This window comes from Heterodontus francisci, chromosome 33, assembly GCF_036365525.1.
Source record: "Heterodontus francisci isolate sHetFra1 chromosome 33, sHetFra1.hap1, whole genome shotgun sequence".
Lineage (NCBI taxonomy): Eukaryota > Metazoa > Chordata > Chondrichthyes > Heterodontiformes > Heterodontidae > Heterodontus > Heterodontus francisci.
The window spans coordinates 30497143-30569231 of record NC_090403.1 but is presented as its reverse complement, the minus strand read 5'-3'; the positions used below and the strand labels follow the sequence as shown (position 1 = coordinate 30569231).

Sequence of the window (72089 nt, the reverse complement as noted above, 5' to 3'; positions counted from 1 at the left end):
TACTACAGCTGGAATGTTGTCAGGGCCCATAGTCTTTGCAGTATCCTTCAGCCATTTCTTGATATCAAGTGGAGTGAATCAAATTGACTGAAGACTGGCATATATGATGGTGGGAACCTCAGGAGGAGGCTGAGATGGATCATCCACTCGGCACTTCTGGCAGAAGATGGTTGCAAATGCGTCAGACTTGTCTTTTGCACTCGTGCTGGGCTCCCCCAGCATTGAGGGTGCAGATGTTTTTGGAGCTTCCTCTGGTTAGTTATTTAATTGTCCACCACCATTCATAACTGGATGTGGCAGGACTGCAGAACTTTGATCTGATCCTTTGGTTGTGGGTCCAGCACATGCTGCTTCCGCTGTCTAGTATGCAAGTAGTCCTTCATTGTAGCTTCACCAGGTTGGCACCTCATTTTTAGTTATGCCTGGTGCTGTTTCTGGCATGCTGTCCTACACTCTTCATTGAACCAGGGTTGGTCTCCTGGCTGGATGGTAATGGTAGAGTGAGGGATATGCTGAGCCATAAAGTTACAGATTGTGGTTGAATACAATTCTGCTTCTGCTGATGGCCCACTGCACCTCATGAATGCCCAGTTTTGAGTTGCTAGTTCTGTTCTTGGTGTCCCATTTAGAATGGTGGTAGTGCCACACAATACGTGGATGTGTCCTCAGTATGAGGACAGGACTTTGTCTTCACAATGACTGTGCAATGGTCACTCATATTAATACTGTCATGGACTGATCCATCTGCGATAGGTAGATTTGTGAGGATGAGGTCAAGGAGGTTTTTCCCTCGTGTTGGTTTTCTCACTATCTGGCGCAGGCCTAATCTGTCAGATATGTCCATCAGAACTCGGCCAGCTCAGTCAGTAGTGGTGCTACTGAGCCACTCTTGGAGATGGATATTGAAGACCCCCACCCAGAGTACATTCTGTGCTTTTGCTACCCTCAGTGCTTCTTCCAAGTGGTGTTCAACATGGAGGAACACTGATTCATCAGCTGAGGGAGGGCAGTAGGTGATAATCAGGAGGACGTTTCCTTGCCCATGTTTGATCTCATGCCATGAGACTGCATGGGGTCCGGAGTCAATGTTGAGGACTCCTAGGGCCACTCCCTCCTAACCGAAATGATTGGAAATGCCTCTCTGGGATTTCAAGGCACACTCCATGGAATTGTTGCTTCCAAGTCAAAAAGCAGCAAAGTCTTCTTTGCCAAATTCAGTATCAGTAAATTTGCATCTGATCTACATGTTTCCCACACATGTCTTTGTTCCCTTTTCAGTATCAGACTTTTCACAAGCCAATGACACCCTGTCAATGTCTCCTCATTGTGGTAAAAAATTGCTCTTCAGAACTTCAATTATGAGATCACATCTTCATCCTGTTGCCACCACCACCCACCCCACACCCGACCACCACTGTCTACCTCACGTACTGGGTAAAATATAATGTAGCCCATTGTTGTGATGGCCTTGAAAACACTTTTAATCAGATATTCAATTCAGCAACAAATCTTTTAATGATCTGTGTACAATTCCAACAAATCGCGTACAAAGAGCTAGTTCTTCAGCAATTCTAAGGTTGGGTTTTGTCCACCCAACCCCCATGTCCTATAATTTATTCTTGAAATAAACCAAAAGTTTGATTGAAACATTAGGATACTGAGGTTATTTATAGAAAAGTAGGTCTTTGCAAGATAGGGCTAATTGGCCATTATCTGGAGGTCTGTTATGTGCTAATGAAGTAAGCATGAGTCTGACATGAAACTGAAACATGGTGCAATGTTTTTCTGGTACTTGGGGATCAATTTCAATGCTTTAAGTTCAAAAATAGGGCAGGTTGAGAAAGCGATTAAAATGACATATGGGATTCTGGGCTTTATAAATAGAGGCATAGAGAACAAAAGTAAGGAGGTTATGATGAATCTTCATAAAACACTGGTTCAGCTCAACTGGACTGTTGTGTCCAATTCTGGGCACTGCACTTTAGGAAGGCTGTGAAGGCTTTAGAGGGGGTGCAGAAAAGATATATGAGAATGGTTCCAGGGATGAGGTACTTCAGTTACACGGATAGACTGGAGAAACTGGGGTTGCTCTTCTTAGAGAAGAGAAGGGCAAGAGGAGATTTGATAGAAGTGTTCAAAATCATGAGAGGTCTAGATGGAGCAGATAGAAACTGCCCCTTTTGGTGGAAGGGTCGAGAACCAGAGCCAACAGCAATATGAGGAAAAACGTTTTTACACAGCAAGTGATTAGGATCTGGAATGCACTGCCTGAGAGTGTGGTGGAGGCAGATTCAGTCATGGTTTTCAAAAGTGAATTGGATAAGCACCTGAGGAGAAAAGATTTGCAGGGCTACAAGGAAAGGACAGGAGAGCGGAATTTGTTGACCTTCTCTTGCAGAGAGCTGGCATGATGCAATGGGTTGAATGGCCTCCTTCAGTGCTGTAACCATTCCATGATTTTATGAAATAATTACATGTTCAGTTTGCATTAAATGACCTCAAAATTGAATTATACATTAAATGAATGATTTAAAGACATAATTTTATTGTGCACCGCTTCCCCCATGATTTCTTTTCTAAATGAATGTCCTACAAATGCTTCTGAATTAATCTTTCTAATAAAAGAATTATTTCACCTTGTAATAAATGTTTCAACACAGAAATTGAAAATGGAAACATGAAACTGATTCTGGACCAGACATTTTCCGGTAAAGGTTGAGTATTTACCCAGAGTAAGGATGAATCACTGGCACACATTCATGTCCTGCCAATGTGAAGCACAGTACGTTGCACTATTTCACAAGGCAAGGTAATTAAACAACTATTTTTGAGGTATTTTCTACCCTTCCCCTTTCCTAAGCCTGGATGTCACACATCATCCCTGGCCAAGGAGGTGGTCATTACTCATAAGTTCCTCCATGTGTTGACAATCAGAACCAAACTGCTGTGCATACGCTGTTCCAGTCACAGCTAATAGGAACATAGGAAATGTGAGACAAATTGAGACCAAGGTCTGTCTAGTTCGCCTTCTACCATCCTGGTAGTCACATGATACAATGATAGGAGAGTTGACTAATCATAGCTATCAATTAGAAAGAAAGAACTTGCATCTGTATAGTCCCTACATGACATCAGGACTTCCCAAAGCACTGAAAGCTAATGAAATATCTTTGAAGTGTAGTTATTGTTGTAATGCAGGAAACACGGCAGCCAATTTGTGTTCATCAAGCTCCCACAAACAGCAATGTGATAATGACCAAATAATCGGTTTAGTGATGTTAGTTGAGGGATAAATATTGGCCAGGAACCAGAGAGAACTTCCCTGCTCTTCTTCAAAATAGTGCCATGGGATCTTCTACCTCCACCTGAGAGGGCAGATGGAGCCTCGGTTGAGCATCTCATCCAAAAGACAACTCATCTGACAGTGCAACATTCCATCACTACCGCATTGGGACTGTCAGCCTAGATTCTGTGCTCAAGTGTCTGGAATGGGGCTTCAATGCACAACCTTCTGACTCAGAGACGGGTGCTACCCACTGAGCCATTGCTGGCACAATTGGCCCAGACCTGAGGCAATGGAAACCTCCAATGGAGGAGAGCTTTTGGGGCCATAGGTTCAAAGTCATCTTGCTATACTAATAGACTAACTTCAACCTAACATCACTTAGTTGGGTAGGAAAATAGTACAAACTCGTCAATTGAGATGAATGAGTCAAAAAAAGAAATAACACAGGGCGGCACAGTGGCGTATTGGTTAGCACCACAGCCTCACAGCTCCAGAGATCTGAGTTCAATTCTGGGTATTGCCTGTGCGGAGTTTGCAAGTTCTCCCTGTGACCGCATGGGTTTTCACTGGGTGCTCTGGTTTCCTGTGACTTGCAGGTTGATAGGTAAATTGGCCATTATAAATTGCCCCTAGTATAGGTAGGTGGTAGGGGAATTGAGGGAAGGTGGGGATGTGAGAGGGTAATGGGATTAATGTAGGATTAGTATAAATGGGTGGTTGATGGTCGGCACAGACTCGGTGAGCCGAAGGGTCTGTTTCAGTGCTGTATCTCTAAATAAATAAACAACAAATAACAGAAAGAGAAAAACTCAGGACAAGGAAACACAATACTGCCAACTTAATTTATCAGCCTGCTTATTCACAATTCTGCAAAAGGCTGTACCCTGTGATGTATCCTTGTGACACGGTTGGAAGTAATCTTACACAGCACAGAGTGATTTGACAAATCGACCAGTTCAAATGATTCAAGTTAGTTTTATTTTCAAGCTTCACTGCAGCGATTGGACAAAGAACAGCTACAACTCCAGATTCTTTAGGAAATACAATGCATCTTCTCCTGTTATCTCCAGCAAGGTGCAAAAGAAGCTTTGTACTTTCATATGTGAAATAGCAGGATATTGGTATTATTAACATGAAGTCAAACTGGGCAGTTTGATCTGATTGGCATACCCCATGCTTCTGTCTGGATTTTAAAAATTTCACACTGAGTACTGTGCACACCCCTGTGTTTCTGTGGCTGCTTGTTTCGATGTAGAATCCTAAACATCTGGGCCATGAATATCCATTTCCCACCCCAACTCCCACCACCCTATGCCAGATTATTCAACATAATTTGAGTAGAAAGGACAGGAAATGGGTTGTAGTTGCACACCACAAATTTCTGCCTATTTTTATGTCTTTCTAAATTGCCACCAGGCCAGTTAAGCAACAGGTAATGTACCCACCCACTGATTTATGGGCAGTATATGAAAATAACAGAACTATGTCATTCAATATATTTTCCATCATTTGCAATATAACAATACCAGCTACCAGGAACACCTGCTGTTTCCTGTCGTCTAGTGTTGCTATGGCAGAAGAGAGTGGTTTTGAATTGTAGAACTCACTTGCAGAGCTATTGTCAAGTTGTCCCCTGCAGCCTCCTGCAAAAAAACTCCACTCCCACAGTGGGAGGACGACCCACTAAAAGGTGAAGAGCTTATCAAAAATTTGGAAAATTAGCAGAAATGAGGAATGTTTCTTTGTGGCAAGCAGAAGTCCTGCCACTGCAGAAACAGGGATGTAATCCAGTTTTTACAGAAGCGGAAAACCTAGGTTTAATATGATAAAAGGCCCCTTGGAGACAGGAGTGGAGGCAAGGGGGCCAACTTAAGGGCCTCTTCCCACCTCCACTCCAACTTTGTGGAGGATGGAGGGGCCCGCCTCTGCATGGAGACGCCTCCAGGTGAGATGTGGCAGCCTCCTAGAGGGGTCGGGGGGTCCCTCCTTTGGAAGCAATCCATGGCCCCTGGAGCGGCCCCCAGTGGTGATGGCAGCCCCCCCCCCACCCCCCCAGGAGGACCACCCCACTGTCTCTGACACGCCCCCCCAACCTTGTCGTCTGCACCTGCCTGACTGGCCCTGGCAACCCCAACCCCACTCACCTGTCCTGGGGTCTGACGTCATCAGTACTGCAGGTCTCCAGCAGTATCGTCAGTGGCCCTCCAATTGGCCAGCAGCTCTGGAAGTGGGAGCCGGTCCCTTAAAGGATGGCGACCAGATGGTGGGCAATTAATTGGCTGCCTGCTGTTAAATTGCATTGGCGGTCCAACAAAGGGCTAAGGTGGTTCTCCCCCCGCCTTCCGGCCCACCACCAGGACCCCCGTCACCAGAATAAAATCCAGCCCAAAGTATTTTGACCATGTTTATAAATGGACATATTCCAATGCTAAGCCTAGTTTTCTCAGATTGTGCTGTGATAGAGTTGAGAGATGCTGACGCCATGAAAACTGGTGCTGCTGGGCCATAACATTAAGCAGAGAATTTGGTCAAGATCAGTCCCAACTGATCACCGCCGATAAGTCATTTCTGCTCAGGGTTCAGGCTAGGCATGGGAGATCCTGTCTGAAACAGGTAGAAGCTTCATTAATAAAGGCAAAGGGGAGGTGGGATCATTCTGTGTACATTATTTTAGTTAGTGGGCATGTGGAACATCAAGGAAACTAGGTGTGCAGAGTTACTAGGGATTGAGGTAATGGCACCAATTCATTGAAAGGGCACAGTGATGCACAGGTATGAGGTTGTTAATCCACTTTTGTCATATTTTCTGTTTGTCCCTGTCGACACTTACACCTTGAAATTTGGGCGTGAAGGGGACACAGGGTACAATAGGGGTACAGCAAGGGCCTAAGTATTTTAATTGCCGAGTCAGGAAGAGCAGGAGAGCTCCACATTCAGGTAAATAAATTTCAAAAACTTACCTTCTCGGTTGTGACTTAACAGGCTGTCCCAAGGCTTGGATTTCCTGAGTGCTTCCAGTGCTAGTTGCCTCAGGACAAACCAATCTTGCAGTGGAGAATCAAACATGGATTAGACCCCTTATTTTTGTATGCAAAGGGCCTAACCCCTGTTCCAGGTATGGGCACTGCACAATGATTTTTTTATCCTTTTCCAATATGTGGACTTCTGGACAAGAATTTGAATGCATTTCCTGCCCGACATATTGGGGACTGAGTAGACCCGTTAGCGCCCAAAAAATAGTCGCTATGCAGCTGACTTTTCAGACTTTAGGGTTTTAAAAGCATTTGTATCAGTTTTTCTAATTTGTTTATTTACTCCAGCACCATACAGACAGCAATGGGTTTCCCAATGAGATTCCCAACATCTGAATTATGTGGAAGAAAAGCAGGACATATAGAGGGATCTCAGGTGGGTCAGCTGGCATTGAATGGTCTCTGTACCCACCTTCCATACCTACACACCCATGTCTACAGACAGAGGCAAGTAACACTGGTAGAAGTTCCTCTCCCTGAAGGAAGCTACGATGGCCAACCCCATGATAGCATCAATAAAACATGTGAATGCTTGAATAACTGTTACATTGAATAGTTTTTCAAACACACCTCGATCACAGCATATCATGCTTTATATGGTACTGCATGAAAGAAGGCACAGCAAGTGATTCAAGAACCAGCATTCGTTGATTGACTGCACTCGGCAAGATGCCCCAATCCTTTCTACAGAGACTGGCATATCTACCTGGAAATCTTATAACTTCTCAGTGGCTGGGTCAGCAGAGAGGCCACTGCAGGTGAAGTGAGCAGCATAATATTTACAATTTACATTTTAAATTCTCAATTATACTCTCTGTTTACAAGACTAGGAGGGTTCAGACACATTAGAGCCAGTGCCCAGCTCAAGGAAATAGAAGGCGACCTCATTCCCATAGCATCCAGCCATCTCACATATTCCTGCTTTAGGTGAAAGGAGGACACCCACTACGCCCTCTGTGCTTCATTCTCTCCTCAAGCTGCACAACGTAATAACCAGCAATAGCTGTTGTGATATTTTATAGGGTTGAAAAAGAGAAACCATTTCCTCTGGTGGAGGAATCCAGAACAAGGGCGCTTGGCTATCAAATCCTTTAATCATGTTAAACAATTTAAATAGATCACCCTTAATTTTCTACAATTAAGGGGGTACAAAACTAGTCTATGCAATCTGTCCTCTTAATTTAACCCTTTTATGCCCAGTATCACTCTGGATTTTTTTTATCTCAGCGTGTGTAATTCAGTTTGACTGGTCTTTAATAAGGCATTAACTGTCCTTAACAAGCAATTTCTTTGGTGCAGAGGCTATTTTTCAAAATTACTAAGACTCAGAGTAATGGTGAATAAAAGACAAAAAAATCCATTCCCTGTTTTCTAACAGTTTTGTTTACGTTTACTCGCATCTGAAAATTGGTCATAAAAATTAGTCTGCATAGAAAATTATGGCCCTATAATGCAAAACCATAGGTATAATGGGGTCAGTTCACAAAAAGAGATGCATTTATTGAGGAGACCCTACACACTTTTAAGAAATTAGAACATGTTTTGTAACCAAGCTTTTGGTCAACCTTCCTAATCTCTCCTCTATGGCTCGCAACCCTTGTCCTTTATCATGTTTCTATTTATATTTTTCCTTGTCTATAGTAAGTCTTTAACCATCATTAACAAGCTTTTTTTTTGGTGGGGCCTTCTGTAAATAATGCTGATTCTTTCACAACTGCAAAAGATCCCTAAGACAAAACCTCCACGCACATATTCTAAAAATTAAAAGCACAATATAAAACTAGCTGATGGTATTGCTGTTAATTTTTTTAAATTGAATTCAGATTTGACAAATCAGCATAAAATGGCAATGTGCATCATGAAAATGTGTTGCAATGTCCAGCCTGCTTTGTCACCAAAGGTCAGGTTCCGATGAAGGGTCACTGACCCGAAACGTTGACTCTGCTTCTCTTTCCGCAGATGCTGCCAGACCTGCTGAGTGGTTCCAGCATTTCTTGTTTTTATTTCAGGATTACTTGCCATGGCTGCAATTAATAGAGTACAATGCAGCCCCAGTACAGCAAAACCATTATGGGAATGCAAACCTACACAAAGGACCTTTTTTAAAATCTATTTCCAAATTCTATCATGTGGATCCTAGCAACACAATGAAAAGTGAAATATGTGGCAAGGTCTGCAAAAGTGGTTCCTGGTAATAACTTTATTATAGAACTCTACAGCACATCAATGTGTGGGATACATCAGATTGACAACAGTCTATTTCAGGCGCTTTATTAAGCATCTATGGTCTTGCATCAATCAAAAATTCTGATGCTTCAATACAACACTGATCTGATTATTCCTACGAGGGAGAAAAATTTCTTAGTTTATACTAAGGATTTGCTATATACTATATTTGGGATTCAGTGTGGGTCATATTACAAGAGGTCAGAGTGAAGGTCTTTCTTGAATAGGGTTTTAATGCATTGAAAAGGTATGTACAGTTACCTACAGCTGGGATGAATAGCTATAACTTGGTAACATTCCGTGAATTTACTGAATACACTGATTCTTTCACAACTGCAAAAGATTCATAAGTCACAACCTCTATGGGCATAAGGCAGCTTATAACAACAACTTGTATTTATTTACGCCTTTAATGTAGTAACACATCCCAAGGTGCTTCATAGGAGCATTATCAAACAAAGTTTGACACCCAGCCATATAAGAGATATTAGGATAGGTGATCAACAGCTTAATCAAAGAGGTAGACTTTAAGAAGTGTTTTAAATGAGGAGAGAGAGGTAGAGAGGTGGAGAGGTTTAGGGAGGGAATTCCTGCTGGCGGGGGCCTTTGTGCCTGCTCATTTCAGTGTGAGGCTCATTAAAAATTTTGCAGTAGGCTCCTGGTGATATTTTTGTCTGTTGTTGGGTTACCAGCCTTGGAGAGGGGGAGATGGAAACCCCAGTGTCAGCTGCAACGACATAATATGGCCTACAACACTTGGGTCAGGAAGTCATTTTTTAATATATCATTATAACAAGCATCTTGCAGAGTGCGGTTTATCACTACGCAACCAATAGCCCTTGGCATGGGGCGCCTTTAATATTTAAAGCCTGCCTCTGCTGCTTTAGCAACACTAGGAACCAGGAATACAACAATGTTCCTGACACCCAGAGTTGCTAAGGCATTAATGACAGGAAATACTTTGAATTGTGTTATCCTATTCTTTGTTTTTGCTCGTCCAAAAAATTAAAATTGCAATTAGAATTGGAATTCTCAATCGGAGAATCGGGTAGGGAAGTCAATAACTGGAAAATTAGGAGCACCATTGATTAGTTGCACTAACCTTCACCCCGCCAATTCTTTGATCTATGTTCTGTCAAGTGAGAATCCACGTCAGGAGAGGAGCCTTATGAAATTTAGCCTATACTGCCTTTTTTCAGCTGTTACCTTTATTGTTTCTGTTAATTAAATTATTTGGAATGGAGGGGTGGGGAAGATTTATTGGAACATTTGAGCCACTTGTAGGCAAATTACGCAGAATCTGGGTACTTGCAAGGTGGAAAGACATCTCAATTTTGTCCCATTCTTTGCTGAACCATTCAAGTCAGAAAAGAGCCAAAGAATCAGTGACTATCATTTGGCTCAGGTTCATTGATCTGCAAGTTAAGAGGATACAATTACACTGTGAAACTCTGAATGATGGCTGACAGTGAGCTACTTATGAATTTACTGAATGTCACTTGACACTATAGTGCTGCTGGAGCATGTTGATGAATCCTGTGCTCAAGTATTAGGTCTGAAAACCTTCTGTCTATATTCTTAATAACACTCCAGTGAGCCATCCACTTCTGAATTGACATTTCTTGTTACAAAACCTTGATTTTTTTTTAAATTACAAAAACTAATTATGCCAGCTGCTGTTTTATTGTGCAATTTTCAATTAGAAGAATTTTAAGTCCAAATAATGTTATTTAAAGGAATAAAAGGGTACAAATTCATCTTGGGTCATGGCGCAAAATAGTCGATATTGGATCAGCTATCTGTTATATTCAGTGCCTAATATTTAGTTCCATTACAGTCAATTCAGATGAATTTCTCCCCAAAACCTTATCAACTACAGAATTGTGTTTTTCCTTTAGATCCTTTCAGTGAATTAAAATATACCCAGTATATTGATAGTTACCCAAGAGACTGATTTCGTATTTCTCATTTACATCTCTGCTTATCGTAAAGTACAGGAAATCACTTAAAATCCCATTTATGCACTGTAGCAAAGCACATTCATTTTCCTACAATACTGGTGGGGCATCATTATTCTATACAGTGATGTAGCACTGGCAGACTCAAGCGATACTGCCAGCCAGTTCCTGAATCACCTTTAAATTTTAACATGAAATGTGAGCCAGTGGGAACCATCAGCTCTCTGCTGACAATAAGAGACATTAAGGACAAAGTTTTTAAAAATGTCAGATGTTCTCTTACTTCACTATTGGGCTATACTGGAGCTGGTATCAAGCAAAACTGGTCTAAGGTTACCTCCTGAAAGTGACGAAAGGGACTCTGTGCATAAGTGGCTTAATTCCCAAATTATACCATACAGTTTGTGCCAAATATGCGTATTGAACAACTTTGTATTTGTTGACAAACAGTGTAGTGCAAGTGTCCTATTAAATCAATAAAGGAGTATTAATGTTCGCTTGAAAATTTGACACAGACCCTATTTTATCATTTCTGTCATCAATGTCATGAGAGATCATTAGTTAAAGGTAAAGTTGGCCACCGAAAGTTTGCATATGGATAACATAATAATACCATAGATAACTGAGTAAACAAAGTGGACGACCTATCATCCATGATTTTATCTATTTTAAGTTGTCCTCTGTGGCTCAGTGGTAGCACTCTTCCCTCCTAATCATAAGTTTATGTGTTCCACTCCAGTGGCTTGCGCACAAAACCTAGGCGAACACTTCAGTACAGTAATGAGGGAGTGCTGCACTGTTGGATGAGACATTAAATGAAGCTCCATTTGCACTCTCAGGTTGATATAAAAGAACCCATGGCACTATTAAACGAACAGGGGAGTTCTCCCCAGTGTCCTGTTAAAAAAAATCTTAAATATGATGTTGTATTTAGCCTACAGTGGAAATATACTAGAAAAGGTCATGAGTTGTTTCTTAACATCAGGGGCTATGTGAATATAAAGAAACGTTCAGAAATCCAAAGTGTGTTGGCCTCTGCAGTATGTGCTGAGTAGAAAAGATGTTTCCATTTCAGAGGGAGACTAAAACTAGGAGCCAGAAATATAAGATTGTCATAAATAAATCCAACAATGAGTTCAGCAGAAACGTCTTTACCCAGAGAGTGCTTAGAATGTGGAACTTACAACCACAACGAGTAGATAAGGTGAATAACATAGATACATTTAAGTAGAAGATAGATAAATAGATAAGGGATAAAGGAAAAGAAGGCAGTTCTGATAGGGTTAGATCATACAATCACACAATCATAGAATGGTTACAGCACAGAGGAGGCTATTTGGCCCATCATGTTCATGCGGATTTTCTGCAAGAGAAACTCAGCTAGTCCAACTTCCCCACCCTCCCCGCAGCCCCCAACATTTTCCCCGTAGTCCTGCACATTTTTTCCCTTCAGGTAACTATCAAATTCCCTTTTGAAAGCCAAGATTGAATCTGCACCACCACACTCTCAGGCAGTACATTCTAGATGCTAACCACTTGCTGCGTAAAATGCAGGTGAAGACAAGTAGAAGGAGGCTCATGTGGAGAATAAACACTCCATGGATCAGTTGGGTTGAATGGCCTGTTTCTGTGAGGTCAATTTTGTCAAAAGCTCCAAGTTGGATTTGGACCTTGGTTGACTACTTGTGCACAGTACGACAAATTCCAATTCATTGCTAACTAATAAGCTATTTGCTAAATAGATTAAAATAGTATGAAAACACGGGCAGATGAGTTGAAAGGGCAAGAACATTTGCATGCCAATGATTAACTCCCCAGCCCAAAGCAATCTGACTATTCTGTGAGTCAATAAGTGGGCCGAAATTTAATTCAGCTCTATATTGCAGAATAGTAATCATGTTCTTGGATCTCACTGTCACTCTATTAACAGTCTGCCAATGACTTTTTTTATGGCTATTACTGTGCTTAATGCCATCCATATGATGACCAGTTACTGGATTGATTCAAAAAAGGGCATAAGCAAGAACTGCTTGAGAAGATTGACTTATGTCAGGATCCAGCAGACAATACAATGACACTCATTGAATGCCATCAGGGATTTTAGTGAAGGAGTTCCAAAGCTCCGCAAGGATCGATGATGATGGAGAAACTATTAGAATTCTAATTGTTGTGGGGATGTGCCTATAAGCCATTAAGAGAAAGGACAATGACGATAATGGGGACAATGTATGCAAAGACACATCCAGAAATGGTAAGCTGTGACATTTAATGAGTAGAGTGAGTCAGTGCTTACACGCTCAGGAAGAGGAAGGAGTGTCCTACACAACAAATAAATAACTCAACAAATGTGGCACCTTGAAGTTTTCCAAAAATGGAGACTTTTTAGAAAAGGAATAATTACAATGGTTGTACAGTGCCTTAACATGATCAATAATGAGACTACTAATACATATCCTGATTGTATTTATTATCTATGGAAAGATAAAGGTATCATCTTATGAGTGTTGTTCTTGTTGTACACAGGATCTTATATAATACAGTGTCACTGCAACAGCAGCTGGCTGGCAAGGGAGCATTATGTTACTCATTTAGCATTTGTATTCAACAAAACCTTTGTCCTAGTAGAGGGTAAGATGTAGACATAAGTACCATGTAGATCATTTTCTCCTAACACGATACAAGCCACATATTTGGCGGCATTTTCAAGACTTAGTCTATGCCAAAACAGAAGAAGATCCAGCCAGTCCATCTTTCCCTTGAAAAACAAATCCTGTGTCAAGTGTGTTTTCTGTTGCCTCCTGAAGAAATCCTGCATGTTTGCAGAAACCTTGCATCTTTGAAGGAACTTTACATCGAATGTGTGAGAATTGAAACCTTTGTTGCTACACACCCGATGTAAGAGCTATGTGAAATCTTCTGTAGCTGCATCTTTTTGAAAGCCTACCCAAACTGATCTTCAACATTGCCTGGAAGGAGCTGTTCCAGGAAGATCCTAGTGACAGCCATCTGTTCACCTTTGGGACACCTCACAAAAATAAAGGACATCTTCCATACCTATTTTTCAGTCTAAGTGTTTTTTTTTTTCATTCCTTCTATTTTTTTGTAACAGCTGCAAACAATAATACCTTTTATTTTTTTCCTGGTTAACCAGTTGTGTATGTATGTGTGTGCGTGAGGGCTAGGATAAATAAGGGACTTCAATATTTCAATTTTTATGTATATTTTAATTCATTATTGGTTAAAACTTGGTTTATAATAAATGGATAATTTTGTTGTTTATGAAAGAAACCTGGTTGGTGTGCTTTATTCTGTGGAAAAGTAGAGTATATGATTGATTGTTTTAGTAAGTGGGAAAATTTAAATATATGTTGTGACCTGTGGAGAAATGGGACTGAATTAACAGTGCACTCCTCCAGCTTTGTTTGTAACACTATCCTCTCTCAGGGTGCCTTTCAGAAGGCAAAAACCTATGAAGACTTTGAGAATCAAGTATAACTGAAGCAAGTCTACCAATTTTACCCTAGCTAGGAACAAAATTTTCCTCTTTCGCCCTGTATGAGGGAGGGGTTAACAGGCCCTAAAGACTGAATGGTTCCCCAAACCCTTGTTTGTGTGGTATTTGGATTACCTACCTTCCTTTCATTGTTTCAATATTGTTTCTCTAAAACAGTGCAATTCATCCCACACTGGCTCAGTGGTAGTCTCTGAGTCAGAAGGCTGTGGGTCCAAGCCTCAACGCAGGACTTGAGTTCATAACTTAGGGACTTCAGACCAATACTGAGGGAATGCTGCATTATTTGATCAGAAGGACGGAAAAGATCTCATGACACTATTCAAAGAAATGGAGCTGTCCTAGTGCACTGACCACCATTTATGCCCCAAACAAACCACAAAAACAGTTTATCTCATTGCAGTGTGTGGGGCCTTGCTGAGGTCAAATTGGTTACTGTATTTACCTACATTATTCAGTGGCTATACTTCAAATACTAATTTATTGTGGCCGTGAAGCACTTTGGGATGTCCGAAGGATGTGAAAGGCTCTATATAAAAGGCAAGACAAAGCAAATTACTGCAGATGCTGGAAATATGGAGGAAAGCCTATAGATCATCCATTTCCACCACCTCCAGCACAATGCCACTACTGAACACATCTTCCCTTACCCTCCCCTTTCAGCATTCCCTCTGCAGCACCCTGGCCCACTCTTCCTTCACCCCCAATGCCCCCTCCCCTTCCCACAGCACCTTCCAGTGCAAGTGCAGCAGATGCATCATCTGCCATTTCACTTCCTTTCTTCTCGCTATCCAGGGCCCCAAACACTCCTTCTTTCAGTTTAGTATACAGTATTCGCTGCTCACGATATAGTCTGTTCTACAACGGGGAGATTAAATGCAGATCGGGTAATCACTTTGCTGAACATTCCGTTCAGTCCGCAGGTGTGACCCTGCGCTTCCAGCCGCTGGCCTTTTTAATTCTCCGTCCCACTCCCGTTCTGACCTTTCTGTCCTTGGCCTCCGATGTTCCAATCAAGGTCAACAGAAGCTCAAGGAACAACATCTCATCTTTCGATTAGGTACTTCACAACATTCTGGACTCAGGATTATGTCCAACTATTTCAGATCATAACTACTGCTCACATTTTTCTGGACTGCAGGTGCTGGTAATAGTTCTGCTGTTGTAATTTACATCTCCTCCAGACCCAGCGGGTGTTTCTTTACTTGAATATTTCCAACATTTTCTGTCTATGTATGAAGTGAATTTTTGTCAATATTTGTTACAGAGGGGGTGGATTGATACTACCTGCTAGAAATGATTGAAATTGTTTCACATCGGTTGTGACAGAAGTAACAATGTGGCTTCAATATGTAACTATTACCTGAAACTGGGAAATCTTGAAATCATGATGTACAATGTTGGAAACAACCATGTTAATAGGTGTACATGAAATTTCTTTGTCCACTCTTTTAAGAAAGGAGTTAATCTGTTTAATTGATGGATATCAATGCACTTTGTATCTGTAAGAAAACAAGAAGTAGCTTCCCAAACATACATTTGAGCACGGTGTCCCTTTAAAGATGGCAGCCATAAAGGATCTGTACTACAGTATGTGGCACACTTTGACAACCTCATAATCATTATAATTATTTTTCTAGCTTCAGACTGTTTAAACTACAATTACGAGAATAATACGGAATTTAGTGAGTCATATCCAGATGACTATCACAGCAATTATTGTTTAGGCTTTGATCAGGAGAAAAACATGTTGCAAATGAGTGGGTGCGGATACAAAAGTGGCAGTGTTGGGATTCATGAGAAGTGGACCAAGTAGACGTGAATAGGCAGTGAGAGGTCATTACATTGCCTTTCTCTGAGCTACAATGATGATTCAAACTATACTTAAATAGTCATTGAGCCCAGTCACTCCATGTTATGATTCAAACTTTCTCCCAACATCTTTGTCAATTTCTCATACCAACTCAGGGGGTTTCAATAATCCAAACAAATCTCCTATAAACCACCATGTACACCATGAATGGGATAGTGATCCGTGAAAGTTACTCTAACTACAGTATATTATACCAGAGGCCATGTGCAATGCCCATTAGATTCTCCTATTTACTCTAACAAAAGGGATATACTAAACTGTTAGACCATTTTGTTTAGGCTAAAACTAATGGAATAATTCACAAGCATGATAATACACAGAAGCAGTAAGGTACAGCAAGTTACTGATAGTACAAATACTTGAAAGTAACAAAGATGGAATAAATTCACAGGGGGCTAAAACACCCTTTCTAGAGCATATTTCTTGCAGTTTGTTGTGTATTTTTTGTCTGTTAGTAAAACATCCCAAGGCACTTCACATGTGCACAATGTTAAAAGTGCTATAAAAATGCAAGTTGTTGTTGTAATAAGGGTTTTAGATGAAACGGTCTTTTGTAGAACTGTCAACAACTCAATACAGTATGAGTGACTTGAGTCTTAAGTCAATTTACAAATGTTTATTCCAGAAATTAAAACCTCGATTTTAGCCCAGTCTGCCCAGCCAGGGAGTTAAAATGGTCCAGGTCACAGACAGAGGAGTCAGTGGCAGAAACCCCCAACCCACACCCTAAATGCACAAACCAGGCTAAAATCAGGAATTAAAGGTTAGCACTATACATTTTAAACCAAAAGGGGCAGGCGGGGTTAAAAGGGTGGCCAGACCGAAGTTCCCATCCACCGCTATTTTAACTGCTGGGATTCTGGCAGCTGGAAGGCCTGAGTAAAATGTGAAATTTATGCCCTGATGACATCATCCACACTGCAACACAATTTTAACGTAAAATCACAGGAGGCCCACACAGCATCAAACCTGCCAGCGAAACTCAGCTGAAGGCTGCAGAGTGGCCAGAAGAGGACAAGGCAATATATATATTTAACATTTTTATGAGGGTTCTTTGTTGGCCAGGAGGAGGAGCCCCAGCCATTCCCTCGCCCTCACAGCACCAACAATTCTTAGAGACTCCCTCCTCTCCCTACCTTAACCTTGTATCAGCGCTCATTCTCCTTGGTCCCTGGCCATTTTGGCCTCCTGCCCCATTTCCCACTCCTGTCCACCAGCTGTGATGTTATTCCTTTTTCATGTTTGTTCTTTGGGCCAGGGCTGTTCATTTTTCTGTCAATTAACACTCTTTCTGCACTAACGCTTTGTCTTTCAGCATACCATTTAACATACCATTTGCCTTTGCTCCATGACCTTCTGGTCAGTTATTCTCTGTGACCTTGTCCTATCAACACCTTCTCTTTTGTTATCTCTTGCCCAACCCCTGCTTTACTTGCTTAATACCTATTACATTTCTAATATTTGCCAGATCTGATGAAGGGTCACTGACCTGAAACATTAACTCTGCTTCTTTCTCCACAGATGCTGCCAGACCGGCTGAGTATTTCCAGCATTTCTTGTTTTTACTTCAGATTTCCAGCATCAGCAGTATTTTGCTTTTATATTATTGTGATGTTATTCCTGTCGGTTTTGGGTGGAAAACAGCAGAGACACATTTAAATAAGGCCAAGGAGTTAAAATGGCCCAGGTCTCACTCAGAGGAGTCTGTGGGGGACTCCCGCCTGACCTACACCCCAAAAAACCAAACCAGGTTAAAATCGAGGATTAAATATTAGCACTTATACATTCCAAACCAAATGCTTCTAAATAAATAGTTGAAATCAATCAGGTTCAAAAACATAACATAACATCCTGTGCATATGATCAGTTGACAAGCTTCTAGCATTAGCAACTATGTAAATGTCCCATCTTATCCAATGCTCACATATGTCTACTAACATTTTTACCCAATATAATTTGATTAACACATCGGACAAAGCTTCTACATCTGGGATAATCTTCAGATTAAAGAAGATGTCTTTGTCTTGCAACTAGCTGAAATCCAGATTCCAGTCTCCACTTCGAGTTTGATGTGAGAGGCACTTCCATCATAACTTCAACTATTTCTAAAGCATATTTACCCTGTACATCTACTGCCATATAAAAAAACTCACATCAAAATTTCTAAAACTCCTGCACTCTACCTCTAAGAAAGGTAATTATTATTTCCTATGTTACCTTTAATGTAACGATCTCGGTCAAAATCAAAGAAGTTACAAAGTACTAAAAAAGTTGAGTTCGGGTTGAGATTGACCTGCAGAAGAGGGCTTCAGAGGATGAGCCAATCAATATTGTTCTCCCACAGCTACTGAATAAACACTAACCGAATAAACTGGCAAAGAGACCTCATTAGAACTTACTTCTGATAAATTGAATTTTTTTTCTTTTGTGCTTAAAAAATCCAATAATTAATTAAGCAAAGTAAAAACACAGTAAAGTGCAAATTTCTCCGTCCATGTCTCCACTTTAAAGACAACTGCAAACGCGACATGAAATCCTGTGACATTGATCACAAGTCGTGGGAGTCAGTTGCCAGCGTTCGCCAGAGCTGGCGGGCAGCCATAAAGACAGGGCTAAAATGTGGTGAGTCAAAGGGACTTAGTAGATGGCAGGAAAAAAGACAGAGGCGCAAGGGGAGAGCCAACTGTGCAACAGCCCCGACAAACAAATTTCTCTGCAGCACCTGTGGAAGAGCCTGTCACTCTAGAATTGGCCTTTATAGCCACTCCAGGCGCTGCTTCACAAACCACTGACCACCTCCAGGCACGTATCCATTGTCTCTCGAGATAAGGAGGCCCAAAAGAAGAAGAAAGAAGTGGAAAAAAACTGGAATGGCCAGATAATTTGGATTAAGGCACTTTGAGTTAAAAAGAGCAGCAGTGCAAAATTCTGGGATTTCTGCTTCGCCACCAGAACAGCTGTGGGGAGGGACTCCCAGTTACCTGCAATCATGGAGGGTGACCCTGTTCCAAATTCCAGGAGTGTTATCCCAGAAAGTATGGATAATGGGCAGGTACTCTAAATAGAAGATGTGACTAGTGGTGTCCCACAAGGATCCGTGTTGGAGCCTCAACTATTCACCATTTTTTATTAACTACTTAGATGATGGGATAAAAGCCACCTATCCAAATTTGCAATGACACAAAGATAGGCACAAAGATTGTAAGCAGTGTGGATGGAAATATAAAATTACAAAGAGATATTGATAGATTAAGTGAATGGGCAAAACTATGGTAAATGGATTTCCATGTAAGCAAATGTGAGGTCATCCACTTTGGACCAAAGGATAGAACAGAGTACTTTCTAAATGGTGAAAAGCTAGAAACAGTGGAGGTCCAAAGAGGCTTGTGGGCCCAGGTGCACAGATCTTTAACATTCATGAACATGTGCAGAAAATGTTCAAAGAGGCTAATGGAATGCTGCCCTTTATATCTCGAGGGACTAGAATACAAGGGGGCAAAATGTCATGCTTCAGCGATACATAGGTACCCAGGTCCTGCCTAATGCAATTTCAGGTGGGCCAATAAATGGGCCAGTAGCACGCCTGCCTGTTACAGGCAGGACGCTGCTTACATATGACCCTGTTTGCAATTTTCAGGTACAAATGGGTGGAGTGTATGCTGTCTATGCCCCACCCATTTGCACCAGGTATTGAGTGGCCTAAGCAGCTAGAAACGGCCCCAAAAAATGTTGGAGAGAATTTTTGTGGTGCCCAGAGCGGCAGGAGTATTAGACCGTGCTCAACTCCCTTCCGATGGAGCCTTCCGCAAGGCCTGACCTGCCATCCGGCTCAGCATGGGAGCTGTCTGATTTCCCGCCCACCCACAACCAGCGAGCTGCAAATAGAACTTGGCATCTGGAACTTGTCGGCTATATTAAAATAAAGCCCAAACCTGAAAATAATTTAGGTTTCCCAACACCTCATTTGGCTGAGCGGCACAGTCACCTCACTGACCTTGCGCCCATTTGCGGTGGAAGTCAAAAAATCCTCCCCAACATATTTGCACAGTCAGTTAAGCTACAATGAAAGGAAAACAACTGAAGAAAAAAGGCAATGACTGTTGACAATGACTCGCCCAAACATCCCCACAGCAACAGCCAAGTAACCGAAAGGAAAACAGAACTGCCCAGTACTATATTAGCCTAGGAAGAAATGATACACTTAATGTTCATATTACAGACCAGAGTTTCTATTATAGCTGATTGCTGGAAATCTGTCAGTGATACCTTTGAATGCAATCTGTCAACTTAATCTTGCTAAACCACACTGTAATCTTGAACATTGATCACAGCTCTGTATTATCGTTAGGTAAAGCCCAGTTAATGCTAAGACAAATGGACACAGTTAAGTTACACATTTAAATGATAAATAAACTCTGTTGATCAATGAAATTTGACTAAGTACTTAGTGTGATTCTCAATGCTTATTCTTCTGATGTTGTAAGTTTTGGTAGCATGGAATTTGTTAATGCATCTTTGTATATGACTTCATCTGCAATGACCCTGGTGAGTAGGAATTAGTTCCATTTCACTCAGCATTGTACTACACTCCGGTTGTGATAGTTTTTTTGTCAAAATTAATGTAAATTAATCTGGATTCTGTATGATGAATTAATTTAGAAACCTACAAATCTTAGAAATGAATGGAAAATTCAAGCTGATTTTCCAATATGTTTGCTGGAAAGAAAGGGAAATGATTTGCCAGATAGCTTCTAATCTTGATTACCTATTAAATAACTATTCGTTACCTATTTACAGAATTTAACATTTAATAATCCTATAATCAGGCTGAAATTTCTTGAGCAGCACTCCACGCCAGGAGCAGCTGATTGGGGAAATCAGCTCTTCAGTTTTTCATTTCTTCTGTTTTTCTCATTTTATTTACACTCTGTGGGAGAAATTTAGTGCTAATTTTAGACTAGTCTTTTGTTCCCAAATTTAGTCAAATCTCAAACTTAGAGAAAACATGAGTCTAATATTTAGCTTCTGTTTGCCACATTTTCATTCTAGTCTTTTCATGATATTTTTTTCAAAATTTATGCTTCCAAAATGTCAGTTATTGTTTCACACAATCCACAAGGCAACAAGAAATGTTGGGAAACAAAGAAACTTAGGCTGAGATGACGACTACTGCTTTATTCATCTTTTTCAATTTCTGGTATGTTCCAAAACCAGTTATATTGTTTCAGTGCTAGAAATAATTTTAATTTTAGTTTTGGTCTTGCCTCTTTATTTAAAATTTTGTCTTGAGTTTACATGAGGAATTTCAGACTAATTTTAATGTAGTTAACAAAAACTCCATAATTTTAGCCAACATATATTTTCCTTGTCCTGTTATGCATAGAAGACAACAAAGCTAGTGATCCCTGCTGGAAAGTCTGTATGTATGGATGTCAGGCAAGGGTCTGGTTCAGCCCCTAGGTGTTTCACTGTTTAGGCTGGCACTTGGTGGGGTTGGGGTACAAAGCACAGCTGATACGTGTGGAAGCAAACCATAGCAGCTGTTAGAGTCTTTAGAAGGGGACAGGTGAGAATTGCTTAAAATATCTCAGAGCCTTTATGATAAGGTGATCCCAGCATAATGACTTCCTGGAGGTAAACAGAGGGATTTGGTTGGCCTCTACTTTTCTTTCAGGAGAAGGTATGATGGCTATTCTCATGGGTTCAATTGCAGTAGAAAACTAGAGTTGCAACAGGCACAATGTTCTGTAACATAAAAATCCTCCTGTTGCCTTATTTAAAACCACATAACAAATCTTGTGGAGAGTTGCAATTATGACAATTACAAAAAAAGTGTTTGCAACATCAAAACTAAAACAGAAAAATTTGCTAACAGAGAACATGGACATACTCACATTATTTAGAAATAACTGACATTGATAGTTGAGGATATAACATGTTCTTGAGATTTGTTCACACCAATGCTTGTCTTCACATTTTAAGTTATCTTATCTCTTCCAGGGTCTGACACCATTCTGACATGTTACTATATCCCTTTAAAATTCTGATGTCTGTGTTGCCGGTTCACAAGGGCTGATCTCACAATAATCCACAAACCTATGGCAACAACTCCCCCACATGTGCAAGCTTGGAACGTCCATTGGCAGGGTTCAGTTGTAATATAAGTGATTATTATCCAAGATAAGTATCTTCTCATTTGTGAGTGACTTGAATGAATAATCTCGGGTCAATTTTACTGGAAAACAGTTCAGCAAAAAAATTGGACTCATTCTTGACCTGTGATTTCTGCTCGTGTCAAGAAAATTCAGTAGAATTTTCTTTTCCCTGTGTGTTATATTGGATGTTTGCTTTTAATTATCTGTGCTATTTTTATGCATTTGTTAACATATTTAAAATAAACAGTCCAGACAGAAAGTTAACATGAATGTATTAACCATGAACCACAAACGGCACAGAGGAAATGCAACTCCAATCTAAGTCTGCAGTAGGAGTTTATAACCTATAAACTGCTGTTGCCAACACCAGCTGATGAACGTTTTATAGATTTGTACGAAATTCTTTTGTCCGCAATTTTATTGGCGGCAGTAACCTATTTCAAATGGGTAGACATCGGCATTAAAACTACAATATAAAAAGTAATGAGGATGGTCATCTGGCTCTCCCATCCTGAATGACCCTAATCTGCTCTCATTGAGGTATCCAACTATTTCTTAAATCAGTTTCCAAGGCCTTGGGAAACCCAATGACTGAAGCAAGGGGAGGCGAGTTTCAGGGAGAGGGTATATGCCTTTACAGCAATCATTGTGGGTCAGGAGGAGCAGGAGTGCTTCTCCCCAGCACCCCAGACTCCCCCACCATCAGACTAGCCCCTAGCCCACCATCTATCAGTGCCCCCATACAAAGACCCCAGGGTCTGGGATCAGACTCCCCGCCCCATGGGTTCAGACACCCACCCAGGATCAGTGATCAGACCAACCTCTGCCCCCCACCCCCCCAACCCCACTACCACCAGGGTCATGGATCAGATACTCTCGGGATTGAACCCGCCCACCGGGATCTGGGATGGGAGGCCCTGGGGTCAGATCCCCCCTGCAATTGGACCCCACCCCCTTCCACTCGGATCTGAGCCAAATCCCCTTGCCTGGAATCTATCACCCCTCGGGTGGTGGATCGTACCTACCTGGTCCTGTGGCCTGTTCCGGAACGCTTAGCGCCTGCCTGGAAGCCAAGCCTGTCAATCAGGTTGACTTCCAGGCCGGAAACCCAGACTTCCAAGTTTTGCATCCAAACCTCTGTCCCCGCCCCACCTATGTAACCCCCTCTCCCCCCCCCTCCCCAATATTAATAACCAGACCATTGTTTTTGGTCACTACCACAAACTCCTTTCCCTGAACAATGTTTCCATTCCTGGCTGACCGTTTGCAGCCTTGGTGTTGTGTTTGACCCCCAGTTTCCAATCACATATGCGCTCTATCATCAAGACTGCCTATTTCCAATTCCAAAACGTTGCCCAACTCCGACCCAGCCTCAGCTCATCCATGCTTCCATGCTTTTGTTACCACTACACTTGACTATTCCAATGCTTCCTTGGCCGGCCTCCCATCTGATCATCCAAAACTCTGCTACCTGTAACATAACTCGCACCAAGTCTCAGTCACCCATCACCCCTGCACTTGCTGATCTTCACTGGCTCACAGTGCGACATAACCTAAAATGTGATATCCTCATCCTTTGTTTTCAAACCCCTCCATGGCCTCACCCCTTCCTATCTTTGTAACCTCCTCTAGCCTTACAAACCTTCAAGATATCTGCATTCCTCCAATTCTGGCCTCTTGTGCATCCCCGACTTTAATCGCTCCATCATTAGCAGCCACACTTTCAGTTGCCTCGGCTCGAAGATCCGGAATTCCCTTCCTAAACATCTCTATCTCACTACTGATCTTTCCTCTTTCAAGGAGCTTCTTAAAGTCGCTTTCTTTGACCAAGCTTTTGGTCACCTTTCCTGATATCTCATTCTGTGGCTTCTGTTTTTAATAATAATGCTCTTGTTAAGCACCTTGGGATGTTTTGCTATGTTAAAGCTGCAATATAAATGCAAGTTTTGTTGTTGTTTCTATTAGATCACCTCGCAGTCCCATTCTTTTAAGACTGTTAATGTTCAGTATGTTAATTCAGCAGTGCCTGTTTCCCTGCACACACAGGGCTGGATTTTGTGTTGGAGGCCGGGCTCCTGGCGCCGGGACGAAAAGGCCAGGGGATCCCCATCTCTGCTTTTTCTTGCCCCCCGGAGCGATCCTCCAGTCTTTTTAAATCAAAGTTTCAGGAGTTGGGATCCCCATCCCTTTAAAGACAGGGATCCTGCCTCCAGGAGCTGCCGGCCAATCAGAGGGCCAGCAGCTCGGCAGCTTAGCAGTTGCGGCAGCGCCACCAGGAGCGGTGACCACTGCAGATAGCCTCAGACCCAGACCCAGGCCCAGCACTGGAACCCCAGACCAGAGGTAGGTGAGGCGGGGTCACCGGGGCGGGTCTGGAAGGACCCTGCAAGTGGGGGTGGGGTTTGATCGTGCAGTCCGGGGGAGGGATGTCCTGGGGTGGGGGGTGGAGTGGGGTAAAGTTGTTCCCAACAGGGATCCTCTGTGGGCCACAAATTGCCCACGATGGAGGCACCGCCCCCCCCCCCCCCCCCAGCCCGTACAGAGGGCACCTCATGACGCAAGGCGTCCTCCCTGCGCAGCAAAGGCCCCCACACCACTGGTAAGACCCCAGCGGCGGCGGGAAGAGGTATTTAGTTGGCTGTTAATAGACCACTTAAAGACCTCAATTGGTTTCTGGGCAGGAAGGCTGTTGTCGGCCTATCCCGCCCCGGGAAGATCACTTGGCAAGCGGGCCCTCTGCCCCACCAATCCCCCCCCCCCAACCACTTGTCGTGATACACCGTGCCCCCTCCATCTCCAACCCTGCCAAAGGCAGCCAAACAAAATCTCGGCCACAGTCTCTCTATTCATTTTAAGGTACATTAATTTATTAGTATTACACACAATTTATATATTATAGCTTGGAAACCTACCGCCAGATTCAACTGCAATTATTCATTGCAGTAATCTGTTCTTAATTCTTGTACTCTAGCTCTATCTGCTCCTGTCCACTGAAAGTGAGTAAAGGCTTTTTACAAATTCCAAAGTATTTGTACCCTTAAACTTTGTGGAAATGAACCAATTCCTTCTTTCTTCAGATCTTCTAAAAACTATTTTGAGAGGGTGTTTCTTATCTATCCACCCATAGAACCATAGAAAAACTACAGCACAGGAACAGGCCATTCAGCCCATTGTGTCTGTGCCAGCTGAAAAGACTAGCCGCCCAATCTAATCCCACCTTCCAGCACCTGGTCCATAGCCTTGCAGGTTACAGCACTTCAGGTGCAGGTCCAGGTACCTTTTAAATGAGTTGTGGGTTTCTGCCTCCACCACCAATCTGGGCAGCGAATTCCAGACACTCAACACCCTCTGGGTGAAAACGTTTTTCCTCATGTCCCCTTAAATCCTTGTACCAATCACCTTAAATCTGTGCCCTCTGGTAATTGACCTCTCCGCTAGGGGAAACAGGTCATTCCTTTCTACTCTATCTAGCCCCCTCATAATTTTGTACACCTCAAATAAGTCACCCCTCAGCCTCCTCTGTTCTAAGGAAAACAACCCTAGCCTATCCAATCTTTCCTCATAACTGCAATTTTCAAGCCCTGGCAACATTCTTGTAATCCCTGTAATCTCTCCAGAGCAAAAATGTCCTTCCTGTAATGTTGTGACCAGAGTGGTGACCAGAACTGTACACGATATTTCAGTTGTGGCCTAACCAGCATTTTATACAGTTCCAGCATTACATCCCTGCTTTTGTAGTCTATACCTCAGCCTATAAATGAAAGCACCCACTTAATCCTTTGGTCACCTTTCAGCTTAAGAGGTGGATGTACAGCTGTAAATATTATAACAGACAAAAACACCAGTCTGCTTTGAGAACAGCAAAAAAAAAGAGCAGATACCCAAACAGTGGCCGTCCTTTTCTTCTTGCCAGCTTGCAATTTTTGTCCATTTCCTTTCATGTAAAACCGTGGGCTCGGGAACCAGGCAGGGTTAAGTCTCAAGATGCTTTGTGGCTTGCTTCAGCGATTAAACTGCAGTAATACTGGATTAGTAGTGGCAGCATCCTAGATCCAAAGGCTTGCTCTTGCATCTCTCTTGGTGGCAATTTTAGAGCTTCATTCACAGACATGAATTACAGTGGCTTTGTGTTATGTCACACAGTAATACTGGTAGAAAATTATCTGAGGCACAGGGGAGAAGCTAGGGAAGAAATAACATTTAAAATTATTTTTTATTTAAAAAGTGGCTGCTTAAAAAACCTCTTAAAGGTGGCTGGTTGATTAAGCGCAGCACGTAATGTGAAACTATTTGGGTCCGAGTTCAGTCCCTGGTCAATGCTAAGTTATTTGCTCTTAGCTGGATGCAAGCAAGAATGCTACAATTGACCTGAGACAACAGAAAAGAACATTCAGTTAGTTTTCCCGTTCCTGATTGTCTGATAATCCTCATTCTTTTTAATTACAGATTCATAAAGTCACAGAGCAGCATATGTAGTCCCACATCTAAAGAACTTCCTGGGGATTGTGAGCAATGCCTATCCAGGCTGTTCACAGGATATCACCTTGAAGATAGCCAATGTTCCTACTGAGTGAAGGTTTTTAATCCCTCTAAATACCATGTTAAAACAATCATATATTGTTCAGTGCTTGCTGAGTTACAACTTGGTTGCATGTTTTATGATCGAGGTCATCCAACAGATTGCTGCACATACTTAACAATAGGGGCATATCCTGACCAATATCCTGTTACATTGTTTAAAGTTACATCCTTCTTCAATGTTATTGGTGTCATTGTGATCAACAAATAAAATTGCAAGTGCACAGTTTGAACCAATTCTGCCAACATTAGCTGTTCTGTCCTTGTTCTGTATTAAAATAATGTAAATGCCTATCTATATTCTTACACTGATTAGAACAGCCACGTTCTGAACAGTTCTGATGAAAGATCATCAACCTAAAACATGAACTCTATTTCTCTCTCCACAGATAAGAACATAAGAACACAAAAAATAGGAGCAGGAGTAGGCCATTCAGCCCCTCAAGCCTGCCCCATCATTCAATAAGATCATGGCTGGTCTGTCCCAGGCCTCAACTCCTCTTTTCAGGCCTGCTCCGCATAACCCTCGACTCCCCAAGATTTCAAAAATCTATCTACCTCCTCCTGAAATACATTTAGTTACCTAGCCTCCACAACTCTCTGAGGTAGAGAATTCCAGATGGTACCTGACCTGCTGAGTATTTTCAGTACTTTCTGCTTTTATTTCAGATTTCCAGCAGCTGCAATAGTTGGCTTGAATAATATTTAAATGGCATGTTTTCTTGTCACTGGATAAAAAAAGTTGAAACAACTTCTGCTACATCGCACATTAATAAGTACAACAAAGCAACAAGGGTGAACATTCACAGTCCACAGGGAAAAGCAACAGGAAAGAACAAAAAAACCCCACGATGAATCAAGATAAAGCTAGGGTTTTAAAAGCTTGTGTTAGCCATAGAGCCATAGAGTTATACAGCACAGAAACAGGCCCTTCATCCCATAATGTCCGTGCCGACCATCAAACACCTAACTATTCTAATCCCATTTTCCTGCACTTGGCCCGTAGCCTTGTATGCTATGGCTTTTCAAGTGCTCATCTAAATACTTCTTAAATGCTGTGAGGGTTTCTGCCTCTACCACCTCTTCAGGCAGTGCGTTCCAGATTCCAACCACCTGCTGGGTGAAAATATTTTTCCTCAAATCCCCTCTGAACCTCCTGCCCCTTACCTTAAATCTATGCCCCCTGGTTATTGAACCCTCCGCTAAGGGAAAAGTTTCTTCCTATCGACCCTATCAATGCCCCTCATAATTTTGTATACTTCAATCATATCTCCCCTCAGCCTTCTATGCTCAAAGGAAAACAACCCAAGCCTTTTTAGTCTCTCTTCATATCTGAAATGCTCCAGCCCAGGCAACATCCAGGTGAATCTCCTCTGCACCCTCTCCAGTGCAATCACATCCTTCCTATAGTGTGGTGCCCAGAACTGTACACAGTACTCCAGCTGTGGCCTAACTAACGTTTTATACAGCTCCATCATAACCTCCCTGCTCTTATATTCTATGCTTCGGCTAATAAAGGCAAGTATCCCATATGTCTTCCCAACCACCTTATCTACCTGTGCTGCTGCCTTCAGTGATCAATGGACAAGTACACCAAAGTCCCTCTGACCCTCTGTACTTCCCAGGGTCCTACCATCCATTGTATATTCCCATGCCTTGTTAGTCCTCCCGAAATGAATCACCTCACACTTCTCAGGATTAAATTCCATTTGCCACAGCTCCACCCATCTTACCAGCCCATCTATATCGTCCTGTAATCTAAGGCTTTCCTCCTCGCTATTTACGACACCGCCTATTTTTGTGTCATCTGCGAACTTACTGATCATACATCCTGTATTCATGTCTAAATCATTCATGTACACTACAAACAGCAAAGGTCCCAGCACCGATCCCTGCTGTATACCACTGGTCACAGGCTTCCACTCGCAAAAACAACCTTCGACCATCACCCTCTGCCTCCTGCCACTGAGCCAACTTTGGATCCAATTTGCCAAATTGCCCTGGATCCCATGGGCTCTTACCTTCTTAACCAATCTCCCATGCAGGACCTTATCAAAAGCCTTACTGAAGTCCATGTAGACTACATCAACTGCATTACCCTCATCTACACATCTAGTCACCACCTCGAAAAATTCAATCAAGTTAGTTAGACACGATCTTCCCTTGACAAAGCTATGCTGATTATCCCAGATTAATCCCTGCCTCTCCAAGTGGAGATTAATCCTGTCTCTCAGAAATTTTTCCAATAGTTTCCCAACCACTGATGCTAGACTCTCCGGCCTGTAATTACCTGGTTTATCCCTGCTACCCTTTTTGAATAATGGTACCACATTCACTGTCCTCCAGTCCTCTGGTACCTCTTCTGTGGCCAGAGAGGATTTGAAAATTTGTGGCAGAGCCCCTGCTATCTCCTCCCTTCCCTCACATTCATCTCATCTGGGCCTGGGGATTTATCCACTTTTAAACCCGCTAGAAAAGCTAATATTTCCTCCCTTTCAATGCTAATATGTTCCAGTATATCACAATCCTCCTCCCTGATCTCTACACCTACATTGTCCTTCTCCATAATGAACACAGATGAAAAGTAATCATTTAAAACCTCACCTATGTCCTCCGGCTCCACACACAGATTGCCACTTTGGTCGCTAATGGGCCCTACTCTTTCCCTGGTTATCCTCTCGCCCTTAATATACTGATAAAACGCCTTAGGATTTTTCTTTATCTTGCCCACCAGTGTTTTTTCATGTCCCCTCTTCGCTCTCCTAATTATTTTTTGACATACCCCCCTTATACTTTCTATACTCCTCTAGTGCCTCTGCTGTTTTCAGCTCTCTGAATCTGTCATAAGCCTCCTTTTTTTTCCTGATCCAATCCTCTATATCCCTTGACATCCAGGGTTCCCTGGACTTGTTCGTCCTACCCTTCACCTTAACGGATATATGTTGGCTCTGAACTCTTCACTATTTCCTCTTTGAATAACTCCCACTGGTCTGATGTATACTTTCCTACAAGTAGCAGCTCCCAGTCCACTTTGGCCAGATTCTGTTTTATCATATTAAAATCAGCCTTCCCCCAATTCAGTACCTTTATTTCTGGTCCATCTTTGTCCTGTTCCATAACTACCTTAAATCATACAGAGTTATGGTCACTATCCCCGAAATGTTCCCCCACTGACACTTCTACCACATGTCCAGCTTCATTCCCTAGGATTAGGTCCAGTACTGCCCCTTCTCTTGTAGGACTTTCTACGTGCTGGCTCAAAAAGCTCTCCTGTATGCATTTTAAGAATTCCGCCCCCTTTAAGCCCTTTGCACTAAGACTATCCCAGTTGATATTGGAGAAGTTGAAATCTCCTACTATTATTATCCTATTATTTTTACACCTCTCTGAGATTTGCTTACATATGTTCCTCTTTCTCTTCCTGACAGTTTGGAGGTCTGCAGTACACACCCAGCCAAGTGATTGCCCCCTTTTTGTTTTTAAGTTCTACCCATATGACCTTCTAAGATGTCATCATTCCTTATTGCTGTAATTGACGCCTTGATCAACAGTGCAATGCCACCTCCTCTTTTATGCCCACCCCTGTCACACCTAAAGAGTCTATACCCTGGAATATTGAGCTGCCAGTCCTGCCCCTCCCTCAACCATGTCTCTGTGATAGCAATAATATCATAATGCCATGTACTAATCAACACCCTCAATTCAACTGGCTCATTAGTAAGACCCCTTGCATTAAAATAGATTCAATCCAGCCTTGCATTTTTCATTTGTGCCTTAACAGGTCTATATTTGCTCTGCCTTCCAGACTGACTCAGTTTCTCTTCTATATTTGACTGAGCATCACCCCCTACTGTCTCTGTATCCCATCCCCCTGCCAAATTAGTTTAAACACACCCCCACCCCCAACAGCAAACCTCCCAGCAAGGATGTTGGTCCCATTCCGGTTCAGGTGCAACCCGTCCAACTTGTCCAGGTCCCACCTTTGCCAGAAACAGACCCAGTGATCCAGAAAACCAAAGCCCTCCCTTCTGCACCATCTCCTCAGCCATGCATTTATCTGTTCTATTCTCCTATTCCTATACTCACCAGCACGTGGGACCAGAAGTAATCCAGAGATTACAACCTTTGAGGTCCTGCTCTTTAATCTGCTACCTAACTCCCTAAATTCTTGTTGCAGGACCTCATCCCTCTTTCTGCCTATGCCGTTGGTACCAATGTGTACAACGACCTCTGACTGTTCAGCCTCCCCCTTCAGAATGTCCTTGAGAAGAAGGAAAGATGACAGGATGGGATTAAAGCAGTTCCACAGGTTTGGTGAATGAATGAGCTGGAGTCAAAGACTGTACAGTGAGCTATGATTTAACACAGTCAAAAATAATTGTGACCAGAAAGATTGCAATGGACAGAGGTTAGATACCAGGTGTGAGAAAGGAATCACCTAAAAAGACAACTTTTGGGTTAACATTTATAATATATTTCCACATTTATATTAATATTTTGAAGCAAAGAAGTAAGTAGTCTAATAAATCCCTCCATTGATAATCATTTAAATTCATTGCTCTGGGTAAACAGCAACATACAATAGTTAATTAGAGTACCCACAGACAACTCATCACTGCCTCTCTCAATATTGCATTATTTGATGATAGTCACCTGTATATTAAATGTGTTTATTCTTTTTTTTAATTCATTCGGGGAATGTGGGTGTCTCTGGCTAGGACAGCATTTATTTCCCCATCCCTAATTGCCCTTGAGAAGGTGGTGGTGAGCTGCCTTCTTGAACCGCTGCAGTCCTTGGGGTGTAGGTACACCCACAGTGCTGTTAGGAAGGGAGTTCCTGGATGTTTGCCTAGATCGATGCTGGGTGGACTTTGTAGCGGTTTGATACAACAGAGTGGCTTGCTAGGCCATTTCAGAGGGCATTTAAGAGTCAACCACAGCATTGCTGTGGGTCTGGAGTCACACATGCAGGCCAGACCAGGTAAGGATGGCAGATTTCCTTCCCTAAAGGATTAGTGAACCAGATCACAACTAGACTAGCTTTTTAATTCCAGATCCGACTGTGGTTGGATTCGAACCCATGTCCCCAGAGCATTAGCCTGGGGCACTGGATTACTAGTCTAGTGACATTACCACTATGCTACAACCTCCCCTAGAAATAGTGACAATGTTTAACAAAGTCTTTTCTGTGATGTCATTCCTATACATAATTATCCATTGTAATTTAACAATGTCCATGCCTTTATTGCAAAGGAAGTCTTCAGAAGCCCTCTTTTGCAAAGCAATAACTGAAATATATTAGAAATTGAACCATGCCTAAGTTCCACCTCACATTTGACAAACGAGGCATATTTTAAATATGTGGTTATTTATTATAGCTTTCTTGGATTGTTAATTAAATTACTTTGTTACCCAGACAAAAAAGCAAGAAAATGCCATGGAAAATGACTCAGTCTCTAACCATATAAAAACAGTGGAACTGTTTTAAGAGACAAACACACTCAGTTATGAATCCATTGTGGCAGGTCAGCAGGTTAATTTTTATGGTTGAGCGGCATTTCAGAGCTTCTAAATGAAGTCTACATATTTGGCATCAGAGAAAGACGGTCCCTGGGGGTGTCTAACATGAAGCTTATGCTTATGCCACAACCCCCTTTGTATTTTCCTGAACAAGTCCTCTTCTTGTAGCACGTCCTTTCATAAGTTCATCTTTTCTTTTTCTGAAGTTCACAGTTGATGCCACTGTTTACCACATGATGTGTTGGATTAATTCCATATTGAGAGCAACTGGTAAATGAGATCCTCACATTATTTTCCCAATATATTGAAGGCATTTGCCACTGGCATCAAGCCATTCACTAGCTATTGGTTTAGCTAGAGACAAATGAAATGTCTAAACTAAGGAAGAATGGTAATTTAAGTTGATCAAAGGTCACAAAATATGCAGCTTATTATTGACTAATGTAACATTAACCATTCAGTGCATAAAGAACTTGGAAAGTGGCTATTTAAATCACAGACCATGAAACGATAGGGATGCAGCAATTGGCCTCAGCACGCCTGGTCGGGGACTGAATACAAATCAGCAGGTTAGCCTTGCTGGGAAGTGTATGTGTGGACCTTGGTTGTGGACAGGTTCAGGCTAAGCTGTGATGTCTCCATCATTGAACTGCCCACGCAATGTCTAGTCTCACAGGTGAAGAATGGGCGCTTGGGTGAGATGTCAGAGGACAGCTTGTAACTATGAACTGTATCACTGCATTAGTCAGCCAATTTAGGGAAGGAGGGAGGAAAACAGTTAAATGCCAAGTACAAAAATGAAATGCTGGAAATACTCAGTAGGACTGGCAGCATCTGTGGAGAAAGAAGCAGAGTTAACATTTCAGGTCAGTGACCCTTCATCAGAACTGGCAGATATAAGAAATGTAAAAGGTTTTAAGCAGGTAAAGCAGGGTGTGTGGCAAGAGATAACAAAAGAGGTGTTCAACACCTTCTCTCTTGTTACCTCTTGCCTCAACAACTCTTTTGTATTTTCAGTATTTCTTGTTTGTGTTTCAGATTTCCAACATCTGCAGTATTTTGCTTTTATTTTAGTTAAATGCCAAGTCTTATTTTCTACAGGTCTTCAGTTTTACACAATAGGCTAATAGAAGGAATAGGGCAACACTGACCCCACTGTGGGGGGTGGTGGGAGGGGGGGGGGAGCCCCTCTAAAGGACGGCCTGTGGCTACTCCTGCACCCAAGCAACAGGGAGGGCCTCTGGGTCTGCCTGGAGTGCTGGCCCACCCCGGGTCAGCTGCTGGGCACCCACCTCCAGGCACCTAAACTGGCCCCCACAGGCATGGGAACCTGCAGGCTGACTGTAAAATTCCAGTCGGCCTCCTTTAATTGGCTCTTCATGAACCTGATCGGCTACCCGCCCTGTGCAGGTGGGTAGCCCTGCTGGCCCCGATCCCGCCTCCACATATATGGCCCAGAGGCAGGATGGAGCCAGGGAACGGCACACCAGCTGGCGGGGCTAATTTTCGGCCCCACCCACCCCCGATCTCAACCCCAGCAGGAGCCGGAAATCCAGCCCAATACAGTGGGCAGGAAGCACGCGAACATTTCCCACTGGATGTGTGCCATCCACCAATTTAGTGCAGAGAGTTGCACTGACATCAGGAGTGCACGTCGCAATTATTTAAAAAGCAAAATAATTTATTCAAATTCGGGGCATACGCTTCTTGCATGACCAGTTTTCCATTTTCAAATGTCCTAATGCTTTATTCTCCAGGTGCTGAACTCACACAACACGTTGTGGCACAATCTGGCAGGAAAGTCCCTCATCAGCAATATTTAAATGAGCCATGCAGGACTTACAATTTAGCTATGATTTTCTCATTTCAAGCTGCTGGTTAACTTCGGGATGTTTTTTAGTCAATTTTACCACTTTGATAAGTTCATTTTGTTGAAATATTTTGCTGATCTCACAATTTTTACAGATCCCTCAGAAATTTTCCATCTGATTCTTTCCTGTTTTACCCCCTGTTGCTGTATATACCCCACTTGATATTCTCAAGCCTGAAAGCACCTTCAGACATCTCTCCGTATGGAATGAACTCACCAGAAGTGTCAGTTGTTCTATTGTTGTATTCACATTTTAAACACTGCCAGATAAATGATACAAAAACTGGACCATGAAATCCAAAACCAGATGGATGTAACTGTACCATTACAGGAGATCCATTGAACAAAATGCGTTCAGATAGTCAGGTCTCATTTATTTGGAATGATGCTTAGTTATCTATATATAGAATATGAAAAGTCTTCCAGAAAGTGTACAATTCCTATGTTACATTTACTTCCCATAACACTTTTCTACCATGATATTTCCATCACAATCTGTCAGTTACATTTAACCTCATTTTCCAACAAGTTTTCTCCCAGCTCCACCTCCAAGGGAGGTGGCATTATGGCCTCAGGCCTAGTATAATAGGGTCCATTAATCCATGGTCTTCCTCATTACTTGCTCCATCTCTAGTGAACCCTAAACTGGCCTCTTCCTCGCTACACAATTTAATTAATCAATCACTTTGATCAGTGCCTCTGACTATATATAGTGCATTGCAAAGGTGTATCCTTCAATTCCCTGGGAACAATACCACAAAGATCTGCTAGTTTTGATTTAGAAATGTAACAATTTTCAGAGTGAGATTCATAAAATTAAACACTACAAGGATATGCTTCGATATCATTTATCATCATAAATCGAAAGTTTTCTGAACGCTGACAGTTTTGGTAGTGTATTATACAAAACATGTTTGTTAAGTTGTAGTGCAGCTTTCATGGTACCAAATTTATTGACTTCAATTTCACAACTTGCCATAGTCTGCAAGTTACTATGTCCGTACTGTAATCACTAGGCGATCAAACCTTGTACAAAGTGATTACTGACAACGCAGCCGGCAGCTTACGTCATCCGACTGCACCAATCTGCGCACATGCGTTCCGCAGTGCCAGGACTGGTTGGCGCGTGTGCAGATGACGTCATCACGTAACGCGGGCAGATGGGGTTGGCGCATGCGCAGATGACATCATCGCGTAACGCTGGCAGATGGTGGGGGCATCCGGGCCGGAGAGAACAGTGGTGGGGGGACAGGGGGTCTGGGGAGCGGGTAGAGAGCGGGTGCGGGGAGAGCGCAGCCGAAGACCTTGTTGGCAGATGGTGCGCTCTCCTCCTTACCCCCCACTGCCCGCTCCCAACCCCCGCTCGCTCACCACCCTCCCCCCCCCAACCACTAGCTCGCCCACCCGCTTGCTCGCTCCCTCCCGCCATTGTGGGCTGCCATGTGTTTAGGTTAGATTGCCTTCGTGTGATTATTTGAGCAGCGCCATCTTTAGTCCTGGCAGCTGCCTGAAGTCGCAGACTGTGACGTTTTAGTGGCACACGCTGCATTTGTGCATGTGCCACTGCAGTGCCACCTAGTGGTAGCATTGTCAGCAAACGCAGCCAACTTTATATTAGCAACAACGTGCAGAGTACAATTGATTAGCAGTCCATCACCTCTCAAGTACCTCGTCTGACAGGTCAGGGAACACTTAGATTTGAATCAGAAGCTCCTTAATCTGCAATCAAATGTTCCACCACTGAGCTACAGTCCCACACCTGTCTACTGCTCCTGGTATTCCCAGATAGTTTGCCATCCAATTTCTAACCAAGTCTGACCCTGCTTAGCTTCCGAGATCAGGTATTTTCAGAGTAGTGTAGCTGTAGACAAAAACATGGAATGCTTCCTGAATTTGCTTATCCTTGAAGCAAGGGCTATGTTGATCTTCTCTGCATTGTTCCAATTTTAGCATATGCATTTGCTGAAGCAAAGACTAAAAGCTATTTCAGGAGCTGAAGTTACCCCACAAAGTCACGTCAATTAATAGGAACTGATGGTGACTTGAAGCCAGGATCTCCTTTAATATTGAATGAATGCTTTGGTTAGCTCAGCTAAGGCAGGGCTACCCTAAAAACAAGCTGCTTTACAGAGGTTCTCTTGCTTGCACTTGCTGTAACTCTCGGTGATTTGACAGCCTAACTGACTAACTGATGGACAGGAGTTACTTCATCTCAGCATCTTTCAGCAATAAGGACAGAGAGCTGGTTATTATTCCTGTTCCTGGCTCCAAAACCAATTTGTTATCCATTAGACCACTGGGACCAGACAGAAAAAAGACAAGCAAAAAATATCCCAAAGCCATGCCAGTGATATTAGTGCAGGAAGTAGCTCAGAGACTTAAACAAAAGCTAAATACTGCAGATGCTGAAAATCTGAAATAAAAAAAAGAAAATGGTGGAAATACACAGCAGATCAGGTAGTATCTGGGAGGGAGAAGCAGAGTTACCTTTCAGGTCTTTTTCATCAGAATCAGAGACTTCAATGTAACTAGGAATCCAAAGAGGTGGCACCACTCTCCCTGAACCATGACCCCACCACTGAACACCGTTTCTCAGACCGTCACTGATCTCATCTCCTCCGGAGATCTTCCCCCCATGGCTTCCAACCTCAGAACCCCAATCCCACACAGCCTGCTTCTACCTCCTTCCCAAGATCCACAAACAGAACTGCCCTGGTAGACACATTGTTTCAGTCCGTTCTCACCTTACAGAGCTGATTTCTTCCTAACTCAACTCTATTTTCTCTCCCCAGTCCAGTCTATTTCGACCTACTATTCCGACATCTTCCATTAGTTTCCTGGCCTAACCACCTCCTTTTCACCACACTCATCCAGTTCCTCTGTAACTCCATTCCCTCCAGGACAGCCCATGGGTCCTTTACTTCTTCCTTGAATGGAGGACCAACAAGTCCCCATCTGCCACCACCCTCCTCTGCCTAGCTGAATTTGTTCATACATTGAACAGTTTCTCCTTTGACTCCACTTACTTCTTTGAAATAAATGGTGTCACTATGGGAATCCAAATGGATCCTGTCTTTTCGTGGGATACGTGGAACACTCTATTTTCTAGACTTACTCAGGTCTCCTCCTTCACCTGTTTTTCCCCATACATTGATGACTGTATCTGTGCCATTTTCTGTTCTCACCCAAACAGGAGAACTTTATCAAATTTGCTTCCAATTTCCACCCCTCCTTCTTCTTCACATGGTCCATCCTCAACTTCTCGATCTTCATTTCTGCAGATAGACTGTCAACCAATCTCCACTGATACACTTCAACCTAGCTTCCTGTAAGAACTCTATTCCATTCTCCCAGTTTTTCCATCTCTGTCGCATCTGTTTGGATGATGCCATCTTCCAATCTAGTGTTTATGTTTTCCTTTTTCCTCAACTGAAGATTCTCCTCCACCATGGTTGACAGGATCCTCAACCGGCACCATCCTACTCCCCACACTTCAGCCTCATCCCTTCCCCTCCCTTCTCGGGTCTCAGTTTCCAACCCACTAACCTCCACATTCAACAGATTTGTCATTTCTGCCACCTACAGTGCGATGCCACCACCAAACATATCTTCCCCTCCCCTTTCAGGACTCTGAAAGGACCATTCCTTCCATGATACCTTGGTCCACCCTTCAGTCTTCCTAAACACCTGCTCCCCTGTCCATGGTATCTTCCCGTTCAAGCGCAGGAGATGCAACACCTGAACTTTTACCTCGTCCCTTCCCATTGTCCAGGGACCCAAACAATCCTTCTTTCAATTTAGTATACTGTATTCTCTGCTCACAATATGGTCTCCTCTACATTCGGGAGACCAAATCCAATTAGGCGTTTGCTTTGCTGAAACATAGAAAATATACATCATAGAAGGAGGCCATTCGGCACATTCTGTACGTGTGAGCCAAAAATGTGCTACCCAGCCTAATCCTACCTTCCAGCTCTTAGTCCGTAGCCCTGTAGGTTACAGCACTTCAAGTACATATCCAAGTATTTTTTTTAAATGCGTCCAGCGATTCTGTCTCTATGACCCTTGCCACCCCCATTCAATCCACAAGTACAACCCTGAGCTTCTGGTCGCTTGCCATTTTAAATCTCTGTCCCACTCCCACTCTGACCTCTCTGTCCGTGGCCTTATACATTGTTCTAATTAAGGTCAATGGAAGCTCCAAGAACAGCACCTCAACTTTAAATAAGGCCTTTACAACCTTCCGGGCTCAACACTGAGTTCAACAATTTTGGATCATAGACTCTGCTGCCCTTTTTTCAGACAGCAGCTGTTGGTAATGGTTCTGCTGTTGCTATTTATACCTCCTCTGGACCCATCCTTTTTCTTCTTTACTTGTTCCATTACCATCTCCTTTTGTCCTGCACTATCATCCCTTTAATCACTCTTGCCTTCCACCCTATCACAGACCTTCCTTTTTGTTTTTTTCCCCTCTCCCATCTGTACTTGCTTAAAACCTGTTGCATCTCTTAACTTTTCTCAGCTCTGACAAAAGGTTCACTGTTTCTCCACAGATGCTGCCTGACCTGCCGAGTATTTCTAGCATTTTCTGATTTTTTATTCACTGGGCAGGTGCCTGTGGTCAGTGCACAAGCTACATTTCATAACAAAGCAATCGCAATTACTCAGGTGAGGAATGTGAATATGGATATCTAAGTTTAAACATGAACAAAAAGGGGTAACCGAGATCATGTAATATCGCAGAAATGAAGCAATTAGAAGCAGAATGACTCCACTTTTGTGCGGCTAGGGAGCGCATGGTATCCTGGGAGTTGTGATAGCGAAGCAAAGGACTACATCTCCCATGATGCACCATAGTGGTCTCAGGAGCCAATGGAGTATGGTTTTACTGGCGGGTGTGGAGAGAGATTGAGCCTGCGCAGTAGCAGCGTGTGGCCGGTGTGGAGGTGACCGTGTGGCCTTGATTGAGTTAATTGTTTCTCTCACTGCCGTCTGTTCTCGTCCTCAGCCGGATCTCGATTCGATCCCGTGTGTTTATGCGAAGCTAGTAATGGCCGCGAAAGTCTTGGAAACCGTCGGCAAGGTTGGCCTTGGGCTGGCCATCGTTGGAGGAGTCGTCAACTCGGCGCTTTACAACGGTGAGCGACCCGGTCACAGGGCAGCCCCGGGGAGACGTGTGCTCAGAGGCTGGCGGGGGCCCGATTATCAGGATTGCAGTCACCTTCTGCTCAGGGTCTAGACTCCGGCCTCTGGGTCTGAGACCGAGTCTGCCCCACCCCTCCCCTCCCCCACCCCCCTCCCCTCCCCCACCCCTCCCCCTCTCCCCACCCCTCCCCCACCCCCTCCCCTCCCCCACCCCCTCCCCTCCCCCACCCCCCTCTCCCCACCCCTCCCCCACCCCCCTCTCCCCACCCCTCCCCCCACCCCCCTCTCCCCACCCCCCTCTCCCCACCCCCCTCTCCCCACCCCTCCCCCCACCCCTCCCCACCCCTCCCCACCCCTCCCCCACCCCCCTCTCCCCACCCCTCCCCCACCCCCCTCTCCCCACCCCTCCCCCCCACCTCTCCCCACCCCTCCCCCACCCCCCTCCTCACCCCTCCCCCACCCCCCTCCTCACCCCTCCCCCACCCCCCTCCTCCTCTCCCCTTCCTCTCCCCCCCCCCCTCTCCCCTCCCTCTCCCCCCCCCCCCTCTCCCCTCCCTCTCCCCCCCCCCCCCCTCTCCCCCCCCCCCCTCTCCCCCCCCCTCTCCCCTCCCTCTCCCCCCCCCCCCTCCCTCTCCCCCCCCCCCCCCCCATAGTTGCCCTAGAGAAGGGGGTAGATCACTCTCCAGAACCACTGCATTATACGTGGCTGAAGACTGGCACCTATGGTGAGGGTGACTGTCTACGGAAGGATCATCCATTTGGCAGTTCTAGCTGAAGATGGTTACAAATGCTTCAGCCTTGTCTTTTGCACTTGTATTAGGCTGTACCATCGTTGAGTGGGGATGTTCATGGAGCCTCTCCTTCTGGTTGCTTAATTGCCCACCACCATTCATGACTGGGATGTGGCAGGGTTTCAGAGCTTTGACCTGATCTGTTGGTAGTGGGATCATTTAGCTCTGTCTACAGCATGTTTAGCATGCATGTGGTCCTATGTTGTAGTTTCACCAGGTTGGTACTTCATTTTCTATTAAGCCTGGTGCTACTTCCAGCATGCTCTAATGCTCATTGAACCAGGGTTGATCATTTGGCTTGGTGATAATGGAGGAATGAGGGGTATGTCAAGTATAAGGTTAAAGATTGTGTTGGGATACAAATCTGCTGATGGCCCAAGTGTGTCATGGATGCCTAGATTCGCAATGCTAGATCTGTTTTTAATTTATCTCATTGAGCATGGTGGTGGTACCACATGACACACTGGAGGGTGTCCTCAGTGTGAAAATGGTACTTGATCTCCCTTGATAAGAGTGCACCTGTGGGATAATTATAGGTTAATGCATCAAGACTTTCTCTTCAAATAGTGCTGTAACATCTTTACATTCCACCTGAACAGCCAGGCTGAAAAGACTCCTTCATTATTGTACTGAAAGTTATGTGCTCAAGACCTGGAGTAGGGCTTGAAACCAATTGGGACTCTGCATCGAGCAAAAGTGTTATCAGAGTTAAATCTGGCATTCAGTATTCTGTTTGGTTTCTTGATTGTTGCTTTGCATTGGTTGGAAATGTTGAGAATCGAGTGTACAAAAATGCTTTCAATTTTATCCTTAGTTATTTTGAGGCCATTAATTTTTTTCTTCCCTTGCACTGTACTTTTGTGTTAAATTCCATTAGCCATTATTCCAATTATTAAGCTTTAGTATTTCAAAAGTCTTCTCTTAAGCATGAAAGCTGCTTGACCTTGGAAAACTACAGTATAGGTAGGGACATTTGCATTCTCAACCTGTGGCATAGCCTCCAGGAACTGGGCAACTCTCAGAACTGTTCCAGAATGTGCCTGTTATTGATGTCACAGGCATGACATAGAAACAGCAGCAGCTTGCATTTATGCAAATCATTTTAATAAATACATTTTAGCAAAATGTCCAAAACACTTCAGAGGAGTCTTATCAGACAAAGTTTGACACCACACTACATAGACCCATTAGGTCATTAATAAGAGATGGCAGAGATTTAAAACAAAAGAAAAAAGGCTTGCATTTATCTGGCACCTTTCATAAACTCCGGGTGTCCCAAATCGCTTTACAACCAGTGAAGTACTTTTTAAGTGTAGCCACTGTTGTATTGTAGGAAATGCAGCAGTCAATTTGTGTACAGCAAGCTCCCACAAACAGTAATGTGATAACCAGATAATCTGTTTCTATGATGTTGACTGAGGGATAAATATTAGCCAGGACACCAGGAATAACTCCCCTGCTCTACTTCGAAATAGTGCCATAGCATCTTTTACATCCATCTGAGAGGGCAGACATGGCCTCAGTTTAACATTTCATCTGAAAGATGGCACCTTCTAGATCCTAGATGTATGTGCACGAGTCCTGGAGTGGGACTTGAACCCACAACCTTCCGACTCAAGCGAGAGTGCTACCAGATGAGCCAGGCTGGCACGTGAAGGCCCAACTGAAGTGTTCTCTGGGAAGGCAGTAAAATTTGTAAGAAATGTATCGCCACTGAACAACAGAATACTCTCCCTAGATTTTCTTTCCTCTTAACCATGTAAACCTAGATTAACTCCCACATTTCTTTGAGTAAATTGGATACATGAGGGTGAGTTCAAGGCTACATTGTGTCATTATAGTTCCATTCCCAGGAAAAGCCATGGTAAAATTCATGGCAGCTACTTGCTTGTGTTTCTCCTAACCTTTTTCAGGCAGTTTTCACAGGATCTACTGAAGCTGTACTCCTGGAAAAGAACTATTGTATTCATTCACTAATGGGCATTCTGTTGCATTGTATGTATCTTTTTCAGCCAATGCTGGAGTTTACATAATGTGTTGCATAATCTCCTGCTGTTGACACAGTCTTTAAAGCTCAAAGGGTCAGTTTTCTCCTTGTGTAAACCTAAAGATTGGTTAATGACCAGCTCTTGAACTGTAGCTAAACTCGATGCTAGTATAATTATATTTTTAATAGTACTTGTCCCATTTATAGGGGTTCAATTGTGCAACATATTGGAGCTTTGTCACAAACAAGATGCGGATTTTGTTTTCTGGTCACCGTCACTGAGGTCCTAATCCCTGATGCAATTGTAAGGAGGTAACCAGAGCTGAGGTATACCCACATAAGAAAAATAGGAAAATATCATCACCAGGCTGCTTTGGTGCATTTCCTAGAGACTGACGAGCTAAAGCGTGCACATTAGCTTACTGCTCATCCTCTTCACCCAGGTACATTGCGTGGAGAAATTATTAGAGTAAAATCCACATGATTGATTGTGAGAAATTTGAAGGTGCTGTTTGCTTTCCAGCATAAGCATTTATTTAATTTTGTCCCATCTTGAGTATTTATTTCTTTAGCAGTCTGAGAATTATTTCTTGACCTATCAGCTCTCTGAATTCTACGGGTACCTTTCTGCTTTTGTGCTTCTAGTGGGGACCGTATATTGAAACATTAGGTCTTGAAGGAGGGGATAGCCCGCAAGATTTTTTTTCTGCCCATTTGTTTAAATGGATGGAAAATTGAACAGGACCCATAATGTGCACACTCTTCTCCCTCCAGTATTGTAAGATGTGCTCCTGCGATGCTGTATGCTGGGAGCACAAATTACTTTTCTGTCCTCACTAGGCCCCGTCGTGTCGGCACCGGCTCTCCGAATGAGCAATTCACTTAATGCCATTTCCCCACCGTGTCCCCATAACCTTGAACATTCTTCCTTTTCAGATAATCCAGTTCCCTTTTTGAAGTCCTTGATTGAACCTGCCTCCACTACCCTTCGAGGCAGTGCATTCCCGATCCTAACCACTCAGTGCGTGAAAAAGTTTTTCCTCGTCGCTTTTTGCTTCTTTTGCTAATCACTTTAAATCTGTGTCCTCTCGTTCTCGATCCTGTCATGAGTGAGTACAATTTTTCCCTGTCCACTCTGTTCAGAGCCCTTTTGATTTTGAATACCTCTATAAAATTGCCTTTCAGCCTTCTCCAAGGAAAACAGTCCCAACTTCTCCAGTCTATCGACATAACTGAAATTCCTCATCCCTAGAACCATTCTTGTGAATCTTTTCTGCACTCTCTCCAATGTCTTCACATCTTTCTTCAAGTGTGGCAGCCAGAACTGGACACAATACTCTAGCTGAGGCGGAACTAGTGTCTTATACAAGTTCAACATAGCTTCCTCATTCTTGTACTCCATGCCCCTATTAATAAAGCCTAAAATACTGTATGCTTCATTAACTGCTCTCTCAACCTGTCCTGCCACCTTCAATGACTTATGCGCATATACCCCGAGGTCCCTCTGCTCCTGCACCCCCTTTAGAATTGTACCATTTGTGTTATATTGTCTCTCCATGTTCTTCCTACCAAAATGAATCACTTCACATTTCTCATCATTGACCATCATCTGCCACTTGTCTGCCCATTCCACCAACTTGTCTGTTCTTCCGAAGTTCTACGCTGTCCTCACAGTTCACAGTTGTTCCACGTTTCGTATCATCTGCACATTTTGAAATTGTGCCCTGTACACCAAGGTCTAGTTCATTCATTTATATCAAGAAAAGCAAGGGTCCCAACACTGATCCCTGGGGAACCGCACTACAAACCTGTCTCCAGCCCGAGAAACATCCATTAACCACTGCTGTCTGTTTCCTGTCATTCAGCCAATTTCGTATCCATGTTGCTGCTGTCCTTTTTATTCTATGAGCTATCATTTTACTCACTGGTCTGAGCTCCTGCCACTAAAGAACCCCTAATACAGTAATGCTATTACGGTGATGCTAGTGGCAAGGAGTGAGTTGCGTAATCTGATTGTAGGGAAAGGGACATACGCTTGTTACCTGAGCTGAGGCAATAAAGAGAACTCTGCTGAAAAATTCATTAGGGCTGAATTAAAATTGCACTTGGATTCCAGGGTTTTCTAATGAATAATTGGCATGTTGGTGACCATTTAATTTTTTAATAATATGCAGCATTTAAAAAGGCACTCTATAATTTCTATATTTATTTCTACACCAGAAATTTACATTTATCCTGTACATAGATAGGCTACAAGAGCAGGTCAGGGGCTGGGTATTCTGATTTCCCCAAAGCCTTTCCACCATCTACAAGGCACAAGTCAGGAGTGTGATGGAATACTCTCCACTTGCCTGGATGAGTGCAGCTCCAACAATACTCGAAGCTTGACATTGTCCAGGACAGAACAGCCTGCTTGATTGGTACTCCTTCCACCACCGGTGCACTGTGACTACAGTGTTTACCATCTACAAGATGCACTGCAGCAATTCTCATGGCTCCTTTGATAGTAACATGGGAATACCATGACCTGCAAGTTCCCTTCCAAATCACACTCCATCCTGACTTGGAAGTATATTGCTGTTCCTTCCTTGTCAATGGGTCTAAATCCTAGAACTCACTACTTACCTAGCAGGTGTACCAACACCAAATGAACTGCAATGGTTCAAGAAGGTGGTAACTAGCCCTGGGCAATAACTGCTAGCCTTGCCAGAAATGCCCATAACCCATGAATGAACATAAAAGTAAAATATTCATAGACTATTTAGAGCAGAGAAGGAGGCCATTCGGCCTGTCATATCTGTGCTGGCTTTGGTCTTTTGGTTACAGGAGCAAGGCAAGAAAGGGTGATTAGTGGGAAGAAATGAGACATGAAATTGCCCTTGGTTGAATTTGGGAAGTTGCTTTTAGGGTAATTGCAAGTGGTCACTTGCTTTCCATTATTTTGTTCATAAATTTGCCTTATTGTTTAAGCAGTATCTAATTGCCTCCTGGAATGAGTACTGTAAAATGGCCCTACAGAATCAATCCATATATAATACTGATTCATTGACACCTAACTTTATTTCCCTAGTTGATGCTGGACACAGAGCAGTGATATTTGATCGAATGCGTGGTGTTCAAGATTCAGTTAGTGGAGAAGGTACGCACTTCCTTATTCCATGGGTACAGAAACCAATCATCTTTGACTGCCGATCACAGCCAAGAAATGTTCCAGTTATCACAGGTAGTAAAGGTGAGTAAAAAGCAATTTAGTTATCAATGTAATAAAACTAATACACTGTCTTCAATTACATGCTTTTGAGATATTAGTAGTGACATTCTGAAGTTGGAAAGGCTGATCTGCAATTGATTTACGAAATGGTCAGTGTTGATTTTGAGATCATAGGGCCAGTATAATTTCTTTACCATCATGAGTAATCAATCACAGCTCTCCATATCTAATTGGAAATGATGGTTTCTGGCAGTGGAGTACAAAAATGAATAAACTTGTAAATGCTATCTACTAAGAAAAGTTACTTTTTTTATTAGTTCATGGGATGTGGGCATGCTGGCTAGGCCTGCATTTGTTGCCCATCCTTAATTGCCCTTGAGAAGGTGGTAGTGAGCTGCCTTGAACTGGTGCAGTCCTTCGGGTGTAAGTACACCCACAGTGCTGTTGGGAAGGGAGTTGCAGGATTTTGACCCAGTGGCAGTGAAGGAACTGCGATATAGTTCCAAATCAGGTGGTGTGTGGCTTGGAGGGGAACTTGCAGGTGGTGGTGTTCCCATGGATATGCTGCCCATGTCCTAGGTGGCAGAGGTCGCAGATTTGGAAAGTGCTGTCGAAGGAGCCTTGATGAGTTGCTGCAGTGCATTTTGTAGAGGGTACACGTTGCTGCTGTGCATCGGTGGTGAAGGGACTGAATGTTGATGGTGATGGATGGGACGCCAATCAAGTGGGCTGCTTTGTCCTGGATGGCGTTGAGCTGCTTGAGTGTTGGAGCTGCATCCATCCTGACCTGGACAGACTTTGGGGAGACAAGAGGTGAGTTACTTGCCACAGAATTCCCAGCCTCTGACCTGCTCTTGTAGCCACACTATTTATGTGGCTGCTTCAGTTCCGTTTCGGTCAATGGTAACTCCAGGATGTTGATAGTTGGGGAATTCAACGATGGTAATGCCATTGAGTATCATAGGGAGATGGTTAGATTCTCTCTTGTTGGAGATGGTCATTGCCCAGCACTTGTGTGGCACGAATGTTACTTCCCACTTGTCAGTCCAAGCCTGGATATTGTCGACGTCTTGCTGCATTTCTACACGGACTGCTATAGTATCTGAGGAGTCACGAATGATGCTGAACATTGTGCAGTCATCAGCGAACATCCCCACTTCTGACCTTATGATGGAGGGAAGGTGATTAATGAAGCAGCTGAAGATGCTTGGGCCTAGGACACTATCCTGAGGAACTCCTGCAGTGATGTCCTGGGACTGAGATGATTGACTTCCAACAACCACAACCGTCTTCCTTTGTGCTAGGTATGACTCCAACCATTGCAGTTTTCCCCCTAATTCCCATTGACTCTAGTTTTGCTAGGATGCCTTGATGTCAAGGGCAGTCACTCTCGCCTCACCTCTGGAGTTCAGCTCTTTTGTCCATGTTTGAACCAAGGCTGTAATGAGGTCAACATATTGTCTTTTAATAGAGTGCCCACTGAAAGAATATGAGATGCTCAACTTCATTGTTTTTCCATATTTCAGATTTACAGAATGTAAATATCACATTGCGTATCCTGTTCAGGCCTGTGGCGGACCAACTGCCTAAGATTTATACCACCATTGGTGAAGATTATGCTGAGAGAGTACTGCCATCCATCACAACAGAAATCCTGAAGTCTGTCGTTGTAAGTGTTGTGGGAGAGCAATAAAGATAAATATTCCTAGAACTAAAATACTTGTACATTTACTACATTGGCCAGAACTCTCCAGTCTAATCTGCATATGATGCAAATTATCCCCCAATAACCAAATACACCTGCCCTTTCTTAGCTGTTTATCCTGTCAAGCAGCAGTTTCTCTACATCTTACCTCGCGTAACATTTCAAAACATAGGATTTTCTTAAACTCCAAGTGAAAGAGTATCATATTTGTGTTTGTACATCTAGTTAATACATTTGCTATAGACAGGTTCTGCTTGAAGAGGAGGGCCAATGATAAATATTCCTTTGTGTAACATCCTACAGTGAATTCGTGGCCACTTTATAGATTGGGAGTTCAGGCAGTTTTGTGCCCGAAATAGATATTGCACTTAGAAAAGTTTGCATCCAATGCACTTGTAAAGTAAATGACTTAGGAGAATCATTGCCTTTTTTAAGCGGATGATAATGGTTGTGATTTTTCAACTCATCAATTTGTAACTTGTTCAGGTTGGGGAGAAAATCAGGCACAGTTTCAGAATTGTGCACTGCCCAAGTCGAGCTTTGTTCAGTAATGCTTTCACCTGGAATATTAACATCTATCCTTGGTTTTCATCCTATTTAAAATTTTTAAAGCTGCAAATGTTGCTTTTTCAATAAAGTACAAAGGCCCTAGAAATAAAATAGATACTTCGCAATCCAACTTGGCTGCAAAACATAGGTTATGTTATCCACTGCAATACAGCAATACTTTATATCTACATGCAGGCAGGTTCTTGAAGTGTAGAAATGATTCTTGATCATCTAAACGAGTTTTAATCTGTGTGCCTTGGATATGCAATCTGTGTGCCTTGGATTGACTTTGAATTGCAATATCTCAAAATGGAATTATTAAAATGTTATCTTTAAATAATCCTCTTGCATTGTTTCTGCATGGATTTGTACAAATCTGACCTAAAATTGATAATATCCAATGTCAGTGGATTTCACATTGTCACTAATGTTTGTGTTAATTTGAAGTATGAATTATGGTGATTGTATCTGATTCTTTTTCTTATAGTGAAGGAATTGGTTTGTTTACTAATTCAAAATTGGAAACTTTCTAGGCCCGTTTTGATGCTTGTGAACTAATCACACAGAGGGAGCTGGTGTCCAGACAGGTTAGCGAAGATCTGACTGAGAGAGCTTCCACTTTTGGACTCATCCTGGATGATGTGTCACTGGTAATATTCAAAGTCCTATTTTCTTTCTTTCTTGCCTTTTATGTTTGGGATTGCCTGCTTAACTGTTCAAGAAGTAGGGGATGGGGGAGTGGGTGGGGAAGCAGAAAACTGGTAACTATATAAGCCAGTTAGCTTGATGTCTGTCATGGGGAAGGTGTTAGAATCGAACATTAAGGAGGCTATAGCTGGGCACTTGGAAAAACTCAATCGGGAATAGTCAGCATGGTTTTGTGAAAGGGAAATCATGTTTAACCAATTTATTGGAGTTCTTTGAAGGAGTAACATGCGCTGTGGAAAAAGGGGAGCCCGTTGACATACTGTACTCGGATTTCCAGAAGGCAAATGACAAGGTGCCACATAAAAGGTGATTGTGCAAAGTAGGAGCTCAAGGTGTAGCAGGTATCATATTAGCATGGATAGAAGATTGGCAGGCTGGTAGAAAACCGAGAATATGCATAAATGGGTCCTTTTCTGATTGGCAGGATGTGACGAATGGAGTCCCGCAGGTGTCTGTGCTGGGGCGTCAACTTTTTACAATTTATATCAATGACTTAGATGAGGGGAGCGATGGCATGGTAGCTAAATTTGCAGATGACCCAAAGATAGGTCAGAAGGTATGTTGTGAAGAGGACATGAGGTTGCAGACCCATTATAGATAGGTTGAGTGAGTGGGCACAAATCTGGCAGATGGAGTATAATGTGAGGTTGTTCAATTTGGCAGGAAGAATAAAAAAGCAGAGTATTACTTAAATGGAGAACAACTGCAGAATTCCTGGGTGCAGAGGGATTTAGGTGTTCTAGTGCATGAGTCACAAAAAGTTAGTATGCAGGTACAGCAAGTAATAAAGAAGGCTAATGGAATGCTATCCTTTATTATGAAAGCAATTGAAAATAAAAGTAAGGATGTTACACTTCAGTTATACAGGGCATAGGTGAGACCACATCTCGAATACAGTGTGCAGTTTTGGTCTCCTTATTTAAGGAAGGATGTGAATGCGCTGGTGGCGGTTCAGAGGAGGTTTACTAGATTGATGCCTGGAATGAGTGGATTGTCTTCTGAGGAAAGATTGGACAGACTGGGCTTGTTTTCACTGGAGTTTAGAAGAGTGAGGGGAGACTTGATTGTAGTATATAAGATCCTGCAACGGTCTTGACAAGGTGAATGTGGAAAGGGAGTTTCCTGTTGTGGGTGAGTCCAGAACTAGGGGCACTTTTTAAAATTAGGGGTCGCCCTTTTAGGACAGAAATGAGGAAAAATTTTTTCTCTGAGGATTGTGTGACTTTGGAATTCTCTGCCTCAGACTGTGGTTGAGGCGGGATAGATGAATATTTTTAAGGCGGAGGTAGATAGATTCTTGTTAGGCAAGGGAATCAAAGATTATCGGGGGTAGATGGGAGTGTGGAATTCGAGTCAGAGACAGATCAGCCATGATCTTATTAAATAGCGGAGCAGGCTCGAGGGGCCAAATGGCCTACTTCTGCTCCTAATTTGTGTGGTAACTGCTGTTCTCCTGTGATTTAACCAGAAAAATAAATTTGCTTCAGGAGGTAATTTTATGCATACTTGTTGACAATATTAAAAGAAAATCATTATGGTTCCCCATTGAATTGTCCCACTATTAGGCAAATGCTACTGTCAATTTATGCATTGTAAGATCCCACAAACGGCAGATTAGATAAGTGAATGCCATTGGATCTTTTAGTTCCGCCTGAATAGACAGAAACAGCTTCCGTTTAATGTCTCTTCTGAAAGATATTGGCTCCGACAATGTCGCACCGAAGTGTTGTAGAACCATAGAAGTTTACAATGCAGAAGGAGACCATTCAGCCTATTGTGGCTTGCTGCTCTTTTGTTAAAGCAGACCAATGTTAATCCCACCATCCTCTCCATCCTCTCCTCACAGTCCAGTATCTTCCTATGCTTGAAATATTTATCCAATTTTCCCTTTAAAACCTTTCTCTCCCTCCCTGTGAAAATATATTCCATTATCATACAGCTCTTTGTATAAAGCCATTTTTGCTATTCTCTCTCTCCTTGCTCTGTTATTGATTATTTTAAATGGCTAGCTCATTGTTCCTGAATCCCCAACCAGAGGAATGAGTTTTTCCCTAGTCACTTTCAACTTAGATTGTACCCAAGTGGGACTTGAACTCTCAATTTTTAACTTGGGATAAAAGTGTTACCAGCTGAACCAAGCTGATACACAGGATGAGTGTTGGTATTTAGTCCATCTGAAATCAGTAGCATAGCAGTGTAGGTTCTAATGATCACAGTGCAGTTTACCTTACAATAACATCTTGAATCCAACAATGTACATGTGGAAAGGAGGCTTTCTGTGCTGAGAAGAAGGCAATATCAACTTCATTAGTTGAATTGGAGATTAAAATGGATTATAGGCTCTGAATTACTTCAAAAGATGCAGACTGGCAAACCAATGAACAATAGTAGTCACAAGTCAATTAAAGATAATTGAGTAATATGGGAAATGACTGCAGAGTTTTCAATGTAAGTATTTGTGTAGGTTGTTCCTTTTGTAAACTGAAATCCACAGAACACCCATTTAGTTGGTCTGTATTAGAATTAGCTCAGAATCTCCGATCGCAGAATTATTGACCAATGAAATTGCTAGATTATATCACCATGTAAATACTGTTGGCAAATTTGATTTAAAAGCAACTCAGCAATGACTTTCTATGGAAAATTGACCGCCTTCAAAAAGGATGTGGATGTATTAGCGAATGATCCACATTTAATGTTGGGCTATGTATGGTGATGCACAATTGTACATTGGACTTAATAAACACAATGATTCTCTGAAAATGTCTGATCAGTGCAAGGTGATTGTGAACAATGCTATAGACTGAGGTTACTGTCTGATGGGAAAACTGGTGGGAGTTGAATTTGGTTGATTGAAATGATCAGTAGATTCTGATTCAGATGTTGTAATTTATGACTTATGAAGAGCTGAGGGGAGAAAACTGCAAGGGATGGTCCTGGACAGTGTGTACTGATAGACACTACCTATAGGATGTGATTGTACTATAGGATGTGATTGTACTGAGTGTTGAAAAGCAATTTCTCGCCATTTTCTCTCCTTCAAATACTCGAGCACAGAGATCCTATCTGCCAAAGGACACAAATCTGAGAGCAAGTTGGATTTTGCTGCCACCCCAAAACTCTGCTCCAGTGAATTTAGCAAAGTGAGCATCCAGTTACCATTCGAGACAGTGAACTTGCAAGACCTGCAAGAAATTATCGATTTAAAATTGCAGTATGGAGAAAGGATAAAACAAATCCTGCTCCCTGCTCATTGATCAACTTCTTGAATTACAGCAGTCATGTATTATAGAAGTGGAAATGTAATGTCCCAGCCATTGGTGTATATTTGAGTAGCCAGATGTGTTTTTGATTACCCATTTAGTATTACTAATCCTGAATGTACCTTTTTTTGCAGACCCATTTGACCTTTGGCAAAGAGTTCACAGAGGCTGTAGAGCTCAAGCAGGTTGCACAACAGGAAGCTGAGCGGGCCAGATTTATTGTAGAAAAGGTAAGTGCGCACCACTTTTGTAATTGCATTAAGTTATATATTTGTATGCCAGGCAAGAAAAGTAACAAGCCAGTTTAGAGTCATAGTTATACAGCACAGAAACAGGCCCTTCGGCCCATCGTGTATGTGCCAGCCATCAAGCATCTAACTATTCTAGTCCCATTTTCCAGCGCTTGGCCCGTAACCTTGTATGCTATGGCATTTCAAATACTCACTTAAATGCTTCTTAAATGTGAGGGTTCCTGCCTCTACCACCCCTTCAGGCAGTGACTACATTTCAAAGGTAATTCAGAGCAAGTACTCTGGAATGTCCTCAAGTCCTCAAAGTGCTACATAAGTGCATTTTTTTGTTTTTTTAATATTTCCTATAATTACAGCAACAATTTCAAAATGCCCAACTGATATTTCTATCCAATGTAACTGGTGAAACATGCATTACTTTTAATGTAACAGAGTTACCCGATTGTCTGGGCAATCTACTATAAGTGGGGTACAGTGAACTGGTATAACAAATTCACCATCAGATTTGCGGGAGTGATTGTACATGTTGTGGGATGACGTAGACCTACTTAAACAGTAAACAGCTTAAATGTCTAGAAAAATTTAGGTCACAAACTATACAATGGGTGGTAGGGCCCTAGGAAGTACAGGGTCAGAGGGACTTTGGTGTACTTGTCCATAGATCAGTGTGTTCCAGATTCCAACCACCTTCTGAATGAAAATTTTTTCCTCCAATCCCCTCTAGACCTCCTGCCCCTTACCTTAAATCTATGCCCCCTGGTTATTGACCCCTCCGCTAAGGGAAAAAGTTTCTTCCTATCTACCCTATCTATGCCCCTCATAATTTTGTACACCTCAATCAGGTCTCCTCTCAGCCTTCTCTGCTCTAAGGAAAACAACCCTAGCCTATCCAGTCTCTCTTCATAGCTGAAATGCTCCAGCCCAGGCAACATTCTGGTGAATCTCCTCTGCACCCTCTCCAGTGCAATTACATCTTTCCTAGACCCCTTTCCTATCCTGAGTGGCATGTGTTCTCGCACCCACACTTTTTGGGATTTTCTTCTCCCTGCTGCTTTCACATGCGTTCAAGTCTTCTGAAGAAGGAATTTTCCTCCACACAAGATCAGGGGGCAGGTTGTTCAACCTTGCCCGTCTATGAGCGAAGTCCAAAGTACGGAAAGTCCTCATCAGGGAACTCCTCTTTGCTGACGATGCTGTTTTAACATCTCACACTGAAGAGTGCCTGCAGAGTCTCATCGACAGGTTTGCGGCTGCCTGCAATGAATTTGGCCTAACCATCAGCCTCAAGAAAACGAACATCATGGAGCAGGACGTCAGAATTGCTCCATCGATCAATATTGGCGACCGCGCTCTGGAAGTGGTTCAAGAGTTCACCTACCTAGGCTCCACTATCACCAGTAACCTGTCTCTAGATGCAGAAATCAACAAGCGCATGGGAAAGGCTTCCACTGCTATGTCCAGACTGGCCAAGAGAGTGTGGGAAAATGGCGCACTGACACGGAACACAAAAGTCCGAGTCTATCAAGCCGGTGTCCTCAGTACCTTGCTCTATGGCAGTGAGGCCTGGACAACGTACGTCAGCCAAGAGCGACGTCTCAATTCATTCCATTTTCGCTGCTTCCGGAGAATACTTGGCATCAGGTGGCAGGACCGTATCTCCAACACAGAAGTCCTCGAGGCGGCCAACATCCCCAGCTTGTACACACTACTGAATCAGCGGCGCTTGAGATGGCTTGGCCATGTGAGCCGCATGGAAGATGGCAGGATCCCCAAAGACGCATTGTACAGCGAGCTCGCCACTGGTATCAGACCCACAGGCCGTCCATGTCTCCGCTTTAAAGACGTCTGCAAACGCGACATGAAGTCCTGTGACATTGATCACAAGTCGTGGGAGTCAGTTGCCAGCGTTCGCCAGAGCTGGCAGGCAGCCATAAAGGCGGGGCTAAAGTGTGGCGAGTCGAAGAGACTTAGCAGTTGGCAGGAAAAAAGACAAAAGCACAAGGGGAGAGCCAACTGTGTAACAGCCCCGACAAACAAATTTTTCTTCAGCACCTGTGGAAGAGCCTGTCTCTCTAGAATTGGCCTTTATAGCCACTCCAGGCGCTGCTCCACACACCACTGACCACCTCCAGGCGCTTACCCATTGTCTCTCGAGATAAGAAGGCCAAAGAAAAAAGAAGATAGTGTGGTGACTAGAACTGTACACAGTACTCCAGCTGTGGCCTAACTAGCGTTTTGTACAACTCCATCATAACCTCCCTGCTCTTATATTCTATGCCTCGACTAATAAAGGCAAGTACCCCAGTGCCTTCCGAACCATTCAGAAGGTGGTTGGAATCTGGAACACACTGATCTATGGACAAGTACACCAAAGTCCCTCTGACCCTGTACTTCCTAGGGCCCTACCACCCATTGTATAGTTTGTGACCTAAATTCTTCTAGACATTTAAGCTGTTTACTGTTTAAGTAGGTCTACGTCAGCCCACAACATGTACAATCACTCCCGCAAATCTGATGGTGAATTTGTTATACCAGTTCACTGTACCCCACTTATAGTAGATTGCCCAGACAATCGGGTAACTCTGTTACATTAAAAGTAATGCATGTTTCACCAGTTACATTGGATAGAAATATCAGTTGGGCATTTTGAAATTGTTGCTGTAATTATAGGAAATATTAAAAAAAACAAAAAAATGCACTTATGTAACACTTTTTGAGGACTTGAGGACATTCCAGAGTACTTGCTCTGAATTACCTTTGAAATGTAGTCACTGTTATTAGGCAAATTCAGGAGCTAATCTTTGCAAACCAAGGTCCCACAAACAGCAAGTGTGATAAAAGACCTATTTTGCTAGTGATGGTTAAGCAGTGAATGTTGACCAAGAGCTCAGATAGCCTTCTTGGAATAATGCCATGGGATGTTTTTAAAACAACCACCTGAACAGACGGTTGGGACCTTGGTTTGATGTTTAAAGTCTCTTGCAAAAGGCAGGAGAGAAAAACCACACTTGAATATCCCCTTGTCAGTGGACCTGTGGAAACTGCATGTATTAAGTCACCTTTATGGAATGCTCTCAGCACTGTTACTCCATGTGGGGTTGGGGAAAGCTTGAAGGAAATCAGATGCTGAGCAAGAGTAGCGATCAGTTAGGCGAGGTCTTTAAGGCTTTGTCAGAGGAAAGATTTATGGTAGAGAGATGTAAGAAGGGAATAGGCAGATTCCAGGCTGCAGGGCTGAGATTGCTAAAGGTTCAGCCACTGTTGGTAGAGAAGAGAGAGGAGGGGCCACACAGAGTAGAGGATGCATACTGGGATGTAGGGCTGAAGGTTGTGGAGGGAGAACAAAAAATACCAAGGAGGGGTTTGTAAATTAAGGTGAGGATTTTTGAAACCAGCGCACATGGGCACAGTGAGTCAGTAGAGGCCTTTGCAGATGGTGATTGGGAATTGTAGGATACCAGCTGTAGATTGTGCTTGGGAGGCTGTTAGAGCATTGCAGTAATTAAGCTTGGGGTTTTCAGCAGTGGAGGAGTTGGGAAAGACGCAAGAGTGTACGTTGCATAGATGAAAATAGGCAGTTATAGGGCTTTGAAGCTAAGCTCGAGGTCAGACAAGACACTGAGGTTGTACATAGTCTAGTTCAGTTACAGCAAGTAACCAGAAAGATGAATCGAGAGCTAAGGTGTAAAGTTTTTTTTTTGTGGGAGCTGAATGGGATGGCTTTGGTCTTGCCGTTGTTCCTTGGAAGGAAGTAATTAATAGAACTCGGGTCTATTGAATCAGCATTAACCCAGTTACTTCTGCAAGGCAATGTCCAACTGTACAGTTTTATTTGAGATTTGGAATTATTTTGAAAATTAAGCGCCAATATTTTACACGCTCCCCACCCCACCCCAACAAGCAGGCTGGTGGCCGAGGAGGCCAAAGAATTGAGTGGGTGATGGGGGAGGGGCTATTCCCAATGCCTTCCCACCTCCGCTGCAAATTTATGCGTGGTGGCAAGAAACGGCCTGCCTACCCCAGGCCAATCACGGCCCTTATGTGGCCAGCTAACTGTTACTTAAGGGTCTCCCACGCTGCTGGCATTTTACCTGTGGCGGCCGGACGGCAAAGACCCCAGGAACGCCGCCAGGTAAAACCTGGCAGCCGCCTTGCGGCCTGGGGGTGGGGAGGGGGCGGCCGGCCCTCCTGATTGGGCACCCAACCACCCCCAAAGCACAACATTTCCTACGCCACCCCCAACCAAACCTCTTGCCTCGCCAGGGCCCAGACAATTGTCACTAGCGAGGCCCGAGAAACTTAGCATCTTTCCGGGGCTGCCCATCCTCTTCCTGCTGAAGCTGGGTGTAGTTCCAGCAGTGGTCACCACTTCCGGTGGCGTGCTGGGACTAAGCTGTCGGTCTGCTGATTGGCCAGCAGCTCCATTAGGCGCGGCTTCCTGCCTCAAGGAGGTGGAAGCCCCACCCAAGGCCAATTAAGGGCCTGGGGAGTGAAAATTCCCAGCGTGGCACCCCTGGCCTGGCAGAGGCGGGCTTGCCACCGACTTTTCGGCCGGTGGGTGGGGCCTCCCGCCCAATGTTAAATTTCGGCCAAGATTTCTTTTGCACAAATGCATTAGCCAATGTACCCGTGAACTTCTTTACACTTCAAAAGTATAGTGGCATTTCAGGCTCTTAAATTTTTTTTTCAGTCTTGCCGCTCTTTCCTGAAAGCAGTAACTTGTGCTGTAGTATAGTTCCAGGTGAGCTTTGTTGGTGAGTAATGGTGGTAGGAGGGTGGAAGTGAGTTCAATGTGCTCAGTCAGTATTCACATTCACTTTAGGAGTGGGCACCCTAGCCCTTTTGTTGCCTTAGTTCTCCTGAGCTAAAGGAGACTGACGCTGCTGGGCTATTGTGTAGATCAGTGCCAGTCAGAGATTGAACGTGAGTATCTTCCTGACGTATGCAGTTCAGTGTCACGCATCCACCTGCTGAACCATCAGTGACCCCTTTTGGGTGGTCTTTATTCAATGATTATTAAAATACCCTAAACAACATAGCTGAAATAGTGAATGGAGAAATATAAATGCAAGCTACTTTCTAAAGTTAAGAATTTATTTGGAAGAAAAGTTTCAAATAAAGTCATTTATTTGCTGTTTAGTATTTTTTAATGGATTAATAAAGAATTCAGGGGAATGTTCCTTACCTAAAGAATGGTTTGAATGTGGAGCATCTAACATGTAGAATAGTTGAGGTAAATAGTGTAGATGTCTTTAAGGGGAAGCTGAAAACAATACACACAGGAGAAAGGAATAGAAGTATATACTGTTCATAAGACAAAGTAGGATGGGAAGAGGCGCGTGTGGAACTTGCATGGACCAGTTGGGCTAAATGGGCTGTTTGTGCTATAAATTCTATGTAATAAATTGCAACATTGTTTTGTTCAATAGGCTGAGCAACAGAAAAAAGCAGCAGTCATTTCTGCCGAAGGAGACTCCAAAGCTGCAGAGCTGATCGCTGACTCTCTATCAAAGGTTGGGGATGGTCTGATTGAACTGAGAAAACTCGAAGCAGCAGAAGACATTGCCTTCCAACTCTCAAGATCCCGCAATGTAATCTATTTACCATCTGGTCAGTCGACACTACTCCAGCTACCCCCAAATTAACAAAGAACTTTGTCACAATGTATTGTGTGTCCGAGATGGCTAAATATTTTTTTATATATGCACGCCCATTCTCTCAATACAATCTTTGGTACCGAAAATCATATTGGCAGACGAGGATTAGAAAGAATGCCATGGAGAAAAGTCAGTCAATAATTGTTTCTACATTTGATTTTCTGTGCATTGTCTTTTCTGTGTGCTGTGCTTGGCTTTTTAGCCAATTGTGACTGATGTGGTTTATACTGTCTCTGTTGCAGTAATCCACTTTGATATACAAAAAAAATCTGTTGATAAAATGAATGGCGTACACACATCCAAGATCCAAAGTTAGAGCTACCGATTATGAAATTCATTTTTTTTTAAAATTACTGAAAGCTTCTGCATTCCAACAAAATGTGGAACAAATTACAGAATTTGCATAATACAATTTACAGTATGCAGTAAAAAGACATGTACTTTGTGATTAAAGCATAGTGTAATGGAAATCTGGGATTAGAATCAGTGAAAGTGTGACAGTACAATAATGACTGCTCCTTCAATACAAAACTGCAGAATGTTCCAGAACCACCTTATGTTTCTGTAACCATTCTGTATCTTGCATAGCCAGTGTGTAAAGGTGTATTTAATGACTTGTAATGGATGCACAAGCAATTAGATTTTTTTTAAACTCAAAATAAATACACTGATTCCACTAACAGTATTTTGTGTGTTAGTCATTCAATTTTAACTATAACTGATGTGTCTCTGTTACAAATGTTAACTTGCATAGATGGCATTGTGATGTTGTACTTATGTGCAATTTCACTGTGGTAAGATGGGTTTAATTCTGCTTTCTTTACTATCAGGTTCTTTTTGGAGGGGGGATGGGATTAAGAAACAGCACAGCATTATTCACCAGCAGGAAGGAACCTGAAAACCATCCACAGGGTGTTATTGTGTGCATCCTAGTAGCTGGTTTGCAATAGCATTGTTGGACTTGAAACCTTTACATAGTCACAGTTGTTAGAACCGGGTGAGGAAGGGGTCTCCGCTCCCCACTCGCCCCTTTCCTGGTTTGGCTGTAACAAGTTTTAACTTTTAAAACCACAGTGTTTTACCTTCACCTGAGTGAGTCCTTATTCACTGCTCTCTAATTGTAATTGTAAAGGAACCGAAAGAATAAAGTGGGGGGATTGGAGTAGTAAATGGAATTCAGTTACTGTTTTTAGTTTGGATGTACAGTCTTTGATTGAAGTTAAGTCTTGCAATTCTTGTTGGGGCCCAGTGCAAACTTTCAAACTTGCTACGCTGGTACCATAGGCTGAAGAAGTCCTCTTAAGCTGCTTCCGTGGGTCCCTGGAACTTTGCTGGAGAGAGAAGGGTGCTTTCTTCTTGAAGTTCAATTGCAGTCTGCCCCAAACGCGAGGCACAATTCAGCAGTTCCCAGGGTGGTCATGTGACCAGCACTTTGTTTGAAACAGCATCGCCTGCAAGGGTTGTTAATTCTTCAAAGCTTACTGGACACACTCGGCCGGGGGGGGTGGAGTGCTAGCTCTTACACAGACAATGGCTCTGAATGTCTTTTGATCATCACTATTGACGAAACCCATCTTGCTAATTGAATCAAGGAGCACTCCCATTGTCTTTCTATGCAACTATCTCTCAGAATGCAAATGTGCAGCCATGTTTTCAGCCTTTCAGCTATGGTCTTTGAACATAACTTGTTTAAAATGTCCAGTAAAAGTTCAAATAGTGTTCCATATGACAGAATTAATATGTTTCCATTTGGCAGGTGTGATTTCTGTCACAGTTTACAGTGCAAGAGGATTGTGTGGTCTATGTGCTGGAATATCAAAACATATCTCACCCGCCACCCCCCCCTCCCCGCTCTCCATCTAGGGGAGACCCAGTCTGAAATGGTCAGTTCAGAAAGATCACTATTCCAGTAATTACTTGTTCCATGCTCTCTCTGGCTGAGTTCTTTTCACCACTTTCTCTTTTCTCATTCAGAGATACTCTTGGATAATGAAGTTTTTTTTCTGTGAATCTTCTGAATCGAATAATTGCATAAAAGCTCACTCAGTTGGGTTTAAACTTAATATTTTATACAATAGGATTATGGTGGCCCCAAATGGTTCAAATGTTTTTCGCCTCCCCCTGCTTCCTCTAATTATTAGGGGGCTGAAAAAAAAATGAAGTATGTGTTAAATAAAGAGTCTAGAACTAATCACTGACTGCATCGAAATGTTGAGTATACTGTCCCCATTTCAAAAGTGTGCAGTACTCTTATACTGTGGCTGGAATTGTTTGAGAAGGATATTAGTTTGTTTAGAAAAACAAGGTATGAAATAGGTTATGAAATTCTGGGTGTCTTTACTGGATTATCTATGTATGTTAAAACTATCTGGTGCAGTACTTTTGTCTAACCACATAGTGGCGCCAAAGGTTCTTAGCTAAAAAATAGCTGAACTGTCACTTTAAAGGTCTGTTGTACTGCAATGTATGATTTGAATGTTCACTCTTACAATTATGCTAAAAGACTCAGAAAGAGCCATCCCCCACCCATGCTTTAATTTTAGAAGTTCAAACATAAAGCTATTCTGGAAGTAAGCAAAAGAGTGGAAGTTCAGCAGATCTCTTGTGTGTTTTGTGTGGAGCCTCTAGTCTGGAGCACTGTTGGTGCCTGTTCCTTTAAGGCCATTGCTCTAATTGGACAAACCTACCTAATTGTAATGCTGGAGGAAACAATTGTAACAGCTGGTAAATTTCAAACTCCAGATCAAAGTCTGGCTGTTTTTTAAAGACTGTTCTGCAACATACAAAAAAATCACAATTGTAGATGAGGAAGGTCAATCCACTGGCGAGGAGTGGGATTCCTAGAACACTTAAGAAATTTGTACCCATCAAGCGATCTTCCTTAATGTTGGGGGCTTGCTTTTAGTTCCATCTGAGACTTGCAATGTATCTCCAGACCAGAAAATGTACATTCCTCATTTGTCTGTTTTAATTACCAAACACCGGTATCATCCTGCAGCATTTTAATGGTTTTAAGTGATCTTTTAGTACTCAAAGTTTTGTGCTGTTTTAATTTGTGACTTACCCAAATCTGACTGCTGCTGTTATCAAATGCCCTGGATCCTTTTCAATAACACTTTGCTATTTATCATTGTATGACTTGTCCAGTGGATTTAACCAGTTTCAACACAAGAGGACCAAATGACCGACTCATCTGAAGGTACTCCTGATGATTAGAATGCTAAAGCAGGATCCATTTATGTCCAAATGGATTTCTAGAACAGTTCAAACGAACACTTCTAGGTCAGAAGATGGTGAGTAGAGAATATTTACAAGTCCATTCCTTTTAAACATGAAACAACTGAGCCGCAGTTCATGTGGGCTTTCTAAGTCGGTGACAAATTTTGGTCTACCCTTTAAGTTTGACCTCTGACCTGGCATTGGCACTGGTCAAGTGCCCAGAGTGTCCGAAGCCCTGACTTGCTTAAGCAACCACACTGACTCCGCTTCTGGAGTGGTCCGCTTCAAACTTTTGTTGTTTCTCCACAGCAGAATTGATCAGTATGACTGAGATACTGACCACCCCCTCGGTGACTAGCTCCAGCCAGCTGATGCCAACACAGCTCCCATCAGTTTAGAAGCAGAAGTATCAACAGCAGAGCCCCCTTTGAGGTAGTACTCCAAAATAGCTATATAGTGCATGGTCCTCAACCATCAAAAGTATATCCGAATATTTAACGATCCTCCCTGTAATTTTGAACTTTTTTCTCATGCAGGTGCCAAATGATATTTAGACAATTTGAGGATCACCTGAAGCTTCATGAACTCCAAATCACAGGCAGAACAGCAAACAGATTTTCCCATCATTTAATAAGGAAGCGGGTAAGATGACAAATATTGGGGAAAGAATCCTGTCCATTTCGATAGGCATCACTGGCAGCTTTGAAGTGAAGTGCTCACTCGCCACCCATCTTGCATGATGGCAATGCCAGTATTGACATTGAGTTGTGAGCCCAAGCACATGCAAATCCAGAGTCAAGAATACCATAATTGATCAAGTGGGCTTTAATGTGGCAACTGGCAGAGGCCAGGAATACTGGACACCTCCTTGACCCCCAGCCTGCTGACCCCCACTCGTGCATGTGCTAAAATGGCTACAAGCCTAAGGCCTGTCAATATAATTAATTAAAACAAGCACAGAACCAGACACACTGAAATCTGGACTGTCTGGTACAAAACCGGACGAATGGCCACCCTAGTGGGTTTAGTTATAAGCCATATGTATTGTTCTGACTTGGCTCAGTGGTAGATTTCTTGTCTTTCACTCAGAAGGTCATGGATGCAAGCCTCCTTCCATAGATTTGAACATATAATCTGGGTTGATACTTCAGTACAGTGCTGAGAGAATGCTGCAATGTTGGAGGTACTATTTTTTGGTTCAGATGTTAAACTGTGGCCCCTCAGGTGGGTGTAAAAACTGAAACTTCTGAAGAGCAGGCAAGTTCTTCTGGCCAACACTTACCCCTCAACAAATAGCCCTAAAAACAGATTAACGGGTCAAACAGAAAATGCAGAAATAATCAAAACTGGAAAAGGTTCAAGTGGTTGCATGTTTTAAGCAAGTGCAGGAGGTTGAGAGAAAATAACAAAAGGGTAGATAGAATGGACTAAATAACAAAGGGGATGATGATGCAATGCAAAAGGAGGCAGTAATTGGACAATGAGAGAAACAAAAGGTGGGTCTGGCGCAGCTGCAAATGACAACAACAAGTCATTACTGGTGATTGCTATCCAAAAACATGGGTTATGATGTGAAATTGTAAAGAGTGCTGAACAATGAATGCATGATAGCTGGTCTGTTGGGTAGTGTATACTGATCTCGCTCTGCCTGTTATGGTCATTTTTGAGTTTTATTTATATACCTTCGCACTATGTACTCTCTGGTTCAATTAATTTTTCAATGTTAATTCATTCTATATTTGAATTTATATTTCCCTCATCTGATGAAACTTTGAGGTCAGACTCTACCTATCTGGTCAGTTGTCTCATTGCTGTTTGTGGGATCTTGTCGCTTGCATATTATCTGACATGCGTTTGCCTAGATTACAGCATTGAAGTACTTCATTGACTGCGAAGTGCTTTGGGTGTTCTGAGGTCAGCAAGGTGCTATATAAATATACTTTTTATTTGTCTATAAAGCTGTAAAATCGAGTCCAATAGTGATAGCTTATCACTGTGTGAGGCTTTTTCAAATTCCACTAGGACTGACTCTCAAATTTATGATGTTGATCAAGTAACTAGTAATTTTACAACTGCTAGATCAATTATTTTCTATGTGTGAGGTGACCTAGGTTATGTTCTACTGCATGAGTGGAATGCAGTTTTATCCCTCATCGTGTATGCTATACTATGTTGGGTAATTAATTGAAATAAATTGAATTTATTTCTAAATGGAATGAAATGCAGGTGGTGTTCTCATTTGAATTTTTTGTGCTTTGAGTGCTTATCTGTAGTCAATTGTAATGCTGTTGCCATAGAGTTATACAGCACAGAAACAGGCTCTTCGGCCCATCGTGTCTGTGCCAGCCATCAAGTACATCAAGCCCATCTACCAGCACTTGGCCTGAGCCTTGTATGCTATGGCACAGAAAAAGAATGGTAGTCAGATCACCAGTGTCCCTCAACTCAGCCAGCACCGACATACTATGAAACTGTGCTTGAATTTTATTTTTGTTAGACATTAAGTTTGTTTTAAGAAGTTATGGAAATTATTTCAAATCTTTTGATGTACTATTTCCCCTCAACAGTGCAAAACAATATATTATCCAGAAGACGTCTTAATTGACCTTGAGGTTTTATTGATTTTAATGTAGACATGGCCTAGGACCTCAAATCCTGATTGCAGTAATCAATGAGCACATCTGCTATTTTAACGTATAACTTAACAGGGATTTTTATTTTTTAGTAGTCATCTGAACTCAGTTCATCATTTAATCACAAATCAAATTATGCTTCATTTGTTAAAAGTATACATGACATACACAAATATATTGTGTGTATCTGGAACTAAAATGAATTCCCTAATGGACAAAAAATAAAAACAAAAGATACAACAGCAAAATACTGCAGACGCTGGAACTCTGAAATGAGAACAAAAATGCGGTATATCTTTTTATAACTGAGGGTCTGCTCTGCACCACCAGCTTCACTGATCTATTTAGTATTCAAGTAAGTTTTATTGAAATGCTCTGACTTCCTAAGGCACCCACAACAACTGTTTCCCTATATTGTTGCCATAACGCACAAATCAGTGATAACTTGCCGACAAAGTCCTGTGGCAAGACAACAAATTATTAAAATGCCACAAACATAGAATTCCACCTTTACGTACAAGATTCAATTGGCATCAGAAAAAGTCACCATCTAATGGAAACTGATAACTTGCCATTTCTTCAGGACACAGATCAAAGCTCAGGTAGCCTGCCACAGGCCCATCAAGTGAATGTGTGCGGTGCTGGTGATGCAACCCACAGAGGAAGAATTGTTGGCTCTCACCCAGCTGCTTGGAATTCATCTGGTCCCAGATATTGGCATCTCATTGCTAATCATCATCATCATCATTGAGAATGATGTAGGAGAAAAGCAATTGCCTCCCTGCCATGCACATGCATGGAAAACAAAAATCTCAGCATTCCAGCCAATGGAAATCTCCATTTGGCCTAAATTCTTCCCAACTTTCTAAATTAAAATTGGACAAGTCTATCCATATATACTTTTCTGTGCTGAAAGAATGCTTTCCCATCAGAATAGTCTCACCAGTTCTGAATCAGTTAGGTGGAGGAGGGAACAATACTGGCAATGATTAAAAAAGGATTGTTATATATTCAACCACTTGTAATTTCTCTTTAGGCTATATACTGAACTGATGTATTTGTCTAAAGTACATCAGTGCCTACACTTCTAAATATTTCATTAGCTGTGAAGCATTTCAGGATATCTTGAGATTTTGAAAGAACTTGCATTTATATAGGCCTTTCTTTCAGCTGCTTTCATACTGCAAATGGTGAATTTAGCAACATGTTCTAAGCTTTTGCTTGTGAAAAAAAAACTCAAGACCAAGGCAGCTCCAAAAATGTATTATTTCATCTGCACTAAAGATGTTTACAAGATGGTGAGCAGTTGAGTCAGAGGAGTAGCAAAAGGAGGGACACATAACAATGGGGAGAGCTGACGATACCTTCTGCTTGCCAATATTCCTTGATAAATTAAAAATACGGTAAGAAAAGCCATTTTACATAAGTTATACTTTGTGTGTTGTTGATCTAGCTAATCCTGAAGTTGATGGAGATCTAGGAGTGTCCGCTGATGATTTATTGGCCAGGGTGTTCCCATTCTTGGCCAGTCCATAATTTTACACCCATTCACATTAATGGGCAGAAAATCTCAGGTTAGCGAGTACAGAGACAGAAAACCCTAGTCAATATGTTCAGTTGCTGTGGAGCAGCACCAGCAAAGAAAACAGAACCTGTCATGTTAAATAAACCTGTCAGAGGATGCCATGTTGAAACTATGCTGTGCTCTGGAAAGACTGGATCTGAAGTGCTTCCCTGTTTCTTTGTGACGTACGTTGCAGAGGTAGTAGAAATCAGAACCACAAGGTTTATCCTGAGCATCGTGATTGAGTTACAAGGTAAAACTAGAGAATCATGGACTTTTTCAGCCGTGAAAGAAGGTGGATATGAGGGGATTTCATATAAGATAGTAAATGGAATAGAAAAACTAAAAAAAATGTTTTTTTTCATTCATGGGATGTGGGCGTCACTGGCTATGGATGTGGTGTATATGGATTTCAGTAAGGCGTTTGATAAGGTTCCCCATGGTAGGCTATTGCAGAAAATACGGAAGTATGGGGTTGAAGGTGAGTGAGAGCTTTGGATCAGAAATTGGCTAGCTGAAAGAAGACAGAGGGTGGTGGTTGATGGCAAATATTCATCCTGGAGTTTAGTTACTAGTGGTGTACCGCAAGGTTCTGTTTTGGGGCCACTGCTGTTTGTCATTTTTATAAATGACCTGGAAGAGGGTGTAGAAGGGTGGGTTAGTAAATTTGCGGATGACACTAAGGTCGGTGGAGTTGTGGATAGTGCCGAAGGATGTTGTAGGGTACAGAGGGACATAGATAGGCTGCAGAGCTGGGCTGAGAGATGGCAAATGGAGTTTAATGCGGAAAAGTGTGAGGTGATTCACTTTGGAAGGAGTAACAGGAATGCAGAGTACTGGGCTAATGGGAAGATTCTTGGTAGTGTAGATGAACAGAGAGATCTTGGTGTCCAGGTGCATAAATCCCTGAAGGTTGCTACCCAGGTTAATAGGGCTGTTAAGAAGGCATATGGTGTGTTAGCTTTTATTAGTAGGGGGATCGAGTTTCGGAGCCACGAGGTCATGCTGCAGCTGTACAAAACTCTGGTGAGGCCGCACCTGGAGTATTGCGCGCAATTCTGGTCACCGCATTATAGGAAGGATGTGGAAGCTTTGGAAAGGGTGCAGAGGAGATTTACTAGGATGTTGCCTGGTATGGAGGGAAGGTCTTACGAGGAAAGGCTGAGGGACTTGAGGTTGTTTTCGTTGGAGAGAAGGAGGAGGAGAGGTGACTTAATAGAGACATAAAAGATAATCAGAGGGTTAGATAGGGTGGATAGTGAGAGTCTTTTTCCTCGGATGGTGATGGCAAACATGAGGGGACATAGCTTTAAGTTGAGGGGTGATAGATATAGGACAGATGTCAGAGGTAGTTTCTTTACTCAGTGTAGTAGGGGCATGGAACGCCCTGCCTGCAACAGTAGTAGACTCGCCAACTTTAAGGGCATTTAAGTGGTCATTGGATAGACATATGGATGAAAATGGAATAGTGTAGGTCAGATGGTTTCACAGGTCGGCGCAACATCGAGGGCCGAAGGGCCTGTACTGCGCTGTAATGTTCTAAACTTCTAATCTATGCCAGCATTTATTGCCCATCCCTAATTGCCCTTGAGAAGGTGGTGGTGAGCTGCCTTCTTGAACCGCTGCAATCCCTGTGAGGTAGGTACACCCACAGTGCTGTTAGGAAGGGAGTTCCAGGATTTTGACCCAGCGACAGTGAAGGAATGGCGATATAGTTCCAAGTCAGGATGGTGTGTGACTTGGATGGGAACTTGCAGGTGGTGATGTTCCCATGCATCTGCTGCTCTTGTCTTTCGAGGTGGTAGAGATCGCGGGTTTGGAAGATGCTGTCTAAGGAGCCTTGGTGGGTTGCTGCAGTGCATCTTGTAGATGGTGCACACTGCTGCCACTGTGCATCGGTGGTGGAGGGAGTTAATGTTTGTAGATGGTGTGCTAATCAAGCAGGCTGCTTTGTCCTGGATGGTGTTGAGCTTCTTGAGTGTTATTGGAGCTGCACACATCCAGGCAAGTGGAGAGTATTCCATCACACTCCTGACTTGTGCCTTTTAGCTGGTGGACATGCTTTGGGGAGTCAGGAGGTGGGTTACTCGCCGCAGGATTCCTAGCCTCTGGTCTGCTCTTGTAGCCAAGGTATTTATATGGCTACTCCAGTTCAGTTTTTGGTCAATGGTAGCCCCTAGGTGGTTGTTAGTGGGGGATTCAGCAATGGTAATGCCATTGAATGCCATGTCAAGGGGAGATGGTTAGATTCTCTCTTGTTGGAGATGGTCATTGCCTGGCACTTGTGTGGCGCAAATGTTACTTGCCACTTATCAGCCCAAGCCTGGATATTGTCCAGGTCTTGTTGCATTTCTACACAAACTGCTTCAGTATTTGAGGAGTCGTGAATGGTGCTCAACATTGTGCAATCATCAGCGAACATCCCCACTTCTGACCTTATGATTGAAGGAAGGTTGTTGATGAAGCAGCTGAAGATAGTTGGGCCTGGGACATTACCCTGAGGAACTCCTGCAGTGATGTCCTTGAGCTCAGATGATTGACCTCCAACAACCACAACCATCTTTCTTTGCGCTAGGTATGACTCCAGCCAGCGGAGAGTTTTCGCCATGATTCCCATTGACCTCAGTTTTGCTAGGGCTCCTTGATGCCATACTCGGTCAAATGCTGCCTTGATGTCAAGGGCAGTTACTCTCACCTCACCTCTTGAGTTCAGCTCTTTTGTCCATGTTTGAACCAAGGCTGTCATGAGGTCAGGTGCTGAGTGGCCCTGTCGGAACCCTAACTGGGTGTCACTGAGCAGGTTATTGCTAAGCAAGTGCTGCTTGATGGCACTGTTGATGCCTTCCATCACTTTGCTGATGATTGAGAGTAGACTGATGGGGTGGTAATTGGCCGGGTTGGACCAGGGGCTGCTTTTTGTGTTCAGGACAGATCTGGGCAATTTTTCACATTGCCGGGTAGATGCCAGTGTTGTAGCTATACTAAAACAGCTTGGCTAAGGGTGCGGCAAGTTCTGGAGCACAGGTCTTCAGTACTATTGCCGGAATATTGTCGGGGCCCATAGCCTTTGCAGTATCCAGTGCCTTCAGTCGTTTTTTTGATATCACGCAGAGTGAATCAAATTGGCTGAAGACTGGCATTAGTGATGCTGGGGACTTCAGGAGGGGGCCGAGATGTATCATCAACTTGGCACTTCTGGCTGAAGATTGTTGCAAATGCTTCTGCTTTATCTTTTGCACTGATGTGCTGGGCTCCCCCATCATTGAGGATGGGGATATTTGTGGAGTCACCTCCTCCAGTTAGTTGTTTAATTGTCCACCACCGTTCACGGCTGGATGTGGCAGGACTACACAGCTTAGATCTGATCCATTGGTTATGGGATCGCTTAGCTCTGTCTATTGCATGCTGCTTATGAAGTTTGGCATGCAAGTAGTCCTGTGTTGTAGCTTCACCAGGTTGACACCTCATTTTGAGGTATGCCTGGTGCTGCTCCTGGCATGCCCTCCTGCACACTTCATTGAACTCTACTGGTCTCCTGGCATGATGATAATGGTAGAGCGGGGGATATGCCGGGCCATGAGGTTACAGATTGTGGTTGAGTACAATTCTGCTGCTGCTGATGGCCCACAGCGCCTCATGGATGCCCAGTTTTGCATTGCTAGATCTGTTTGAAATCTAGCCCATTTAGCACGGTGATAGTGCCACACAACACGATGGATGGTATCCTCAATGTGAAGGCGGGACTTCGTCTCCACAAGGACTGTGCGGTGGTCTCTCCTACCAGTACAGTCATGGACAGATGCATCTGCGGCAGGCAGATTGGTGAGGACAAGGTCAAGTATGTTTTCCCCCCCCCTTGTTGGTTCCCCCACCACCTGCCGCAGACCCAGTCTAGCAGCTATGTCCTTTAGTACTCGGCAAGCTCGATCAGTAGTGGTGCTACCGAGCCACTCTTGGTGATGGACATTGAAGTCCCCCACCCAGAGTACATTTTGTGCCCTTGCCACCCTCAGTGCTTCCTCCAACATGGAGGAGTACTGACTCATCAGCTGAGGGAGAGCAGTTCGTGGTTAACTTGCCCATGTTTGACCTGATGCCATGAGGCTTCATGGGGTCCGGAGTTGATGTTGAGGACTCCCAGGGCAACTCCACCCCCCCCCCCCCCCCCTACTGTAGACCACTGTCCTGCCACCTCTGCTGGGTCTGTTCTGCCGGTGGGACAGGACATACCCAGGGATAGTGATTGCAGTGTCTGGGCCATTGCTGTAAGATATGATTCTGTGAGTATGACTATGTCAGGCTGTTGTTCAACTAGTCTGTGGGAAAGCTCTCCCAACCTTGGCACAAGCCCCCAGATGTTAGTAAGGAGGACTTTGCAGGGTTGACAGGGCTGGGTTTGCCATTGTCGTTTCCGGAGCCTAGGTCAATGCCGGGTGGTCCGTCTAGTTTCATTCCTTTTTATTGACTTCGTCGCGGTTAGATACAACTGAGTGGCTTGCTAGGCCATTTCAGAGGGCATGTAAGAGTTAACCACATTGCTGTGGGTCTGGAGTCACATGTAGGCCAGACCAGGTAAGGACAGCAGATTTCTTTCCCTAAAGGGCATTAGTGAACCAGATGGGTTTTTACGACAATCGACAATGGTTTCATGGCCATCATTAGACTAGCTTTTTAATTCCAGATTTATTAATTAAATTCAAATTCCACCTTCTGCTGTGGTGTGATTTGAACCCATGTCTCCAGATCAATACCCAGGTCTCTGGGTTACTAGTCCAGTGATAATACCACTAGGCTACCACCTCCAAGCATTTATTTCAATGTATGCAATAAAACTAGGCCAAGGAGCATAGGTTTAAAATTGTCGAAGCAACCTTAGGACCAATATCACAAACATATTCTACATGCAGAGTTAATAATCCTTGAAATGGACTTCCAAGTAGATAGTGGAGGAAAAATCCTTAGACTCAACTAAATTACAGTTGCATTCTGTGATAGGTTTTGTGTTTGATGGATGAGATAAAGTGGATTGACAGGCATTCCACATCCATAAATATTTTGTGAATTAAATATATGATGGAGACCAGTATAGTAACAAGTTAATTCCACTAATAAGGCAAAATTTACTAACTTGGGTCTCCCTCAAAATAAACTGGGAATCTCGGTGTATTCCACTAGTTCAAGGCAGTGAACCAACAGGTTACCTGGTGAAGATACAAATGCTTGTACTTGTTTTCAACCTAACATCCAGTTATCGTTAGCAAATATTTTAAAGATTATATGAAGTCCATTAAAAATAAACCAAATTTTTCCCAAGTTTTGCTACTGTATGGATGGAGCATTCCTACTTAGAATAATCAAAATTGTAGATAAGGACTGAAAGCCCAATATGGATTTTTAAAAAACATGTAATGATCCCCTACGTGAAAAAGTTACTTCTAACTTCCCCCTTCCAGTCATAATTCTCAGTCTATTGTTATTAATGCTGGACTTTGTAACATGATTATGTTTGGAAAACTGTGATTTTAAAAAGTTTAAGATGGAGTTGGAAAAGTCAGGTGACCTTACATCAACACTTCTTAAAGATAAGACAGAAATCTTGGTTACCAGGACAACAGAGAACACATCAAAGACTTTATTTTTGAAAAACAGACACTGCAGGGGTAACATCTGAAGAGTAATGGGTTACAGCTTCCCAGACTTTCGGATCATAAACAAGAAGTCAGTGATTCTGAGGGTGCAAATGTACCAGGCAGCTGTTAACATCCGGAAGCAATGCAAGGCCCAAGTGGAAACCAGACGTCTGGACTTTGCATATTGGAACAGGAAAATGAACTATTGACATTTGGGTCCAGATAAATTCACAGATTACCTGAAGGCAGACAGGCTGTAAATACAGAAGACCAGTGGTGGCAGCCTGAGAGCAGGCTGTAAGAAAGGAGGACAACCTTGAGAGAGAGTGAGGGAACACCTGCTCTTGGAAGCTTGATATAGTGAAAGGCTGCTAAGACTTGAACTTGTTTTGAAAGTTAAAGTTTGTGGAGAAGTAAAAGCCCAACAAGATCACCAGGAATCGCCTTATTCATGGATGTCCAGGCTGAAAGTGCTTGGAGAAATGAGCGAAAAGGACATTGATTTTGAAAAGGTCTGGGATATCTAACCCATTGCAACTGTGAGGAGTTTGGGATTTTTAACTGCAAAACTTTCACCATCAAAGAGGACTGTGTAATGTATAAGTGTGGTGTGAGATTTTCAAGTGTTTTAATAAGTAAATAAAATACGTTTCTTTGTAATTTGAGGTATCAACTACTTACAAAGTACTGTTTAGTTAATAGGGATTTCTTTTAGGCTAGTTATAACAAAAGTATTAAAACGTGGAATCTTGTGTAATTCTTGAAATTGGTCTGGGGGTTCATATCTTGTATTTTATTATTATCGGTCTCATTGAGGCCTTAACACTATACCCCAATATTACAGATTCACCAATTAATGAAAGTTTTTTTTACTATGTACCATGTCAATTTTTTTCACATTTAAAAAGTCTTTATTAGATTCTCTGCACCACCCCCGCCCCCCGCCAAATGTTTTGTTTCAGTAAAAAAAATTGTGAACCTTTTCTCATGACTATTACCTCTTATCCCTGGCATATTTTAGTGAATCTTCATTGTACCCTTTCCTTTTGTCTAATAATTTTCCTATAATGGGCTATCCGGGGCAGTGTATAATATTTCATCTATAAATCTAACCCGTGCCTTGTAGACATTCAGTCACTTCTTTACTTTAATATTCAATCTTGTTTGTATAAAATCCAAGATTTCATTTTCTTTTGTGTGCTATTTTCTATTTCTACTCGCAGCTTTCAAGATCTATGCATGTGCAACCCTATATCTCTCTGTTCTTCCATTCTGGTAACTTAAGGTTACATTTCCTTTCACTGTTAGTTTTTCCCAAATTTAAGCTGCTTCATATTTCTCTGCATTGACTTGCATCTGTCACTTCTCTGCCTACTCTGCTAATCAGTCTTTGCCTTCTTACAATCTCCTGCATTCTTCACAGTTTGTCATGTTTACCAATTTGATATCATCAAACTTCAATGTCATTCCTGTTGTACCTATGTGTGTAGAATCATTTTACAGCATTGCAAACATGTCAGCATAAATGCAGCCTACAAGTTTCATCTGTGATCATCATAGCCCTGATTGTCGATAGCTTTGCCAACAGTTAAAATTATTTTTGTCATGGGACTGGGTGGTTTATGGGTTGTCTGTTTTTTAAGAATTACAAGTTAATGAGATGATAGATGGTACAATGGGTGAGCTTACTGTTCCTTCCTCTCGGACATAAGTATGAATGCAGCCTAGCCTAACAGAATGGATGCCTCTGACTGTAATGGTCCTGAG

The 72089-nt window shown here is 42.9% G+C and overlaps 1 protein-coding gene and 1 pseudogene across 1 annotated transcript; one reads left to right on the top strand and one right to left on the bottom strand.

Moving 5' to 3' along the window:
* Window positions 1–35878: 35878 nt before the first annotated feature.
* On the bottom strand, window positions 35879–35978 carry LOC137348275 (U6 spliceosomal RNA; annotated as a pseudogene).
* Window positions 35979–38924: 2946 nt separating this feature from the next.
* On the top strand, window positions 38925–57956 carry phb (prohibitin). The gene is made up of 6 exons (XM_068013264.1): window positions 38925–39147; window positions 45003–45164; window positions 46670–46812; window positions 47931–48047; window positions 51503–51598; window positions 57049–57956. The coding sequence occupies exons 1-6, from the start codon at window positions 39060–39062 to the stop codon at window positions 57262–57264; spliced, it is 822 nt and encodes a 273-aa protein (XP_067869365.1). The 5' UTR covers window positions 38925–39059; the 3' UTR covers window positions 57265–57956.
* The last annotated feature ends 14133 nt before the right edge of the window (window positions 57957–72089 follow it).

What these genes read in the sequence shown, in the direction of transcription:
- phb (XM_068013264.1), top strand. Translation starts at nt 39,060, where the DNA reads ATGGCCGCGAAAGTCTTGGAAACCGTCGGCAAGGTTGGCCTTGGGCTG. An exon ending in AGTTATCACAGGTAGTAAAG is followed by an intron (nt 45,165 to 46,669) that starts GTGAGTAAAAAG and finishes TCCATATTTCAG; the next exon opens with ATTTACAGAATGTAAATATC. An exon ending in TCCTGGATGATGTGTCACTG is followed by an intron (nt 48,048 to 51,502) that starts GTAATATTCAAA and finishes CTTTTTTTGCAG; the next exon opens with ACCCATTTGACCTTTGGCAA.